Below are 70569 nucleotides of genomic sequence, written 5' to 3' on the forward strand. Positions count from 1 at the left end.
TGCAGGCTACAGCTCACTGCAGCCTCAAACACCTGACCTCAAGAGATTCTCCCATCTCAGCCTCCTAGGTAGTTAAGGTTACAAACATACACCACCACACCTGACTAATTTTTTTTTTTAACTTTTTTTATAGAGAGAGGCTCTTGATTTGTTGCCCAGGTTGGTCTTGAACTCTCTTAGTTTCTAGTAATTCTCCTACCTTGGCCTCCAAAAGTGCTAGAATTACAGGCATGAGCCATTGTGCCCAACCCTAGTGCCTTTTTTTTGTTTGTTTGAGATGGAGTTTCACTCTTGTTGCCCAGGTGTTACGAGTGCAGTGGCATGATCTTGGCTCACTACAACCTCCACCTCCCAGGTTCAAGTGACTCTCCCGCCTCAGTCTCCTGAGTAGCTGGGATTATAGGTATACGCCACCACACTTGGCTAATTTTTGTATTTTTAGTAGAGACGGGGTTTCATCATGTTGGCCAGGCTGGTCTCGAACTCCTGACCTCAGGTGATCCACCCGCCTCAGCCTCCCAAAGTGCTGGGATTATAGGCATGAATCACTGGACTCGATCCCATAAAATTTTTATTGTCATTTTTTATTTTTCATTGAAAATTTTACTAGCATGATTGTATAAACAAAGTTCAGTAAAAGAAAATTTTCAGTCATCCATTATTTTATAGACAATTATTAACATTATTATTTTCATTTCATGATAAAATTAATTTAAGAATATTAACAGTGATATGCTTTGGGTGTCAAATAAGCTAGGTATACATCTACCTCTCAATTTCATTTGTAGCAAGGATGGCATCTATGATTAAAACTTGACCTTAGACATTGTGACAGATTGTTTATTCAAAACATGGCTGCCTCAACATGTCCCATGCCACACAGTTAGCAAGAGTGATCCCAAGGCAGCAAAGTGAAAGGAATTGCATGGCATTTGACCTAGTATTAGAAGTCACAGCTGGGCACGGTGGCTCATGCCTGTAATCCCAGCACTTTGGGAGGCCGAGGTGGGTGGATCACCTGAGGTCAGGAGTTCAAGACCAGCCTGGTCAACATAGTGAAACCCTGTCTCTACTAAAAATACAAAAATTAGCCAGGCATAGTGGCAGGCACCTGTAATCCCAGCTACTCGGGAGGCCAAGGCAGGAGAATTGCTCGAACCCAGGAGGCAGAGATTGCAGTGAGCGAGATTGCGCCATTGCACTCCAGCCTGGGCGACAGAGTGAGACTCCGTCCAAAAAAAAAAAAAAATTTAAATATATAAACTCATTAGAAAAAAGACAGCAGGAGAGATTATGACACTAAGTGAGAGATTCAACAGATTTTGCCACCTGGAAGCAGCCAGATGATAACTGACTTAACAGATTAGAAAATGATGAAAACAGATTAGAAAAAGATGCATTAGGGGGCAGAGCTGGGGTTGTGGGGCCACCAAAATGCAAGCCAGTTCCTGGCGCAGTGTTACTGAGCGAAAGAGCTCGCTCCATCGCCAATAGTGTGGCACCAGGTTTTCGAGAAAACGAAACCTTTTTTTTTTTTTTTTTTTTTTTTTGAGACGTAGTCTCGATCTCAGCTCACTGCAGGCTCCGCCTCCCGGGTTTACGCCATTCTCCTGCCTCAGCCTCCCGAGTAGCTGGGACTACAGGCGCCGCCACCTCGCCCGGCTAGTTTTTTTGTATTTTTTTTAGTAGAGACGGAGTTTCACCGTGTTAGCCAGGATGGTCTCGATCTCCTGACCTCGTGATCCGCTCGTCTCGGCCTCCCAAAGTGCTGGGATTACAGGCATGAGCCACTGCGCCTGGCCAAGAAAACGAAACCTTTTTATCACAGGTCGATCAACAAGGAGACAGAAGTCCAGCTCGAATCTGTCTTCCTGTGCCAGCTTTAACGCAGTGTCTTGATTAGAAAATGTTTAGCGGGTGGATTCTGAGATGAGTGGGTGATTGGCGGAAGGGAGGGAAAGGCCTGGAAAGTCCTCAGGCCTCTACCGTGGTATCCTCAAGCCTCCTCATGGGTCACAGGTGCAAATTTGGGGGGCGCTAGTGTGAACGGTGCAGTGGAAAGGCTGAGGTCAGCAGGCTCAGTCTGCATAGACCCCCCTGGCCATATTGGTTCCAACTGATTTCAGCCAGTTTTTTTAATCTCATAAGCAGAGGAAGTTTCAGCATTTCAGCAAGAGGTTTCTTATCTGCCATCCTGCAAACTTAAGAATTTCTGTTAGTCATTGGTTTCTTTCTCTTTGGGGCATAGTTTCAACAGTCCTGAAAAAGTTCAACAATTGAAGGCACCAATTACCTCTGAAGGCACAGGCACAGAGGAAGACTGGACACAGAAAATCAGCTGAAAATCCCTAAAGGCAGCAGTTAGATCCCCAGATCTCTTCCCCCGTCTGCACAGCCAGGAAATTACCTCTGCCTAATTCTGGGGGAAATATAAGATTATTTTTGGCTGGGCGCGGTGGCTCACACCTGTAATCCCAGCACTTTGGGAGGCAGAGGCGGGCTGATCACAAGGTCAGGAGCTCAAGACCAGCCTGGCCAATATGGTGAAACCCCATCTCTACTAAAAATACAAACATTAGCCAGGCGTGGTGGCTGGCGCCTGTAGTCCCAGCTACTCGGGAGGCTCAGGCAGGAGAATCACTTGAACCTGGGAGGCGGAGGTTGCAGTGAGCACTCCAGCCTAGGCAACAGAGTGAGACTCTGTCTCAAAATAAATAAATAAATAAAAGATTATTTTCTGGGTAAACCAGGCACAGCTGAGTGTCAGGTTGCAATTCTATGCTGAAAACAACATACTGGACAGGGGGATTCCCCGTCCCCCCACACCCAAGCTTCCTGGACACCAGCAGCCTGGCTTACACCCTCTAAGTCAGAGATAAGAGATCTGAGGAAACTCAGCATGACCGAGAGACATGGTCTAGAGATGCTGGCATCTGACATCCACATCACCCCCAGCAAAGTCCTCTAGTTGAAAAGTTCCACTAATGCACACAGTTTCCAATGAGCTCACGGGGCCTTACTTGACTACGACAGCCAAGCACCACCAGATATTTAAGGAAAGCTCCCACTGTGAAATACAGAGACCAGACAGAAAGGGAACTTGGAGAAAAGAGAGATAAGAGGGTGCAGAAGAAAACGTTTTAAAAATATTATCGTAACATACAAAGAGAGATAAGAGAAGATATTGCAGCCATGAAGCAAGAACAGGAACCTATTTACTACAACAACAAAAAGAACATCCGGAGAATAAGGAATCTAAACACTAAACACTTGGAAATCAAAATTGGATAGCAGAAATTAAAATTTCAAAGGAAGGATTGGAGGAAAAGTTAATGAAACATCCCAGAAAAAAAAAGACAAAGACATAGAAAACAAGAAGGAAAAAGTAAGTAAGATTAGGAAATAAGTCCAAAATTCAACATCCAAATAATAGAAGTTCCTGAATAAGAAAAAAATGTGAGGAAAACATTTAACGTAAACAAGAAAATCTGCTAGACCTGAGGACACATTATTAGTTCCAGGTTGATGCAACCCACCAAGTGCCAACAAAATGAACATCAACCTAGACCTAGACCCAGGCATACACTGTGCAATTTCAGAAAGCTGGGGACAAAGAACAAAATCCTAAGAGCTTCCAGAGAGAGGGAAAAAAAACATAGCTTACATACAAAATGACAAAATGAGCCACAACATCAAACTTTTCTTTTTTTTTTTTTTGAGAGGAAGTCTCACTCTGTCGCCCAGGCACAAAGATGGCTCACTGCAACCTCAACCTCCTAGGCTCAAGCAATCCTCCTGCTTCAGCCTCTCAAGTAACTGGCAACACAGGCGTGCCCCACCATGGTCAGATAATTTTTCAAATTTTTGTAGAGAAAGAATCCTGCCATGTTGCCCAGACTGGTCTTGAACTCCTGTGCTCAGGCAATCCTCAGGCCTCTGCCTCCCAAGGTGCTGGGATTATAGGCATGAGCCACCGGGCCCATCAAACTTCTTAATGGCAACATTGGAAAACAGAAGAAATGAGAAAATGTCCATGGGATTTTGAGGGAAAAGAATTTCTGATCCCTGTACCTGGCCAAATTGTCAAACAAATGTGATAATAAAGTTCTTTTCAGAAATGCAAGAAGTAAACCATTTTACCTCCTACACACCCATTCTTAAGAAGCTGTTGGAGGATGTGGTCCACTGAAATAAAGAAATAAGTCAAGAAAGAGGAAGGTATAGGATCCAGGAAACAGAAAGGCATAAGGGAATTCCCAAGGATGAGGCAGAGAAGTTCAGAATAAAATAGCAGGAACAGTCAGTCCAGAGTGCAGCAGGAAGTACATCTCCAAGAACAAATGACTGAATGAATGAATGAATCTTACTTTGATTAAATATAAATTATAATAAGATGCAAGGCCGGGCGCAGTGGCTCACGCCTGTAATCCCAGTATTTTGGGAGGCCAGGGTGGGCGGATCACGAGTTCAGGAGATGAGACTATCCTGGCTAACACGGTGAAACCCCGTCTCTAGTAAAAAAACAAAAAAATTAGCCGGGCATGGTGGCGGGCGCCTATAGTTCGGAGGCTGAGGCAGGAGAATGGCATGAACCCAGGAGGCGGAGGTTGCAGTGAGCCGAGATCGCGCCACTGCACTCCAGTCTGGGCGACAGAGCAAGACTCCATCTCAAAAAATAAATAAATAGGCCGGGCGCGGTGGCTCAAGCCTGTAATCCCAGCACTTCGGGAGGCCGAGACGGGCGGATCACGAGGTCAGGAGATCGAGACCACCCTGGCTAACACAGTGAAACCCCGTCTCTACTAAAAAATACAAAAAACTAGCCGGGCGAAGTGGCAGGCGCCTGTAGTCCCAGCTACTCTGGAGGCTGAGGCAGGAGAATGGCGTAAACCCGGGAGGCGGAGCTTGCAGTGAGCTGAGATCTGGCCACTGCAATCCAGCCTGGGCGACAGAGCGAGACTCCGTCTCAAAAAATAAATAAATAAATAAATAAATAAATAAATAAATAAATAATAAAATAAAATAAAGACGCAGATATATTTTTAAAGCTATTGTAGAGATGTCACAACAAAAGATAAGGTACAGGGTATATACATTTCCCCCTTAAATACTCTCTGCTCTAGAGTTTAACTTGCTGTTTTCTCCTATACTCACCTGCAATGCCAAGTAATAATGACACGGCTAAAACCAATCCCCAACTGTCTTTTCCTGCTACTTGCTGTGTAGTTCATTCCTGGCTTCCTCATCTATTCCTTTGTTTCGTTTATTTCACAAAAATATAAGGGTCTTTTGGCCAGGCACGGGGCTCATGCCTGTAATCCCAGCACTTTGGGAGGCCGACGCGGGTGGATCACCTGAGGTCAGGAGTTCGAGACCAGCCTGGCCAACATGGTGAAACCACCTCTGCTAAAAGTATAGAAATCAGCTGGGCATGGTGGTGCACGCCTGTAGTCCCAGCTACTCAGGAGGCTGACACAGGAATTGCTTGAACCCAGGAGGCGGAGGTTACAGTGAGCTGAGATCACGCCACTGCACTCCAGCCAGGGTGACAGAAACTCCACCTCAAAAAAAATAAGGGCCTTCTGGGTTGTTACAAGAGCAACTATATCCCCTGTTCAGCGTGACCTGTAAGTTTAGAAGTCTTTTTCAATGCCCATATTCAGTGTTCTGCAGAAACGGAAGAAATAATCCAAGCAATAAAACCAAGCTGGAATTTTGTTTCCCGGGGTTTTGTTTTCCTTGCTGTTGTTGCTGCTGCATTCCGGTGGTCTAAGGCCTCACTCTTGATGACTGTGGTGGTCAGATGCGAAAAGAGAGAGGGCTAGTGGGGGCCAACCCTCTGCCAACCTGTCAATTCTGCCACAACCTGGACCTTATCTTTCCTGACATACACAGCATTCTTGGTCAACAGGCATCCTTTTGGTTAAAAGTTGTAAGTTTCCTGTTAGTTGGAATTATTTTTGCTTTTGACTGGAGAGACGCAAAACTGTGAGGCCAGGCGCGGTGGCTCACGCCTGTAATCCCAGCACTTTCGGAGGCCAAGGCGGGCAGATCACCTGAGGTCAGGAGTTCGAGACCAGCCTGACTAACATGGAAGAAACCCCGTCTCTACTAAAAATACAAAATTAGCTGGGCATGGTGGTGCATGCCTGTAATTAATCCCAGCTACTCAGGAGGCTGAGGAAGGAGAATCACTTGAACCGAGGAGGTGGAGGTTGCAGTGAGCCGAGATCTTGCTCTAGCCTGGGCAACAAGAGCGAAACTCCATCTCAAAAACATTAGGAGTTCGAGACCAGCCTGGCCAAGATGGTGAAACCCCGTCTCTACTAAAAAATACAAAATTAGCCAGGCATGGTGATGTACACCTGTAGTCGCAGCTATTCGGGAGGCTGAGGCAGGAGAATCACTTGAGCCAGGGAGGCGGAGGTTGCAGTAAGTGGAGATCACACCACTGCATGCCAGCCTGGGCGACAGAACAAGACTCCATCTCAAAAAAAAAAAAAAAAAAAAGGCTTTAACAGCTAAGTAGAGGTTAGCACAGGTGGTTCATGCTATAGAGATTCAACTAAGGGCCATGACTAGATAGATGTGGGGGTCACCGGGGAAGGGATAAGCTTAGGATGGGATAAGGAACACAGTTCATGTCAGGGTTGAGACCTGTGAATTGGTGACATAAGAAGCTGAAATTCACAAACAGCTATAAAAGACATGAATGGGAAAATTCAAATATGGACAACATATTAGATAACATTATTCTCTCATTTGTTAAAATTCTTGACTTATAATTGTACAGTGATTGTGTAAGAGAATGTCCTTAATCTTGGGAAATACTGTATAAATATTCAGGAGTGTAGAAGTGTTTAAGAATAAGGTATCATGATGGTGCAACTTACTCTCAAATGGTTCAAGAAAGAAAATTCAGATATTGCCGGGCACGGTGGCTCGCGCCTGTAATCCCAGCACTTTGGGAGGCCAAGGCGGGCGGATCACGAGGTCAGGAGATCGAGACCATCCTGGCTAACATGGTGAAACCCCATCTCTAGTAAAAATACAAAAAATGAGCCGGGCGTGGTGGCGGGCGCTTGTAGTCCCAGCTACTCGGAGGCTGACGCAGGAGTATCACTTTAACTCGGGAGGTGGAGGTTGTGGTGAGCAGAGATCGCACCACTGTACTCCAGCCTGGGCAACGAGAGCGAAACTGTCTAAAAATGAATAAACAGACAAATGAAAGCAGGGCTGGTTGGCAGGAACTGAAATGGTCAGTGGAAATGAGTGCAGGTTCTCAGTGTTCGAGACCCAAAAGTGTGGCTTCGGCACCATGTTTCACAGGAGAGGCTGAGAAAGAGAAGACACGGGAGACCTGGGGGAGTTAGGGTCCGCAAGGTGAAGAAATCTGGGGCAACACTGAGCTCAAGGGTTGGGAAACATTAGAACAGCATGAGGTAAGGCAGACCAAGGGTCATCGCAAAGGACTGAAAACGGGAAGCAGCCTCTTGAGCTCTGCATCTCACGCGGGAGCATCTCATTGTGTGTGCGCGAATCTCTCTTTATGCCGAGTCTTTTGCCAGGAACCACACAGAGAAAAGAAGACCCAGCACACAACCCTTGTCCAGAGGGTCCGCAGATGAGTTGCTATTTAGGGAAATCCACTGGGTGGTTTGTCGGGAGGTCGCTCATCCAGTATTTGAAAACAGATTTACACTGGACCCAGACAGGTCAAGACTGGAAGTGGAAGAGTGACCCAGGCCCCGGGACGGAGGATCCATGAGACCCTGTAGTGACAAAGGCCAAAGAATGGCACCCCCTGGGCTCCCTAGGATCTGTGCCCTGAGAGCTGCCCCTCAAAGTCTCCTTGGCTTGCAAGGGCTGAAGTGGGGGGAAGGTATGCAGTGCTAGGGGTGCCCTACCACCCCAGCCCGTTCTTTTGTGTTGTTGCATGCAGTCAAGAGGGAGCAGGCTGCAACAGACTGTGTGAGAGGAACCTGAGCAGCTAAGCTCCCATCAGAACTCAGCTTCTCCATCCACTCCAGCAATGTACATCTACTCCGCTGGAAAGGGAGCCTACCTGGGTTATTGCAGAGCTTATCCTATTGCAGGGGATGGTCTGCTTATCTCCCACGTTCCGCTCAAGGAACTGAGGAGGAACCATAATGAAGACATTTGTTTGTTCATTGGTTCATTCATTCATTAGTTACTGAGCCCCTACTACATTAACAGGAATTCAGAACTGGTGAGGCAGCAACAGACAAACCAAGAATGTCTCTGCTCTAATGGCGCTTACGTTCTATTGCAAGGAGACAAACTAAACATTCAAAAATACGTATCATATGTATCAGGTGGGGGGGCAGGGAAGCAGGAGCTAATGAGGGCAGATGGAGGCAAGAGTGGGGGTTTAGACAACAAGGCCAGTTGAGGCTTCTGAAGAGAAAGCATCAAACCTCTGCCTCTGTTGGGGTGGCCAGGGCCCAGAAGCCTGAGATCTTGGAGCTCTGCCTCTCTGTCCCTGCAGGCTGAAAAGGAACCAGAGAGAGGCTGAGGAGCGGCTGCTTCCTGGCCAACAGAAACCAAAGGACATACCATTCAGGAATCAAGGAGGGCAGGCGGCTGGGTCACCACAGTCCCTGTGCTGAGGTGTGAGTGATGGCAGAGCAGGGCTGGCACCTCACCGCACCATCTTCTCTCCTTCCTTCACACAGTCTTGCTCTTCCCCAGATCCAGTGGACATTTCTCAACAGCACGATGTTTTCTATGTTTTCTGCCTCCTGTTTGAAGGTCTTTTCTAGGACACGGCCCTCTCCAAGTCCTCTTCACACTCCTTAAAGGGGCTCCTCTTGCCCCTGAAATGTGGTGTGATGTGGTTCCACTTAAGCCCACGTCTCTTCCCACTCCAATCATCCTCCCTGGGGTGACCTGCCCCCCCCCCCAATTCTTCTCCAGCCCTGAACCCTCTCAACTACACACCTCACATATCCAGCTGCTTCTTACCCCAGAGATACTGCTCGTTCAAATGGTCGACATTACCGTCAGATTGTGAATTCCTTTGGAGCGGCATCTTGGATAATATACCATTTCCCCAATGCCTGGTGCCCTGGCTTGGAAACCATAAGTATTCAATAAATGCTTGTTTAAATCTTTCTTCCTTTCCCTTTCCCAACCCCAAACTACTCCTATCTTGGCTACAGACCCTTCATTTGGAGGATGAGCCTTAGTTTCCAGCTACCTACTCTCCCAAAGCCCCATCTCTAGGGAAGCAGAAGCAGTAAGGATACTGAGTGTGACAATAGAAGACTAAAGGCCTGGGCTAGACAGCCAGTTCTTTCAGGGGAAAAGCATGAAGACCGAGAGACTGTTCAGTCCTGCCAGCCTTTGGCAAGAGTACCAGAAACTGAAGCCCTCCTATGTGGCAGCCAAGTCCAGGACGACACGCCAAAGGGTGCTCTGACAGGGCAGTGCCACCTCCCCATCCCTACCCCTGGGTCCTAACCAAAGCCAGACTTCACTAGCCTCCACATGGACCCGTGTACATCTCCCCTCTGCTCTCCCAGGTCCAACTCTCCTCCACGGCCTGCCAAAGCTGATCAAAAATAGGAGTCACTTCCCTCAAGGATGAACTGGAAAGGAATGCCTGCTACTTAGAGGACACAGCCCAAGTTCCTGAGCACAGCTTTCGAGGCCCTCACCACCTGACCCCTATAAACCAGTCCAGCCACATCCTCATGCCTCCTTTCTGCATCACCTGCTCCAGTGAACTAAAGCAGCAAGGTGCCCTGAAGGTCTCCACCCATCTCTCAACCCCCGTTTCTGCTAAGCCATTATCTTTCTCCTGCACTTACACAACTGAGGGGCTCACAGACAGAGCCATAGTCTAAACCCTGTGAAATTTCACCATGCAACTTTTTGAAAATCCTTGTCAGACATTTCCAAATAGACGCTAGCCATCCAATTGTGTCCCATGCACCCATGCAGATTTACTAAACAGATCTCCATCCATGCTACTTAAGAGTGGCTGCAGTGGCTTTTGGTTTTGAGAATGGGTCTCCCTGTGTTGCCCATGTTGGCCTCAAATTCCTGGGCTCAGGTGACCCTCCTGCCTCAGCCTCCCAAGGATCTGGGACTACAGGCATGTACCACTGCACCCAAGAAAGGTTCTCCAGGATAACCCTGATGTATTATCCTTTGAGTATGATTATTAACTGTTTGAAAAATTTAGTTAACTGTCCTAACATTCAGCCAGCCCTCTCCTCAAGCACACTCTGATAGACTCTTGAAGAGCCTGTGAAGTCCTAGCCCAGGCCTTTAGTCTTCTATAGAGACAGGGTTTCACCATGTGAAACCATGTTGGCCAGGCTGGCAAAGAGATCTTAAGCATATAAAAAGCGGCTCAAACTCTCTCACAAGAAAAATGTAAATTAAAACACATTGATGTGCCAATTTCCATTTAACATATTGGCAAAGATCACAAAGTTAACTGTGAACACACTCTGGCAAGGGTTTGGGGAAACACCCGTACTCCTGGTGGGAGCAAAAATTGATACAACATCCACGAAAGAACTCAGCATTTCTGCTTCTTGGAATTTATTCTACAAATACTCACTGAGGTGAAGAATGACATGTCCACGTGGCATTTTATACAAATATATGTCTGTTTCATGGCAGCAAAAGATAGAGCATCAACCTAAATATTCATCATCAGGGACTAGTTTAAAACATGGATATAATGAGCTTCTAGGCAGCTGTCAACAGAGAATGAGGAAGTTCTGTATGAACAGAAATGGAATGATCTTCTAATTCTGCCAGCTCCACCTTCAAAAATTATCTAGAATCCAACCACTTCTCCAAACACCTTAGTGGAAGGTATCATCTTGTCTGGCTGAATCTGCTTCCTAGCTGCTGTGTCTACTACCCTCACTTTGTCTATTCCCCAGGAGCAGTCACATGGGTACTATTAAAACATCAATTATGTGACATCAATTACCAGCTTAAACCCCTCCAGTGGCTTCCCACCTCGCCGAGCAGAAACCATAGGCCCTACCTCACTGCCCCCCAATCCCCCAGCCATCCTCTTTCACCCTATTATTGCTCTGACCTCATTCGATTTTCCAACCTCACTGGCCTCCTTGCTTTCCTTGAACACACCGAGAATGCTCCTGCTTCAGGCTCTTTGTACTTGCTGTGCCTGGTCCCCAGAACTCCAATAGCTCTCTCTCAACTCTTTAGGATCTTTAGTCTTTATTCAACATCACCTTCTCAGCAAGAGCTTCTTTGACCACTGTAATTAAAATTGCACAAACACACACACACAAATGTAGTAACATGGTAGACACGGGTGTTCTAGGTGTCATTCTTTCAGCTTCTCTGAATGTTCAAAAATTTTCATTATAAAATGCTGAAACAGGCCGGGCACGATGGCTTATGCCTATAATCCCAGCACTTTGGGAGGCCAAGGTGGGTGGATCACGAGGTCAGGAGTTCAAGACCAGCCTGGCCAACATGATGAAACCTTGTTTCTACTAAAAATACAAAAATTAACCAGGCGTAGTGGTGCACGCCTGGCTACTCAGCTACTCGGGAGGCTGAGGCAGAATTGCTTGAACCCGGGAGGTAGGGGTTGCAGTGAGCCGAGATGGTGCCACTGCACTCCAGCCTGGGGCAAGACTCCATCTTGAAAAATAAATTAATTAAAATTAAAATTTAAAAATTCAAAATACTGAAAACCATACACCCACACAAACCTATCCCTTTCCTTATTTTCCCACTGTTCTCACCATCAAATATACATCTTACTTGTCTACCCCCTACCCCCAAAATTTCTAGAATACAAACCCCACAAGGTCAGGGCAGAGATTTCTGCATTTTGTTCACTGCTCTATCTCCAGCTTTGTAAAAGTGCTTATCAATCACTGCCAACATCAAATTCCTGGTTTACTGTAATAATGTAAGATGTAACCACTGGAGGAAACTGGCTGAAGGACAGCTTGCCATGCCAACCCTCTTAGCAGCATCTCTGCAACCTCCTGAGGAGCTATAGTTACACAAACACACACACACACACACACACACATATATTTTTTTGAGACGAAGTCTCGCTCTGCTGCCCAGGCTGGAGTGCAGTGGCACGATCTCAGCTCACTGCAATTTCCACCACCTGGGTTCAAGCAATTCTCCTGTCTCAGCCTCCTGAGTAGCTGGGATTATAGGTGCTTTCCACCACATCCAGCTAATTTTTGTAATTTTTTTTCTAAAGTAGAGACGGGGATTTCACCAGTTTGGTCAGGCTGATCTCGAACTCCTGACCTCAGGTCATCCACCCACCTCGGCCTCCCCAAGTGCTGGGATTACAGACATGAGCCACTGCGCCCAGCCTGTATCTACTATATAGTCAGTACATAATAAACATTTGCTGAATGAATAAATCCCCATGACAGTGAAATTGATTTATATTAAGTGATAATTTACTACCATTTGCATCGAAAAATTATATATATATATATATTTGTATGTGCATACACTCTCTCCAGATGAATATGTAAAACCTGATCATACTGGCTGCTCTGGCAGAAAATCTCAGTGGCTAAAGAGACTTTTCAACAAACCTTTTGTACCTCTTGAATTGTGAACCACGTGGATGTTTTACCTATTCAGAATACAATTCAAATTAGAAAAAATTCTGTGTTAGCCTCTTCCCCGGAATCAATGTCAACTTTACCGATCTAGTTTCCAGAAATCAGGTTATTTCCCTTTCTGAAAAACCACTATTGCACCTTTCACACTCTACACCCTTGTCCTTGCAGTGATCCTTCAACCTTCCAGGGCCTTCTTCACCTACAAGAAATTCCTCTTGAACTCAGAGGAGGAAAAAAAAGCTCTAAGACATTTTAGGAATAGGAAAATTTTAATATCACAATTATCACTGGATTACTGTTATTTTTCTTAGGTTTGATAATGGTATCATGATTATGCAGAAAAACGTCCTTAATCTTAGAAGATAATTTATGTTAAAGAATTTGGGATGGAAAGGGCCACGATGTCTACAACTTACTTTCACATGGTCCCATGAAAACAGAACTGTGTAGAAAGACAGATGTATAGATTAGACAGATACATGGTATAACAGAGATACGTCTACATGTAGACATGCAGTTTATAGGGATAAAAGTTAACATGACTAAATGTTAACTGGCTAATCTAGGCAAAGGTTATCTATTGTACTGTTCTCACTTTTCTGCTTGAAATTTTTCAAAACAACAAGTTGAGGGGTAACTTTTTAAAATCCTAATGAAGTTTCCAAAAATTAGCTCAAATGCCACCTCCTCAAAGGGCTTTTTAAGATAAACATTGGGAGAAATGACTCCCTCTTCTGCATTGCGAAGGCACTTTACTTATGTTCATGATTCAACTGACTGAGTAAAAAAAATCATGGGGCCCCTAGTTCAAGCCCACACATCTTGGTACCCTCTTACAGATACACCTCTCGGTTCATCCTCACACGTCCATCCCAGCAAGGCCTAGAACAGGATTACTGCTTAAAGAAAACAGATACTGGGATGGCTGGGTGCAGTGGCTCACACCTGTAATCCCAGCACTTTGGGAGGCGGAGGCAGGTGGATCATGAGCTCAGGAGTTCAAGACCAGTCTGATCAACATGGTGAAACCTCATCTCCACTAAAAATACAAAAATTAGCTGGGCGGTGGCGGGCGCCTGTAATCCCAGCTACTTAGAAGGCTGAAGCAGAGAATTGCTTGAACCCAGGAGGCGGAGGTTGCAGTGAGCCGAGATCGCGTGAGCCGAGACTCTAGCCTGGGCGCCAGAGCAAGAGTCTATCTCAAAAAAAGAAAAAAGATTAACACACTGGGTGGGGAATGGCCACACCTCAAGAGTGAGCAGGAAGGCCTGGGGTGAGCTTATCAAACTCCTGCCAGGCAGTTGTGGGGGGAACCGTCATGAGGACCAGCCCCAAAACAGCTCATTCCCAACATACCCACTACGGACGTCCTTTTATCTTGGAGTAAGGTCCAAATTTCCCAGAATTTAATGACTGAACTGCTCCACACCTTTTCCTAATTTTCTAAACTTCCATAGGCTGAGCAATCACTCAGCCTGCCCTTTCAGACCAAGGGGCCGTATGTGTTTGAGCACGCACACATGTGGGCACATGTGTGTTGACACAGGTCCACTCACTAGGAGACTTACTCCTATACATTCTCCACACGTTTCCCACCCCGAATACAAACACGAAAGCAGGGCTGTCTCTGTAACTCCTCATGCTCAACCCTACACACAATTCTGCACGCTTAGCATCCAGCCAGAAACCTACAATTCTGACACCATTGTGCTGAGTGACGGGACAGTCCATTACCCCCGTTTGTCAATGGTTCCTCTCTGGATCGTCCACAAGAGGACAGCTATGGAGACATCTGGGGAATACTATGGATACCCTGAAAAGCCCAGCAGATATCTGAGCTTCTGGCTGGGGACCCAGGTGTGGCAAAAGGCAGAAGCAGCAGTCGCTATCTAAGGACATAACTTTATTGGAAACAAAGAGTGGGGTGCAGAAGATGGCTAGGAGTCAGGCTCTGTGGGAGGCGGTGGCTTCTCATCATCAGGGGGACAATCGATGAAGTCGGCCAGCATGGCAGCTGTGTCATCCTGCTCCTTTTAGGAACAAAGATACAAGATTCAGAATAGTCATACACACATACACAGAAAAATGCTTCAGGATGGGCAAACGTCTAAGATAAGCGGCTGCCACCCACTCTCCCGGCAGCCCCACCTTCTCACCCAAGGAGCCTTCCCTGCCTGGCCCTCTCACCTTTTCCTGGAGAGCTTCAGCCTCCTCTGTCTCTGTCTCCATCTCTTCTTCTGCAGGTGTCTCTGGTGGGGGCTGTACCCTGTCACCCCCATCCTCAGTTCCCTCTTCCAGCAGGGTTGGGGGAGCAGAGGGCTCTTCTTCAACAAGCTCCTGGGGAGGGGGGCCTGCCAAGGGGCTCCCCTCTTCCCTCTCCACCTCTCCCTGGGAGGGGAGCACTTCAGGGGCCAGGGTGGGAGCTGTGTCAGCCCCATGCTCCTCCTCTGCCCCTGGCTCCTCCACTTCCAACAGCAGCCCAGGTTCTGGTTCTGGCTCAGGCTGCACCTTTGGGGGAGACTCAGGGGGAGGCAGAGCTGGAGGCAGGGTTGGGGGTGGAGGTCCACCTTCTTCTACCTCCCCTCCGGCTGTGCCAAACTCCAGCTCTTCCACCTCTTCCAGTTCTTCTTCCTCCTCCTCATCCTCCTCCTCTTCTTCTTCCTCTAACTCACCTTCTTCTTCCTCAAATTCTTCTTCAAACTCTTCTTCCTCCTCTTCTTCCTCTTCAAAATATTCCTCTTCATCCTCTTCCTCTTCCTCAAAGTCTTCTTCCTCTTCCTCTTCTTCCTCTTCTTCTTCTTCCTCTTCTTCCTCTTCCTCCTCCTCTTCATCACTGCTGTTGATATTAATAACCGTCAAATCCTCTTCCAGGGCTGGGGGTCCTCCCCCACCAGGAGTCCCTTCAGGGACCAACTGGGGTGGAGGGAGCGTCACAGGACCAGGAACAGGCGGGGGCGGAGGTGGGGGTGGTGGGAGAGGCCCTGGGGCTGCAGGAAGTTCTTCAGGCTCCTCCTTGGCTGGCACAGGAGGGGAGGCTGTCGGTGGCCCAGTGGGGGCTATAGGGGGTGGTGTGGCACCTGAGGGTGGTGGGGGTGGCAGGGGGGGAAGCCCCTCGGGCACAATCACCACGCTGTCATCAGAGTCACTTTCCAAGGAGATCTCCACATCAGATGCCTCCTCCTTATCATAGTGGACAAAGGCTGGTCTGGGCACTCTCCCCCCAAAAGTTTCATCTGGGGGTATAGCAGGTGGGGGAGTCCCACTAGGGGCAAGGATCGGGTCCTCATTTGAGCCTGCCCGGTGGTTCTCGGGACCAGGAAGAAGCCGGGGAGGGACAGACACTAGGCCTGAGACAGAAAGGCCTAGGTGGTTGGCTGTGGTGGGAGGTCCAGGGCGTGCCGAGGGCACAGGGCCTGCTGAAGGCATGGGTCCTGCTGAGGGCATGGACCCTGCTGAGGGCATGGGGCCCACTGAGGGCATGGGGCCCGGAGGATGGAAGGGTGGGGCCCTGAAGGGCGATGGGGCCTCAGGAGGGGGAACTGGAGCAGGTGTGGGGCAGGTGGGGCCCATGGGCTGCAGGGGAGGAACCCGGGGGTGGGTCAGAGCAGCACAGGTCACCAGTGCTTCTGAGCAGAAAGAAGAGACCTGAGGAAAGAAGAAAGAGCAAGTGTGAGCACCAGGAAACAAGAGACTCCAGGAACCAAAGAGGGGTTTGGCCCGTCACAGTTACCTCAAGGCTATCTTCTCGCTGGCCGAGGGAGAAGGCTTGCAGGGCACAGGCAAGAGGAGGTGGGCAGCGAGGAGAAGGGGCCAGCAGCAGTGCCAGGAGCAGGCAGTAGAGTTCGCGACGGCAGCGGGAGCTCGTGTACGGGGAGCTGCCTAGGACCTCACCCTGCTGGACACCCATGACCAGGGGGAGGACCAGATCATGCAGTCTCTGAAAAGGACAGAGCACACCTGGAAACATCCCCAAGACCACCCAACCCTTCTCCAGAGCCTACTCCCAGGTCTGAATGGACCCACCTCTGGGCCACACCCCACAATGTGTACAGAGCAGGGGCCCCTTCCCCCATCGCCTCGTTAGTGGACGAGGCTCCACTAACCCTGTGAGTCTCCTCCTTGATGAGAGGTCCACACATGAGGATGGTCCGGCTGAGGCCTGGGGAAGAAGAATGGTGTGTAAAGAGTAGGCTCCCAATAGGACTGACAGCAAGGGCTTCTGCAGCACATAGCCCAAAGTGGGCATCAACTCTGTCACTGCCTATCTTGGCCAAGTCATTCAACTTCTCAACTAGAAAATGGGGATCATAAAAGCACCTCTACAGTACAGGGCCACTGACAGTATTTAATTGAGACAATGTAAGTAAAAAATTACAAATTTTATAATTTTGCATTTATATATTTGGGGACAATCAGTTCTCCCCTTCCCATGGGATGGGGTGGCAGGCAGTGAAATATATGGACTCAGAGGAAAGTCATCCATTAACTGCACAGTATCCAACTAGTAACTCTGTAGACAGGTCAGTGGTTATGGTGAGAGCAGGGAGCTCCTCCAGGCAGCCTACCCTAGGGAGAATGTCGACTTCACAGGGAGGAGGCTTCCCCACATGCTAGAACTCTGCCTGATAGAAAGTGGATACACCAAGGATGTGCTGAACGCAGGAGGAAGCAGAGGCCTTGGAGGGGCAGTGTCAGCTACCAGAGTCCCCGGTCTAACTGCAGGACCTGAGGCCGCCTGCAGCCCTGGCAACAGGGCGGCTGCTCGGGCGCCTCCTCCTGGCCTCTCTGCCGGGCTCTGTATTTTACAGGCACCTTCCCCTTCACCCGCTGTTTGGGCGATCACTTATCACAGTGGACAAAGGCTGGTCTGGGCACTCTCCCCCAGAAAGTTTCATCTAGGGGTATAGTAGGTGGGGGAGTCCCACTAGGGGCAAGGATGGTGTCCCATTTGAGCCCCAGTGGTCCAGGGCACAGACCTCACCCACCTCTGAGTGCAGCCGCACACACATCGCTGTTGGCATTGCTATCCCCCTTCCGGTGACTTGGCGGTGCCATAGCTTCCCCCACATCCAGCTTTAGCTTCTTGGGGGCGCTGGGCTTTCCAGTCTGCAAACTCCCATCAGGGCTCCCCCGCGGGCTACGCAGCTGGTGGCAGAGGAAACATCAATCACATCCACAGGCAAATAAGAAGGCAGGACAGCCACAGTGGACAGTGTTTGCTGAGCAGGCACATTTGGTCAAAGGGCACAGGATGAGTCCTGAGATGGAGCCGAGGCCTCCTCACCTTAAGGGCGTCAGCTGGCGGTGAGATGTCACTGAGCAGGTGGGTGAGCAGGGCCTCTCCAGAGGCTCCTCCCTGAAGCACTCCCGCCGAGGCCCCACACACCTGCACCCACAGCTCTAACAGCGCATACACCTTGGTCCGAACCGTGCTGTGCCGTGAGCAAAGAGGACAGATATGAACGGAGTGTCCACATGCCAGAAGCCCCAGCCCACCTGCACCCCTCATCCCCCTCTCGTCTTTATTCCCTTCCTGGATGGTCACCTGTAAGGCCTCTCCTGGCCGGGAGAGAGGGAATCTCTACCGATGCTCCAGGAATTGAGGACCTGGGGAAGTAGGCGGCTGATCAGGATCCCAAAGCGCAAGAGCCGGCTTCCACACCTGGGGCAGAGAAGGAAGAGTGACCCTTCGTTTCTGGCACGCCCCATCCCTTCACCACAGCCAGCCCAATCCCACTCACGCGAGGATGAGTGCAGAGAGCAGGTCCAAGGCCTCAAGGTGGATAGAGGGCAGCAGCAGCAGCCGCAGGGGACCATCTCCATGCAAGCTCTGGAGAAAAAAATGGCAAAGACAGAGTAGGGGAAGAAAGTGAGAGCCAGAGAGAGACAGAAACAGGGACAGACTATTTACACATGTACACATAGGTAAGAAACCTACCCCCGATCTCAACTCTCCCAACAAAATCAAACCGCTATCCTCTAAAATAGACCCTGGATGGAAGGTAAGAAGGATGGCTGGGCCTCTCAGCAATGACTCAGCTGATCCCCAAATTCACCCTCCCCCAAGGAAGCATTTGCTACACTCTGACAGTGTGCACCTGTGTCGGGACACACAGAGTAACAGTATTTGGACAAAAGTAGGAAGCTGTCTGGGACGATCCAGGATGACACTGTTTGGGGAGACTCAGGTCCCCAGTACTTTCCTGGTTGCCTGGTGTCCTGAGCAAGGGCTGTGAAGAGACGACAAATCCCACTTACAATATTCTTGCTACTGACACTGAGGGTCCGGCAGATGAAATCCAGGATCTCCTGCACAGGGACGGACACGGGAGCTCCAAACTCAGAGCTAAAGAGAATCAGAGCGGGGAGACCCTCAGAGCAGGCTCCCTGGTATAACTCCCACACCCACCTTCATCTCCTTTCTCATGATGAGGGCGACACTCCCTCATCAACCCCTCCTGCTCCATGCCTCCGCTCCCTCCAACACCCCCACACACCTGAGCATGAGCCCTAGGCAGCGGGCCAGTCCCGAAAACCTCTGCCGAAGCCGGAGAAGGACATGGGCATCGCCATCTTCTGAGGACAGCAGCATCTCCACCCCAGGGCCTTCATTCTGCACAGGAGCTGGGCAGAAGCACAACTACCCTGTACACTGTCTTTTTTCCATCCCCTCCTCCGTCATTTCTGGTGGACGACCTGCCCGTATTCTAACCCATTTTCCCCAAACACCAACTGCCCCGTGTCTCTGGGCCCCCTCCCGTTCCTTCCTGCCACACTTCCTCAGCATTGTTCCACTAACTAGCAGCCCTGGTCCCTACCGGTCTCTGCTCCCTCATACAGGGCCCCCAGCAGGGTGTGCAGTGAGGCCAGCAGACTGTGTAGCTCCTGCTCCCAGCTCTCAGTGTGCTTCAGGCCTTGGGAAAAGCCAGCCCCTAATGAGGGCAGCCGGGAATAACACTCGCAGGCCAACTGCGGGACAAAGGACAGAAACCTGGTCAAACGGGGATCCAGCCCAGCCACAGAACCCCCAGCCCCACTAACGCCCAAAAGAGATGGAGATCAGAGAGCTCTGAGGGAAACCTGAGATGGGACAATGAAGCCAAAGGACCCAGATGGGCACATGAAGGCAGGACAGAAAAGCTGAGGAGGAGCAGCAAGAGATACTCCAGACTCAGATCCCCGGGCTCTCCCTCTCCCTCCCTGCCCTTTACCTGTTGGAGCTGAGGGCTCAAGGCATCCACCCTAGACAGAAAAAATGAGGCCAGCTTGCCCTGGATGTGGAGGGAAAAAGGAAGAGGCCGGTGAGCCAGCTCTGAGAGCCAGAGATGTACACCCCATCTGTTCCCAGCAGCAGACTCTAAGCCCAGGTCTTTTTTTTCCTGTAGACACAAGAAGCAAAGCCTTCTTTGGGGCATCAACACCGGGCACGGACATGCTTTCATGGTAGAAAGACTCCTCAACACCAGCTCTGCTCCATGGCTTCCTGCCTGGGGGGAAAGGGGTCTGGCCCTGTCCCACAGACAGCTGGGCTTCCTCCTTGACAGTTTTTGCAAAATTGTTCCCTCAAGTCAAAAGGACCTAGTACTAAAAAACAATCTCCACATTCCAACTCTCCACCAGCTCACACACAAAAATGAGGGTCCAAGCTGGAAGTTAAGACACTAACCAGAGGTATGAGGGCAGGACAAGGTCAAAAAAGAAGGCTGGCTGCTAGAGCAGAAGTAAGGCAGCAAGTCTCGGGGTAGCAATCTGTCATTCAGCACTTTCTCTGCGTGCTGTGTGAAGGTGCTAGGGCAGGAATGTTTAACCTGAGAACCACAATTTAGTTGGGTATACAATCAAAGGGGCCTGTGAACATGGATGGGGAAAAAAATTACTCCCACTAAATTGTAAAATGTAGTGTTTTCTTTACTTATAAATGCAGACAAATAGCCACAGTAGTATCAGCGATACCTGTGACTGTCACTAATAGAATCATTTTCATGTCACATTGTAATTGTAACACATCCTGAAATATCATTCACATGAATCACTAATTTGCAGTTACAGTCGATGTAAGACCTGCTTCTAGATCTTATTACTTAGCATGTCAATAAAAAAGCACAGGCTGGGTGCAGTAGCTCACACCTGCAATCCAGGCACTTTGGGAGACCAAGGCAGGCAGATCACTGGAGCCAAGGAGTTTGAGACCAGTCTGGGCAACATGGAGAAACCCTATCTCTACTAAAAATACAAAAACTTAGCTGGGTGTGGTGGCATATGCCTGTAGTCCCAGTTACTCGGGAGGCTGAGGTGGGAGGAGCGCCCAAGCCCAGAACCGAGATCACGCCAGTCAGTACTCCAGCCTGGGTGACGAGAGTGAGACCCTGTCTCAAAAAGAAAAAAAAAAGGATGGGCGTGGTGGCTCATACCTGTAATCCTGGCACTTTGGGAGGCTGAGGTGGGCAGATCACGAGGTCAGGAGTTCAAGACCAGCCTGGCCAACATGGTGAAACCCCGTCTCTACTAAAAATACAAAAATTAGTTGGGCACGGTGGCAGGCACCTGTAATCCCAGCTACTCGGGAGGCAGGAGAATTGCTTGAACCCAGGAGGCAGAAGGGGCAGTGAGCCGAGATCACGCCACTGCACTCCGGCCTGGGTGACAGAGCAAGACTCCTTCTCGGGGGGAAAAAAAAAAAAAGAATTAGTAAGGACAACAAGACAAGCATACGGAAAAACAAGAATCTGGAGCCAACACTGGCAACATAGAGAGAAGGGGAAAGAGCAGGCTCACGCTTTCCCCTGTAGTCCTAGCTACTTGGGAGACTGACGCGGGAGGATCACTTGAGCCCAGGAGTTCAAGGTTACAGTGAGCTACAATCTTAACACTGCACTCCTGGGTCACAGAGCAAGACCCTATCTCCAGAAAAGGCTCAAAAAGCTGGGCTGAGGCCAACAGAAGTCTGCTTACGTGACTGCAATAAAGCAGTGTACGGTGAAGTGACATGACTCTAACCACAGGTCTACCCTGGCTGGCCCACAAAGCAAACCACAGTGATGGCTCCCTCGGAACAGTTCACCCAAAATGCACACACACAGAGCACGTCCTGGGACTCTCTCAAGAGTGGCTTAGTCTCTTCCCACCCATTCCGAGGAACTGCTCATCAATGTGGAAAGGCGAAGGAAGTGAGTTTAAGTCTCTGCAGGAATTGACCTCATGGACTCAGAATGCTTGATTCCCATTACTTGGGAGGAGTAACCCTGAGCTTGGAGTCTGCAATTACCCGGAGAATATCTGGGGAATGTAACAGAAAACACACAGACACTTCAAAACAGCAATTACCAGTTTTCCTAAGTACTAGTCTGCTAGATTTTCCAAGTGCAAATGGCCCCTGCAGCCTCTGCATAACAGATTCTTATCTGAAGTGCTGGCAACCGACAAAGCCAAAATCCTCCACACCCTCAACAGAGGGAAGTTCTCCAGATGATCTTTTTTTCTTTTTTTTTTTTGAGACAGGGTCTCACTCTGTTACCCAGGCTAGGGTGCAGTGCCATGATCTCGGCTCACTGCAACCTCCGCCTCCCAGCTTCAGGGGATCTCCTGCCTCAAAATTCTGAGTAGCTGGAACCACAGGCGCGCACCACCAAACCCAGCTAATTGTTTTGTATTTTTGGTAGAGGTAGGGTTTCACCATGTAGGCCAGGCTGGTCTCAAACTCCTGGCAGATGACACTTGATTCTTAGGGAAATAAAGGTAGACACTCCCTGCAAGGACACAGGAACATTTGTTTGTTTGGAAAGGGTACTCAAAACGCAGGCCTTAAGTTCGATGGTCTGACGCAAGGTTGTGAATTATAGATAAATTCTCCTGACTACTCACACTGAAAATAAAAAAACAACAGCAGAAGAACACTTAGCATTCTAGTCTCCTTAACGCTTACTATTCACACTTATGCCCTGTAAGCAACATTCAATTTCCCCTCCCCTTTCCTGGGGGGATGCAGGTAGATAAAGACAATACCGAACAAAGCTGAATCAAAATAGACTTTTGCAGTAAAACCAAACCTTTGTTCAGGGACTAACTGTGGGCCTGTGTCATTTGAGAGGTTAACCTACAGAACATTTGACAAGATAACCAATTTTTACTAAACCTAGTAAAACCTCAGTAAATAACCTCTGCTAAACTTTATCAAAATCGATAAGTCACTCCAAATACCTTCTTGACAAAAAGTCCCGCCCTGCCTACCCAAAGATTCTATCAGCTGTGATTAGTGGCACTCGCATGAAAACAAGAAACCAGCAAGGACACAACCCCATGCTCACTCAGAACTCGCATCTGCTCAGACACTTTTCAGATACTGCGAGTAACCAGTTACTAAAGCCACTGCAGGTACCGCTCCCTGATCACAGCGCTCAGGCCGGTGGAACTCTGACTCACAGTCCTTCCCAGGCCAGCAAGCTACACAGCCAGTAACAATTGATTAGAGCTGCTATCTGCCCCGGTTTTACAATTAACCAGATAATATAACCTTTGCTCACGTCACTTAAGTCCCTCTCAGCTGGTTTTCTCCTCTGTAAAATGCAACGACACCAATTCCACAGAATAATTACAATGATGAAATGAGACAACACATCTTAGACACTCAGGAGAGTGAATGGCAGTGGGCACCCACTAGACCAGTTCCCTTTCCCTCCAAGAGCTTACGTTCTTGCTTTGGTCACAGAACCACATTAACCCCACTTTCTTTTTTTTTTTTTTTAGGAGACAGAGTCTCGCTCTGTCACCTAGGCTGGAGTACATTGGCACCATTTCAGCTCACTGCAACCTCCGCCTCCTGGGTCCAAGCAATTCTCCTGCCTCAGCCTCCCGAGTAGCTGGGACTACAGGCACCCACCGCCACGCCCAGCTAATTTTTTGTATTTTAGTAGAGGCGAGGTTTCACTGTGTTGCCCAGGCTGGTCTCGAACTCCTGAGCTCATGCAATCCACCTGCCTCGGCCTCCCAAAGCACTGGGATTACAGGCGTGAGCCACCACGCCCGGCCTCATAATCTGACTTTCAAGACAACCTGAATAGCAAACTCCCCCTTGACTAACAACACTAAAGGCCAATACAGTTAACTCCACCAGTTAAACAAAAAAATTACTAATTTGCCACAAATTCCAGCTCTCTAGAGATTTGTGCTTCCATCTTAGTAAGCAGGTGTCCAATCGTTTATCAAACCAATGGTGAATATAACTGTTTGGACGAACAGAGGTAAGATGGTGCACTTCCAGGTTCTTCATCACCAACTTTTCCCGCGCCCGCGAAAACGCAGCCGGCGCCCGGGAAGGTGCAGACCAACCGGGCATGCGCCAGGTGACATCAATCTGAAGAGACTAAGATTTACCTGGTCGCACCTGCGGAACGCCCCCCGACATGCCCGTGCCCCGCCTATTGCCCTCCCACTCCTAGAAAAGCCGCTCCGGACGGACACCACGCGCGGACTTCCCAGCCCCACTCCTGTGGGGATGTCGGGACTGTATCAGGAACCCCGCCCGAGAGCCCCGCCGGAGGACTCTGTTGGCCTCCTTTGCCAGAGGCCGATAGACCTCTCCCTACCCACCTTCTTCCCCTGAAGCTAGGTGATCAAAAATAAATTTGCAGTTTTGCTCCTACCCTTGCCTACTCACTGGTTCTTTTGTGCCCGCTCTGGTGGTCTTAGAAAAAACAAATCAGTTGGTGCCGAAACCCAGGAGGAGACCCCTCCTCAGGCCTCTAAGGGTTGAGGAACCTCCTCCTGCTCCCACGCCGCAGACAGACCAGGACCTGAGACCCGCTTCCCTCACTCTCACGGCCTCTCTGGGGTAAGTGCCCTCGTCTCCTCTTTACCTCCCTCGGCCAAAAATCCTGCGCAGGTCCGAGGCCCACTTTTGAGCCACCAAGTGGCTCGGGAGACCCGTTCAGGACGGAGACATCCGCCTGAAGGTAATCTCCACCTTGGCTCCAAGAGCCTCCAGTCTGTCTCTGCTGGTTCCAAAGGACGCTTTGAAGCCAGGCAGAGATCCACTTCCATTTCCATTGTGTCCATTGTGTAAGTAAAGAGGAAACAAATGGGAAACCCCCAGTCCAAATTTCCAAAGAGCACCCCCTTAGGGTGCCTCCTAGCCAATTTAAAAACCTTACAGCTCGAACAAGACCTTAGGAGGAAGCGGTTAATTTTCCTTTCCACTGTGGCATGATCGACCTCAGCAATTTCTGCCAGCGGCTAGGCAAGTGGTCTGAAATTAATTACATACAAGGCTTTTGGGCCTTATGCTCTCGTCCCGACCTGCCCTATACTCCTCCTTCTCTCCCCGCTCTCTCCACCCCCTCCCTTCCTGCCCAAACTCCTCCTCCTTGCTCCTCATCGACTGGTAGCCCGCTCCTAGCAGCGGTTTTACAGCCCAGTCGTAACTCCAGGCCAGAGAGCACACACCCCGCAGACTCCAAGGCTACAAAAGGAGCCTGCTATAAGTGCGGCAAGGCAGGACACTATGCCAACAGGTGTCCGCAAGGTCCCCGAGCCCCAACGCAGCCTTGCTATAAGGGCCAGTGAATGTCCTAACCCTCATCCACCAGCAACCCCCTGCCCTGCTTGCCAGCAGGGAGGGCACTGGAAGTCTGATTGCCCCACCCTGAGAACAGGTGCTGCGTCTCCACGTGACCCCCTTTCCCATTCCAGCTCCTACATCTGGACGACGACAACTGAAGGTGCCGAGACTCGGGGACCCCCATCACCCTCGCCGAGCCGTGGGTAACTCTCCTGGTAACGGGTAAGACAATTAATTTTTTAATCAACAGCGAAGCTACCTATTCTGTTTTGCCGTCCTTCTCTGGACCTAGCCTTCCATCCAATATCTCTGTAGTAGGAGTAGACGGAAAGCCATCCACTCCACAAAAAACTCCACTCTTTAATTGCTGCCTGGCCAACAACTACTTTGCGCACTCGTTCCTCATTCCCAGCTAAAAGGGCCCCTACTGAAAGCAATCAGTGGAAATCAGTTTGGCTTTCCCCCACTCGCCTCAAACTTACTAAATTTTCTTAACTATCTCATACTCCCCAACCTTGCCAGGACCATCCTTCTGGGTTTTGCCCATATTCCAACAAATGCTTCCATCCCTCATTCCTATACTAACACTGTGCCTTATTTTATTCTTCATCCGTACGTCCAAATACCAACCATAGGCCCTGACCTTAACAACGCCCCTTAACAGCAGGAAGTAGCCAGACAGACCAGGGCACCCTTATCACTATTACCAATAAAAGGTTGGACTGTTTGGACGAACGGAGGTAAGATGGCGCACTTCCGGGTTCTTCATCACCAACTTTTCCCACGCGCGCGAAAATGCAGCCGGCGCCCAGGAAGGTGCAGACCAACCGGGCATGTGCCAGGTGACGTCAATCCGAACAGACTAAGATTTACCTGGTCGCACCTGCGGAACACCCCCCGACATGCCCATGCCCCGCCTATTGCCCTCCCACTCCTAGAAAAGCCACTCCGGATGGACGCCACACGCGGACTTCCCAGCCCCACTCCTGTCGGGATGTTGGGACTGTATCAGGAACCCCGCCCGAGAGCCCCACTGGGCCCCACTCTCCGGCAAAGGAGGCCGACAGACCTCTCCCTACCCACCTTCTTCCCCTGAAGCTAAGTGACCAAAAATAAAATTTGCAGTTTTGCTCCTACCCTTGCCTACTCGCTGGTTCTTTTGTGCCCGCTCTGGTGGTCTTAGAAAAAACAAATCAATAACAAAATAAGAGAGAACATTTAATCTACAGGGAACACCTACTTGTTCTTAGGTATAGCTGGCATCCAATTATACTGCAAACAACAAATGTGCCAATTACAAATGGCCCTTTAACTGTGACTGCTTCGGTAGAATCCGTAATCCATTCATGTATGTTATTGCATCTCCTTAAAAACAAAACTGTAATTCCTCTCCTGACCTCCTCCATCATCTGACCCACAGACCCTGTTTGTACAGTTACCTTGTACACATCATGACAACTGGCAGGAAGGGGTCAGGAAGTGACAGAGGGAGTTTAAACAGGAATATATGCAGAAAGAAGTGTTGGGGCAATTGTCCTAGGGAAGTGATGGGTCAGGAAGCATTCCCAGAGAAAATTACAGGACCTTCAAAAATAAAGTAAAGGCTGGGTTCGCAGGTGGTTCGTGCCTATAATCCCAACACTCTGGGAGGCTGAGGCAGGAAGATCACATGGGGCCAGGAGTTCAAGACCAGCCTGGTCAACATAGTGATACCTTGTCTCTACTAAAAACACAAAAATTAGCTGGGCGTGGTGGCATACGTCGGTAATCCCAGCTACTCAGAGGCTAAGGCACAAGAATCACTTGGAACCCGGGAGGTGGAACTTGCAGTGAGCCGAGATCACGCCACTGCACTCCAGTCTGGGCGACAAGAGACTCTCTCTCAAAATAAAAAAAAAACAAAATGGCTGGGCGCAGTAGCTAATGCCTGTAATCCCAGCACTTTGGGAAGCCAAGGCAGGCAGATCACGAGGTCAAGAGATCGAGACCATCCTGGCCAACATGGTGAAACCCCGTCTCTACTAAAAATACAAAAATTAGCTGGGCGTGGTGGTACGCACCTGTAGTCCCAGCTACTCGAGAGGCCGAGGCAGGAGAATCGCTTGAATCCAGAAGGTGGAGGTTGCAGTGAGCCAAAATCACGCCACTGCACTCCAGCCTGGCGACAGAGTGAGACTCCGTCTCAAAAAAAAAAATAATACGGCCGGGTGCGGTGGCTTAAGCCTGTAATCCCAGCACTTTGGGAGGCCGAGATGGGCGGATCACGAGGTTAGGAGATCGAGACCATCCTGGCTAACACGGTGAAACCCCGTCTCTACTAAAAAATACAAAAAACTAGCCAGGCGAGGTAGCAGGCGCCTGTAGTCCCAGCTACTTGGGAGCTGAGGCAGGAGAATGGCAGGAACCCGGGAGGCGGAGCTTGCAGTGAGCTGACATCCAGCCACTGCACTCCAGCCTGGGCAACAGAGCGAGACTCTGTCTCAAAAAAATAATAATAATAATAATAATAATATTAATAATAAAATAAGATATGATGTGAAGGTTAAAAACTAAAAAAAAAATTTAAAAAAGGAATAAAGTAAGATAGAAAGGGGGCCAGGCACACTGGCTCACACCTGTAATCCCAGCACTTTGGGAAGCTGAGGGAGGAGGATCACTTGAGGTCAGGAGTTCAAGACCAGCCTGGGTAACATAGCGAGACCTCCTACAAAAAATTTAATAATTAGCCGGGTGTGGTGGCGCATGCCTTAGTCCCAGCAACTTGAGAGGCTGAGGTGGGAGAATTGCTTGAGCCCAGGAGGTCAAGGCTACAGTGAGCCAAGTGTGTGTGCCACTGTACCCCAGCCTAGGCAACAGAGTAAGACCTTGTCTCAAAAAAAAGACAGGATGGTAGAAAAGTGGGCAGGGCATTTTAAGAGATACAGAAAAGGCAAGGCAGAAAAAGGAAGGAGCCCATGGTTCAGAGTCTGGCTTAGGCATCAAGCAGATCCAGGTTCCAATGCCTGCTGATCTTAGGCAAGGTTCTCGATTCTAATTTCTTTGGAAGAATGAGGATTCAGTGAGATGAGTGCTACAATGTGGTAGAAGTGTAGCTGTGGAGATTGGTCACTTTAAAGGATAATCAGAAGATAGGTGCTGAGGAATCTCAGGACAGGAATCTGAGGTAAGAGCTCTCAAGGCTTACACTGGTGGGGAGAGGAGTGCATAAATACTTACTTTGAGAGAACCACAAGCCCGAGGGAAATAGGTCATACAAGCCTTCATTCCTTCCAATGCTGACTGCTCACACTATAGGAAAACAAAGTGATAAATGAGAGGCCGAGAGCCCCATGTCACCATATTCCACCTCCCCCAGCACCAGGCAAGGGCCCTTCTCCAGAAATCACTTTTTCTCAGCCCCTCCCTCTTCTCACTTCTTCAATCCTATTCCCCAGTCATTTCCATCAAACAATTAAACAGTGTGAGAAGGTGAGGACTGCGGGGGGGCCATAGGGAAGGGCCCAGGGAGATATCTCACCTCTGGCCTGAGGCCCAGCAGGGAGGTGAGAAGGCCAGGGAGGTGGTTCATGGAGATATCCCGGAACAGTGCAGGCAGCTGGGCTGCATATCGGAGGAGGTCCCTCAGGACAGCCACGGCCAGCTCCATTGTGGCAGGCGGGTCCTGGGTCTAAAGAAAAAATAATGTCTCGTGCTTCCAGCCTCACCTCGACTGTCACCAAAGAGCAGCAGGAGGCACTGCAATACAAGCATTCTGAGAAACACCACAGTTAATGTCAATATGACCATCCAAGCCACTACCTGGCAGAAAAGAGGGCATGGAGGCATGGAGTATCCAAGAGTAACATGTCTGTCTACAGAAAGGACATGTGTTTACGTTTTACTATTAAGGGTCCTAGGGGTATCTGGGGTCCTAGGAATTTGTGTGGCGAAAAAAAGAGTAACAAAGCTATACCTTAAAGATCTGATTAACTGGAAGAGTTTTCTTTTCTTTTTTTTTTTTTGAGACGGAGTCTCACTCTGTCAGTCAGGCTGGAGTGCAGTGGCGCGATCTCAGCTCACTGCAAGCTCTGCCTCCCGGGTTCACACCATTCTCCTGCCTCAGCCTCCTGAGTAGCTGGGACTACAGGCACCCACCACCACGCCAGGCTAATTTTTTATATTTTTAGTACAGACGGGGTTTCATCATGTTAGCCAGGATGGTCTCGATCTCCTGACCTCATGATCCGCCCGTCTCGGCCTCCCAAAGTGCTGGGATTACAGGTGTGGGCCACCGCGCCTGGCCGAGTTTTCTTTTTTTTTTTTTTTTGAGACAGAGTCTTGCTCTGTACCCCAGGATGGAACACACTGAGGCAATTTCAGCTCACTGCAACCTCTGACTCCTGGGTTCAAGCGATTCTCATGCCTCAGCCTCCTGAGTAGCTGGGATTACTGACTAATTTTTGTATTTTTAATAGAGACAGGGTTTTGCCACATTGGCCAGGCTGGTCTTGAACTCTGGGAGTCATGTGATCCGCCCACCTCAGACTCCCAAAGTGCTAGGATCATAGGCGTGAGCCACGATGCCCAGTCCTTTTTTTTTTTTTTTTTTCTCTTTGAGACAAAGTCTCACTCTGTCACCCAGGCTAGAATGCAGAGGCGCAATCTCGGCTCACCGCAGCCCTAGAAGAATTTTCCAATGATCTCATACTAATGTTCCCTGCTAGAAAGGGAGAAGAGCACTTTTCAGACTGAAAAATAAGCCTCAGTCATAACAAAACTGCCCCATCTCTTTGAGGTTGCTACTAGCTGGCTCAAACCCACCCTGGAACTCATGGAGAAAAAAAGTTCGAATTTAAAAGGACTTCCTTAGAAAATTAATATGTATCTAAGGAAAAAGCATCCAACACATATCTCCTGCTAGACGAGAGGAGGCTATGTGTCAAAAAAAAAGAGAGAATACTTATGAAGCAAAACTAGGCTGGCCTACCAACAACACATAGGCCCTCATCACTGTCCACTAATCCTACCGCGTTTCTCTCTGGTTAACTCTGCTACTTAAGTTTTCTCCTCCAACTTCCAACTCGCTACTTCTCCCACCACTGTCACCTGTTTAACCTTGCTCATAACTTCACAGAAAAAACCGAAGCCCAGATATAATTACAAGGAACTACAAAAACAGCAATTACTTTTGCACCAACCTAATGAAACAGCCTTCGCTTCCCACTCCCAAACCTCAAAATTTCATCTTCACACTATCCACTCTCTCCTGCCCTCTTCCTACCCAAAGACAGTCCCTCCACTGTGCTTTCAATACTGTCCCCTCCCTTCCTCTCAGAACCTTACACTTTCACTGGCTTTATCTCCCTTGAATTTCTAACCAGTCCCCATCACACGGACTCTTCCCACTGACATTTATACAGCTCAAGTCTCTCCCATCTTAAAAAGGCTTGTCTTTTTCATTTTATTGATTGATTGATTTTGAGATGGAGCTTCCCTCTGTAGCCCAGGCAGGAGTGCAGTGGCATGATCTTGGCTCACTGCAACCTCCACTTCCCGGGTCCTGGTTCAAGCAATTCTCCTGCCTCGGCCTCCCTAGTAGATGGGATTACAGGCACACGCCACCATGCCCAGTTAATTTTTGTATTTTTAGTAGAGATGGGGTTTCAACATGTTAGCCAGGCTGGTCTTGAACTCCTAACCTCATTATCTGCCTGCCTCAGCCTCCCAAAGTGCTGGGATCACAGGCGTGAGCCACCGAAGAAGTCTTTTCTTGAGCCCATACTTCACTTGCCAAATCCCAGTAATCACCCAGTTTCTCTCCCTCATCATCCATTAGCGCCCAGCATCTTGAAAGGATTTCCCATCTTCCCTCCTTCCGTTTCCCTTTTCCCATCTGCTTCTCATCCCGAGCCAGTCTGGCTTCAGCCTCCACTGCTTCAGCAAAACCACTCTCACTATGGTCTTACCACCCATGCTGCTAACCTAATCAACGATTCTCAGTCTACATCTTGTCCCACCTCAGGAGGCACATACAGAAATACCTCCTCTCTCATCCCTCAAGGAGTCTTCACTTGGCCCCCTCCAGCCCACAATCCTGATTATCTTCTTCCTGCTGTTGGCCTCAGTCTCCTTCGTAAGTTCATCTTCCTCTACCTGACCATTAAGTGTGATGTGCTTTAAAATCCAGTCCATAAAAGGGTTTATTTTGATAATCTCATCCTCAGTTTCAACTGCCATCTAAATACTGAAGACTCTTCCCCCTAGTAAAAGATGCCAGGCCAGGCTCAGTGGCACACACCTATAATCCCACACTTTGGGAGGCCAAGGTGGGAGGACTGCTTGAGCCCAGGAGTTTGAGACCAGCCTGGAAAACATAGCAAGAACCCATCTGTGCAAAAACATTTTTTTAATTACTAGGGGGTGGTGGTGGACGCCTGTAGTCCCCGCTCTTGGTGGGGGTGGTGGGGGGTACTGATGTGAGCACGACATGTCAAGGCTGCAGTGAGCCATAATCACAACACTATACTCCAGCCTGGGTGACAAAATGAAACCATGTCTTAAAGAAAAAAAAAAAAAGAACAAAAAAAGGGCTGGGATTGGTGGCTCCTGTAATCCCAGCACTTCGGAAGGCCGAAGTGGGTGGATCACCTGAGGCCAGGAGTTCAAGACCAGCCTGGCCAACATGGTGAAATCCCGTCTCTATTAAAAATACAAAAATTAGCCAGGTATGGTGATGGGCGCCTGTAATTCAGCTACTCAGGAGACTGAGACAGGAAAATCGCTTGAACCTGGGAGGCGGAGGCTGCAGTGAGCCAAGACTGGGCCACTGCTCTCCAGCCTGGGCTACACAGCTAGACTCCATCTCAAAAAAAAAAAAAAAGCCAACTAAAGTCTCCACCCACTGAACCATCGGGGCTACATTGAGATGTCTGGCCACTTCCACTGATACCAGATCAGGGGGATAGTTATGAATGGTGCTTCTACTGAATGCTCAAGGCCACAGCCATGGTATCTTCTTCCCACACCTCCAAATCTGTCTTCCAATGTTCAGGAATCCAGGAGTCACCCTGGATATGTGTTCTACTTGATACTAATCTATCCTCAGCATCTGCCACTCTCACACTAAATCTCTCTCAAATCTATATCCTTCTCATCAGTTCTACTGCCACAACCCTAGTCCAAGCTACTGTGAATGTTCTCCTAGATTACTTTAGTAGCCATCTACATGGTCTTTCTGCTTCCAATCTGTTCCTTTCTAATTCACTATCCATAAGGTAGCCAGAGATATATTTTCTTTCTTTCTTTCTTTCTTTTTTTTTTTTTTTGAGATGGAGTCTCGCTCTGTCACCCAGGCTGGAATGCAGTAGGGCGATCTCAGCTCACTGCAACCTCCACCTCCCGGGTTCAAGCAATTATCCCACCTCGGCCCCCCAAGTAGCTGGGATTACAGGTGCCTGCCACCATGCCTGGCTAATTTTTGTATTTTTAGTAGAAACAGGGTTTCATCGTGTTGGCCAGGCTGGTCTCGAACTCCTGACCTCAGGTGATCCTCCCACCTCGGCCTCCCAAACTGCTGGGATTACAGGCACGAGCCACCATGCCCGGTCGCAGAGAGATACTTTCAGTCACCACCACCACCTCCTTATCTCTGCTTAAAACCTTCCGTGAGTTGCCACTACTTCAAGAATAAAAGCCAAAATCCTTAGCATGGTCTATAAGGCCCTACACAACTTGGTCCACAGTCTCCCTATCTCCCCAGCCACATCTCATCAATTCTAGCCACACGCTGGAATTCTTCAAACAGGCCACACTCCTCTTCTCTCACAGCTTTGGCACATTAGAACACTCTCTTAACCCAATTAACTCCTATTGATCAGTTCAGAAAAGCTCTCCCTGGACTGCTGGCCCTGATCACCACTACCCACACTACCCAAAGCTGAAGTCAGATTATCCTGTTACATGTTTTCTGAGAACTATAGTCTTTACCTCCACAGCACCTACCTCAGTTGATCATTTCACATTCATTTATAAAATTATTCATTTAAAGTATCTTCGACAGGCGCGGTGGCTCACGCCTGTAATCCCAGCACTTTGGGAGACCAAGGTGGGCAGATCATGAGGTCAGGAGATCGAGATCATCCTGGCTAACACGGTGAAACCCCGTCTCCACTAAAAATACAAAAAATGAGCCAAGTGTGGTGGCACGCACCTGTAGTCCCAGCTACTTGGGAGGCTGAGGCAGGAGAATTGCTTGAACCTGGGAGGCAGAGGTTGCAGTGAGCCGAGATTACGCCACCGCACTCCAGCCTGGGCGACACAGCAAGGCTCCATCTCAAAAAAAAAAAAAAAAGAAGTATCTTCAACTAGAACAGGAATCAGCAAATGATGGTCTATGGGTGCCTGTTTTTGCATAGCCCACAAACTAAGAACGGCTTTTACATTTTAAAGGATTGGAAAACAAACAATACACAATAGAAACTATATGTGGGTCACAAAGCATAAACATTTCCTATTTGTAAACATTTACTTCACAGAAAAAGTGCTAGACTCTGAGCACCAAGAAAGCAGGATCCACGTACATCTCACTGTCTCCCCAGAGCTTGGTACACTGCCTGCCATATGTGCTTAGAAATGCTTGTTAAGGCCGGGCACGGTGGCTCAAGCCTGTAATCCCAGCACTTTGGGAGGCCGAGACGGGCGGATCACGAGGTCAGGAGATCAAGACCATCCTGGCTAACATGGTGAAACCCCGTGTCTACTAAAAATACAAAAAACTAGCCGGGCGAGGTGGTGGGTGCCTGTAGTCCCAGCTACTTGGGAGGCTGAGGCAGGAGAACGGCGTGAACCCGGGAGGCGGAGCTTGCAGTGAGCTGAGATTGCGCCACTGCACTCCAGTCTGGGCGACAGAGCGAGACTCTGCCTCAAAAAAAAAAAAAAAAAAAGAAATGCTTGTTAAATAACTAAGTGGAGATGTTATCAAAGGATGTAAAAGTAGGGGAAAAAATTAAGACGTTAAAAGAGTAACAAAGTATGACAAACCCATAACCAACCTTACACTGAACAGGAAACAGTTGAAAGCATTCCCCTTGAGAACTGGAACAAGACAAGGACGCCCACTTTCACCACTTCTATTCAACATAGTACTGGAAGTCCTAGCCAGAGCAATCAGACAAGAAAAAGAAATAAAGGGTGTCTAGGCCAGGCGCAGTGGCTCACACCTGTAATCCTAGCACTTAGGGAGGCCAAGGCAGTCAGATCACCTGGGGTCAGGAGTTCGAGACCTGCCTGGCCAACATGGCGAAACCCTATCTCTACTAAAAATACAAAAATTAGCCGGGCGGGGTGGCAGGCGCCTGAATCCTGCCTACCTGGGAGGCTGAGGCAGAAGAACTGCTTGAACCCAGGAGGCGGAGGCTGCAGTGAGACAAGACTGTGCCACTGCACTACAGCCTGGGCAACAGAATGAGAGACTCCATCTAAAAAAAAAACAAAAAAAAAAACAAAAAAAAAAAAGGAAGAAATAAAGGACATCTAAATTGGCAAAGAGGAAGTCAAACTGTCGCTATTCACCAGCGATATGATCATATACCTAGAAAACCCTAAAGACTCATCCAGAAAAGCTCCTAGAGCTAATAAATGAAGCCAGCGAAGGTTCAGGATACAAAATCAACGTACACACATCAGCAACACTGCTGTACACCATCAGCAACCAAGCTGAGAATAAAATCAAGAACTCAACCACTTTTACAACAGCTGCAAAAAAATTAAAATACTTAGGACTATACCTAACCAAGGAGGTGAAAGACCTCTACAAGGAAAAACTAAAAACACAGCTGAAAGAAATCACAGACGACACAAACAAATGGAAACACATCCCGTGCTCATGGATAGGTAGAATCAATATTGTGAAAATGGCCATACTGACAAAAGCAATCTACAAATTCAATGCAATTCCCACCAAAATATCACCATCATTCTTCATAGAACTAGAAAAAACAATCCAAAAATTCACATGGAACCAAAAAAGATCCCACAAAGCCAAAGCAAGGCGAAGCAAAAAGAACAAATCTGGAGGCATCACATTACTTGATTTGAAAATATACAACAAGGCTACAGTTACCAAAACAGCATGATACTGATATAAAAATAGGCACATAGACCAATCGAACAGAAGGGAGAGCCCACATATAAAGCCAAATACTTACAGCCAACTGATCTTCAACAAAGCAAACAAAAACATAAAGTGGGCAAAGGACACCCTTTTCAACAAATGGTTCTGGGATAATTGGCAAGCCACATGTAGAAGAATGAAACGGGATCCTCCTCTCTCACCTTACACAAAAATCAGCTCAAGATGGATCAAAGACTTAAATCTAAGACCTGAAACCGTAAAACTTCTAGAAGGTAACATCAGAAAAACCCTTCTAGACATTGGCTTAGGCAAAGAGTTCATGACCAAGAACCCAAAAGCAACAAAAACAAAGATAAATAGATGGGACTTAACGAAAAAGTCTCTGCACAGCAAAACAAATAATCAGTAAACAACCCACAAAGCGGGAGAACATCTTCACAAACTATGCATCTGACAACAGACTAACATCCAGAATTTGCAAAGAATTCAAACAAATCAGCCAGAAAAAAACAAATAATCACATCAAAAAGTGAGCTAAGGACATAGGCAGTTCTCAAAAGAAGATACACAAATGGTCAACAAACATATGAAAAAAATGCTCCACATCACTACCATCTGATCCAGCAATCCCACTACTGGACATCTACCCACAGGAAAAGAAGTCATTATATGAAAAAGACACTTGCGCACAATATTTTACAGCAGCACAGTTCACAATTCCAAAAATATGGAACCAGCCTAAATACCCATCAACCAAGAAGTGGATAGAGAAAATGTGGTATAGGCCAGGAGAGGCGGCTCATGCCTGTAATCCCAGCACTTTGGGAGGCCAAGGCAGGCGGATCACGAGGTCAGGAGTTCGAGACATACCTGGCAAACATGGTGAAACCCCATCTCTACTAAAATTTTAAAAATTAGCCAGGCACGGTGGTGCACGCTTGTAATCCTAGCTACTCAGAAGGCTGAGGCAAGAGAATTGCTTGAACCCAGGAGGCAGACATTGCAGTGAGCTGAGATCGCACCACTGCACTCCAGCCTGGGCGACAGAGCGAAACTGTATCAGAGATAGATGGATGGATAGATAGATAGATAGATAGATAGATAGATAGATAGAAAGAAAGAAAGAAAGAAAGAAAATGTGGTGTATATATACCATGGAATATCACTCAGCCACAAAAAGCAACAAAATCATGGCATTAGAAGGAACCTGGATGGCATCGGTGACCATTAATCTAAGTGAGGTAACTCAAGAATGAAAAACCAAACATCGTTATGTTCTCACTTACAACTGAGAGTTAAGCTACGAGGACGCAAAGGCATAAAAATGATATAATGAACTCTTGAGGACTCGGGAGGACAGGTGGGAGATGTGTGAGGGATAAAAAACTACATATTGAGTACAATGTACACTGCTCAGGTGATGGGTGCACCAAAATCTCAGAAATCACCACTCAAGAAATTATCCATGTAACCAAACACCACCTGTTCCCCCAAAACTATTGAAATAAAAATATACATACAGGCTGGGTGCAGTGGCTCACACCTGTAATCCCAGCACTTTGGGAGGCTGAGGCAGGCGGATCACTTGAAGTCAGGCATTTGAGACCAGCCTGGCCAACATGTTAAAGCCTTGTCTCTACTAAAAATACAAAAATTAGACAGGCATGGTGGCAGGGGCCTGTAATCCCAGCTACTCAGGAGGCTGAGGCAGGAGAATCACTTGAATGCAGGAGGCAGAGATTGCAGTGAGCCCAGATCATGCCATTGCCCTCCAGCCTGAATGACAAAGCGAGACTCCATCTCAAAAAAAAAAAAAAAAGTTTCTATTTGCAGCTTATCCTCTCCACTATCAGGGAATTGTTTTCCAATTATTCTGCCCTCAGAACTACATGTCCAAGTTGAAAAGAACATACCACATCCAAGATGGGGAATAAGGTGGGGGAAGAGGAGGAAGTAAGGCAGCAGCTGAATCCTCACCTGTAACACCTGCTGAATGCTCCGAAGCCAAGACACACAGTGCTGCTGGAATAGCTCTGTGGGGCTCTCCCCTACCAGCAGGGACAGCAGACACAGGCCCTCGAACCTTCGAAGAAACAAGAGAGTCATGATAAGTGGGCAGAGGCTAGACTTCAGAGACAGTGACTGACTGCTCTTTTATTCTCACTAGGCCATAGAAAGACTTCACTCCCAGTCCACTATGGTTTCCACCTCCTGAAATACTTGGAGTGAGCTGGAAGAAGCAAAGAAAGAAGGAAGCAGAGGTAATCCCAGAGGGAATAGGACATCTGGGAGCTGGAAAAGGTAGGGTTCAAATCAAGTGAGCTCACACAAGGAATGTAACTGTCCACATTCTTGAGAATAGAGAGAGGTCTTGAATCCTGGGGACGGTGACAATGAAAGGAAAGATGTACATATGCCCACTTCCTAAGGGAACATGGCCCTAGAGAAGAAGCAGGGCCAAAGACTTACCGAGTTTTGATGGAACTGAGACGTGCATTACTGAGACTCACCAATGCCCCAAGAGCTGAAAGGTTCTGGGAGAAAGAAAACAGGGAAGCGAGTTACAAACGGGATGTTAAAAATGCAGAAGATTCTCCAAGCCCTTCTCTGTCCCAGCACCCATGAAGCCTTTCTGAAGTCGCACCTCCTCTGAGGCCAAAAGGCCATCCCACTAGAAGCCTTGGGCTTTTCCCCTTTCCCTGTGGGAAAGGCTGTTTCTCCGCCTTTCCTCAAGTTATATTTCACCTGATCCCTCCCCCCATGCCCCACCCAAGTAGTCCCAAACAGGACAGCCCAACTAATCCCACTACCAGACTTCAAAGATGGGTCTGCTTCACCTCTGTACTGTCTGGACAGCACCTAACATAGGAGACATCCATAAATGCTTTTGCTGAATGGACACTGAACTCATCCATTATCCTTCCTTCACCCTCAAACAAATCCTCCTCCTCCTGTTCCTGGCTTCCTTACAGCTGTAAAAATGCCAACATAGACCGAGTCAACCAGAATCCTCCTTCCAGTTCTCCCCTTCTCTCACATTCTGGAACCCCATGAAAGATGTTTCCTCATCAGCCTCCCAGGTAACCTCTCCATGCCCTGAATGGCCAGCCTCCTCTCACGGCACCCACATCTCCCTAACGGCGTGCATCGCTCCTTCTTCCAACACACACACTATGCACGAGGTTAGGTGAAGGAATACAGAGCTGAATAAAATTAATAAGGTGTCTCCCTGTTGTGGAGGGAAATGTTTATTCATTTGTTCAATAAATATTTACTTCACATGGCTGGGAGCGGCGGCTCACGCCTGTAATCCCAGCACTTTGGGAGGCCAAGGCGGGCGGATCACGAGGTCAGGAGATCGAGACCATCCTAGCTAACACGGTGAAACCCCGTGTCTACCGAAAATACAAAAAATTAGCAGGCGTGGTAGTGGGTGCCTGTAGTCCCAGCTACTCGGGAGGCTGAGGCAGGAGAATGGCGTGAACCCAAGAGGTGGAACTTGCAGTGAGCCAAGATCGCGCCACTGCACTCCAGCTTGGGCAACAGAGCCAGACTCTCACCAAAAAAAAAAAAAAATTCACTTGACATATACTTCATGTGAGACCTTATTTTAGGTGCCAGTTGCTTATTTTCTAGGTAGAAGAAACAGAAAATAAACAACTGACAAAGTAAATACATAGTATATCAGAGGGTGCTAAGAACTCCAAGGAAAAATAAAGCAGAGTAAGGAAGGAAAGGAATGCCCAGAGTAGGTAAAGAGGACAAGATTTAATGTAGGAGAGTAGGTACAAAAAGCATCTCCAAAAAGGGCCAGCCTGAGCAACAGAGTGAGACTCTGTCTCAAAATAAATAAATAAATAAATAAATAAATAAATAAATAATAAATAATAAAATGTTAAATTGTATGGTTTGTGAATTATATCTCAATAAAGCTGTTTTGGCCAGGCATGGTGGCCTGTAATCCCAAAATTCTGGGAAACCAAGGCAGACGAATCACTTGAGGCCAGGAGTTCCAGCCCGGGCAACACGGCGAGACCCCATCTCTACAAAAATTTTTAAAAATAAGGCAGGTGCAGTGGCATGCACCTGCAGTCCCAGCTACTCAGGAGACTGAGGCAGAAGGATCGCTTGAATCCAGGCGTTCAAGGCTGCAGTAAGCTATGAACGCACTACTACACTCCAGTCTGGGCAAAAGAGTGAGACTGTCTCTCTTAAAAAAAAAAAAAAAAAAAAATCTGGCCGGGAGCAGTGACTCACACCTTTAATCCCAGCACTTGGGGAGTCCAAGGCAGGTGGATCACTTGAGGTTAGGAGTTTGAGACCAGCCTGGTCAACATGGCGAAACTAAAAAAATCTAAAAATCTACTAAAAATACAGAAGTTAGCCAGACGTGGTGCTGTGGTTTCGCCATATTGGTCGGACTGGTCTCCAACTCCGGACCTCAGGTGATCTGCCTGCCTTGGCCTCCGAAAGTGCTGGGATTATAGAAGTGAGCCACCGTGACCAGCCTAATGAAGCTGTTTTTATAAAAAGGCATACTGATAACCATAAAAAAAAAGAGTGTTCCAGGAAAAGAAAAAAACAGAGGCTGGGCAAGGGGCTTATGACTGTAATTCCAACACTGGGAGGCCAAGGCAGGAGGATCGCTTGAACCCAGGAGGTCAAGATCAGCCTGTGCAACTGAGGGAGACCCCATCTCCACAAAGAATTTTTGAAAATTAGCCAGATGTGGTGGAGGGCACATGTGGCCACAGCTACTTGGGAGGCTAAGGTGGGAGGTTTGCTTGACCCCGGGAAGCCAAGACTGCAGTGAGCCATGATCGCCACCACTGCACTCCAGCCTGAATGGCAAAGCAAGATCCTGTCTCTTTTTTTTTTTTTGAGACAGAGTTTCGCTCTTGTTGCCCAAGCTGGAGTGCAACGGCACGATCTCGGCTCACTGCAACCTCCGCCTCCCGAGTTCAAGCAATTCTCCTGCCTCAGCCTCTCGGGTAGCTGGGATTACAGGCATTCACCAGCATGCCCAGCTAATTTTGAAATTTAGCAGAGATGGGGTTTCTCCATGTTGGTCAGGCTGGTCTTGAACTCCAGACTTCAGGTGATCCACCTGCCTCAGCCTCCCAAAGTGCTGGGATTACAGGTGTGAGGCCACTGCACCCAGCCTCCGATCCTGTCTCAAAGAAGAAAAATAAAAAGAGCGAAGACTGTGAGATGACAGCACACTTGGTATTTCCGAAGAACAGCAAGGAGACAAATTGTTGCTGGAGAAAAGTGAGCAAGGTGGAGAGGAGTAACCAACGATGAAGGTAGTGGGGCCAGACTGTGCAGAGCCATATAGGTGATTACAGACTTTCGCTCTGAAGAAGATAAAAGCCGTGAAGGGGAGAGAGAAATTGAGCAGAGGAGTGACAATATCTGACTTCTGGTTTGCTTTTTTTTTTTTTTTTAACCAACAGCATTTGTGTTGTCTTGCTGAGAAGGAAGAAGCACGCAGATGAGGTAGGAGGTTACTGTAATATGCCAGACAAATGATGATGCAGCTTGAAGAATGTGGTAACTGTGGAGATACAAAGCAGTCAAAATCAGGATGTATTCTGAAGGCAGAGACAACAGGATTTGCCATCAAATTGAATATGGGTGGAAAATAAAAAGAAGGGTCCAAGATAACACCAAGGTTTTTTGCTGAGCAACTAGAAAGATGAAGCTGCCATTCACCCAGAAGGGAACTAATGCAGGAGGAGCAGGTTTTGGAGTCACAATCAGGAGTTCCGTTTCAGGGCTGTTCAATCTGTGATGTGTATTTAACATGAAAATGGAGATGCCAAATAGCCACTGGGTAGACAAGTCTGAAGAGAACTCCTGGCTGGAGATGTACACTCAGGAGTTGCTGGCCTTGAGACTGAATCAGTTCACCAAGGGAAGGAGAACAAAGAGAGAAGAGAAACAGTGCAAGCACTGTTGTAGGCACTCAAACCTTCAGAGGTCACAGAGGTGAGGAGGGATCAGTCTTTACTGGAAAGGAGTAACCAGTGTGGTAACAGGAGAATCAAGAGAGGAGAGGAGCTGGGAGAGGTGACTCATGCCTACAATCCCAGTACTTTAGGAGGCCAAAGTGGGAAGAATGCTTGAGCTCAAGAGTTCAAGGCCAGCCTCAGCAACATAGCGAGACCCCGTCTCTACTAAAAATCAAACAAATTAGTTGGGTGTGGGCGCACACAACTGTGGTCCCAGCTACCCAGAAGGCTGAGGAGGGAGGACTGCCTCAGCCTGGGAGATCAAGGTTGCAGTGAGCTACGACCGCACCACTGCACTCCACCCCGGGCAACGCAGCGAGACCGTCTCAATGAAACAAACAAAAACAAAAAGGGGAGAGACATCCCAGAAGTCAAGTGAAGACAATTGTTTAAATAGGAAAGTATAATTAACTGTATCAAATGGTACAGATAAGTCAAATATCATGACCCAAATTGACCTTTGAACTTAATGTCTTGATGAACACCATTGATCTTCAAGAGTTACCATTTCACCCAGCAAAGGGTTGTTTTGGCAGCATTGAGGCTAAAAGCCTGAATGTAATGAGTTCAACGGAACCACCATCATAGTAATAATCCATTCAGGGAAGAACCTATAATAGATGTTAAAATGAGTGGGTGAAAGGTTGACAAGATCTAAGACATTCACATTATCTCCCCCCAGGACACTTACTTACAAATGAAAACCATCATACCGTTATAACAGTGAAAACACCTGGCAGAGACCCGCTTAACCTAGAACACGTGCTCCTGATAAGATGCACCAAGAATGACACATCATTTCTGCAGGGTTTTCTTCTTTTTTGTAGAGACGGGGTCAAGCTAGTCTTGAACTCCTGTGCTCAGTGATCCTCCCACTTTGGCCTCCCCACTAAGCCTCTGAATCTCATGCTGGGATAACAGGCGTGAGCCACTGCACCGGGACGACTTCTGCAGTCTTCTTGCTGAAAACGCACAAAGCTCCACTTTAATTTGTCTGTTGTTTCCTCATGATTAGATTCTAATCTGAGGGGCATCTTACAAAATAACTATCCTGTACTCTTTAAAAATATCAAGATCATAAGACAAAGGCGGAAGAACTATTTCCGATTAAAGACTAAAGAGACATTATAACTAAATGCAAGCTGGGCACGGTGGCTCATGCTAGCACTTCGGGAGGACGAGGTGGGTGCATCATCTGAGGTCAGGAGTTCAAGACCAGCGTGGCCAACATGGTGAAACCCCATCTCTACCAAAAAATAATAATAATAAAAATAAAAATAAAAAATTAGCCGGGCATGGTAGCAGGCACTTGTAATCCCATCTACTTGGGAGGCTAAGGCAGGAGAATCGCTTAAACCCAAGGGACAGAGGTTCCAGTGAGCCAATATCACGCCACTGCACTCAGCCTACGCGACAGAGTGAGACTGTCTCAAAAAAAAAAAAAAAAAAGCAAAACAAACAACAATAACAATAAAAAATTAAATGCAATGTGTAACCCTGCATTAAATCCTGGACTAGAAATTTTGTTGCTGTTGTTGTTGTTATAATGGGTGCCTTTAGGAGAACTGATGGCAAAACTTAAAAAAGATCTGCAGGGGCCGGGCGCGGTGGCTCAAGCCTGTAATCCCAGCACTTTGGGAGGCCGAGACGGGCGGATCACGAGGTCAGGAGATCGAGACCATCCTGGCTAACACGGTGAAACCCCGTCTCTACTAAAAAATACAAAAAACTAGCCGGGCGAGGTGGCGGGCGCCTGTGGTCCCAGCTACTCGGGAGGCTGAGGCAGGAGAATGGCGTAAACCCGGGAGGTGGAGCTTGCAGTGAGCTGAGATCCGGCCACTGCACTCCAGCCTGGGTGACAGCGAGACTCCGTCTCAAAAAAAAAAAAAAAAAAAAGATCTGCAGGTTAATTTATTGTACCAATATTAATTCTCCAATCATGATGATGGAGTGTGGTTATGTAAGAGAATGTCCTTGTTTTTAAGGAAATACACACTAAAATATGTCAAAGTAAAAGGACATCATATCCGCAACTTACTTCTAAATTGACCCAGAAAAAATATTTGACAGAATTCCTGTATCCTCTTCACCCAGAATTCTCCAATTTTTAAATGTGCATTTATGTTATTCTCAGAATGATAGGAGATCTGTCATTATCAGAATGATAACCTAAATATGCATTTAAAAACTAGAAAATCCAGCCAGGTGCGGTGGCTCAGGCCTGTAATCCCAGCACTTTGAGAGGCCGATGCAGGTGGATCATTTGAGGTCAAGAGTTCAAGACTAGCCTGGCCAACATAGCGAAATCCAGTCTCTACTAAAAATACAAAAATTAGTAGGGTGTGTGGCACAGGCCTGTAATCCCAACTACTTGGGAGGCTGAGGCACGAGAATCATTTGAACCCAGGAGGCGGAGGTTGCAGTGACCTAAGACTCCTCAAAAAAAAAAAAAAAAAAATGGAGAATCTAAGAGAAGAGTACATATTGAAATTCTTTCAAATATTGTTCCAAGTTTTCTGAAAATTTTCAGTTATTTCAAAGTAATGCTAAAAGAAGAATGAGAGACAAAAAGTACAGATAACACTTTTAAGGAGTTTTTGCCATAAAAGGAAGTACACAAATGGCAAATGGGGCAGTAGTTAGAGGGTGATTTGTTTTTTGAGACAAAGTCTCCCTCTGTTGCCCACGCCAGAGTTCACAGGCACAATCTCGGCTCAGCGCAGTGTCTGCCTCCCAGACTCAAACAATTATCCTGCCTCAGCCTCCTGAGTAGCTGGGATTACAGGCTTGTGCCACCACACCCAGCTAATTTTCGTATTTTTAGTAGAGATGAGGTTTTGCCATGTTGGTCAGGCTGGTCTCGAACTCCTGGCCTCAAATGATCTACCCATCTCGGCCTCCCAAATTGCTGGGATTACAGATGTGAGTCACTGCACCCGGCCCTAGAGGGTGAGTTTTTTTTTTCTCTTTGAGACGGAGTTTCACTCCATTGCCCAGGCTGGAGCGCAGAGGCGCCATCTCGGCTTACTGCAACCTCCGCCCCCTGAGTTCAAGCGATTCTCCTGACTCAGCCTCTTGAGTACTGGGAATACAGGATTACAGATGCCTGCCACTGCACCCCACTAATTTTTGTATTTTTAGTAGAGACGGGGTTTCACCATCTTGGCCAGGCTGGTCTTGAACTCCTGACCTTGTGATCTACCCACCTTGGCCTCCCAAAGTGCTGGGATTATAGGCGTGAGCCACCATGCCTGGCCGAGGGTGAAGTTTTGAGCTGTATGCTGATGAAAATGATCCAACAGAAAGGGAGGCCAGGTTCAGTGGCTCATCCCTGTAATCCCAACATTTTGGGAAGCTGAGGCAGGAAGATTTTTTAATTTAAGTAGGAGTACACTCTAAAATATGACAAAAAGTGGCCGGGTGTGGTGGCTCACGCCTGTATTCCCAGCACTTTGGGAGGTCGAGGAGGGGGAGGATCACTTGAGGTCAGGAGTTCGAGACCAGCCTGACCAACATGGTGAAACTCCATCTCTACAAAAAATACAAAATTGGCTGGGTATGGAGGCGGGGGCCTGTAATCCCTTCCCCCCCCCCACCCCAGGAGGCTGAAGTGTAGAAGACAGAACAAGACACTGTCTCTGTCCTTCAAAAGAATATACAGGATAAATGACATTCGTGGATTTGCTTTAAAATGGCCCACCAGGCTGAGCACAGTGGTCCACCTCTGTAATCCCAGGATTCTGGGGGGCCAAGGCAGGAGGATCACTCGAGTCCAGGAGTTCAAGACCAGCCTGGACAACATACAGAGCCCCCATCTCTACAAAATTTTTTTTTTAATTAGCCAGGGGTGGTAGCACACCTGTAGTCCCAGCTACTCAGGAGGCTGAGGTGGAAGGATCACTTGAACCTGGGAGGTCGAGGCCAAGGCTGCAGTGAGCCATATTCTGGCCACTACACTCCAGCCTGAGTTAGAGTAAGATCCTATCTCAAAAAAAAAAAAAAGAAAGAAAGAAAAAGCAAAGTTCCACCAAAAAAAAAAAAAAAAGCCAAGGTATGGGAGGAATGAAATAACACTGGCAAGTGTTCACTGTTAAATGTAGGTGATGGGCGCAGCACAGGGTGAGGTGGTGAAAATATTACTTGTTTATGTCTGAAATTTTACATAAGTTTTATTAATTACATACAAAAAAATCAAAGACTTGTCGAGTATAGGGGAGAGAGGTTGTAAGCATATGTGAAATAAATAAACAAACAGTAGGATAAAGAGCAGTCAATCATAGGTGGCCAAGAAATATATCCCAAAGGCAGTGACAAATAAGCAAATTGAGAAGACTGGGAACGAGGATGGGAGTTGGGGGGGAAGCGCTGCACAGAGAGGGATTCCAAGAGGAGAACAGTAAGTACAAAGGCTCTGAGGAAAGAACGCCCACAGGCTGAAGGATTTTTAAAAGCTGCAAACAGGATCAGAATTTTACTTTAGAAAGCTCACTCCAGCTAGGATTAAAGAGGGTAAGACTGAAGTCAAGGAGACCCGTTAAAAGATTGTTGCTATAATATACTCCAAGCTAGATACGGAGCACTGTGCTAGGATGGTTCCATTTTGGAACTACTGAACTTGTAGCACCTGTGGCAAAGACAAGTTGGCAGGTAGATGATCAAACAGTGGATCCCCCTTGCTCGCAAGCTCCAGGTCTATTTGCTGACTTTCATCTCTCATCCTAACTCGACTAGGAATTCTCTGAGAGAAAGGACCATGTCTTATTTGTCTACCTAGAGACGAGAAACAGTACCTAAAACATAACAGACACTCAATAAATGTTTGCTGAATGACACCTTTGGGGAAGGAAAGGAAACCCTCCACATAATCCCTTGTATTGAGGATCCAATTCAAAGAACACAAGTAGAAAAAAAATTCAAGGCAGGATGTATCTAAAAATGTAGCACAGGAAATATTACAGTGGGGCCCTAGTTTCCCACATCACTTAGCTTCTTTACTCAAAATTCTACTAGACTTCAGACATTTAAGAAAAATAAGCAAGACGTTAAGTTCATGTAGTTGACTTTGAGGGAGGAGAGGAAGTCCTGAAAGAGATGAAAGAAATCACACATTTATAGGCAGGATAGGTAATATTTCACAAATACTTATAAAAAAAATTTCTGGGGGGCTAGGCATGGTGGCCCATGCCTCTAATCCCAGCACTTTGGGAAGCGAAGGCAAGTGAATCGCCTGAGCTCAGAAGTTTGAGACCAGCCTGGGCAACATGGCAAAACCCCGTCTCCACCAAAAATACAAAAATTAGCCAGGCACTGTGGCGCGTGCCTGTGGTCCCAGCTACTCTGGAGGCTGAGGTGGAAGGATCCCTTGCGCCTGGGAAACAGAGGTTGCAGCGAGCCAAGATCATGCCACTGCACTCCAACCTGGGTGACAGAGTAAGATTTTGTCTCAAAAAAAAAAAAAAAAATCCAGGACTATTGTGAGATAAAGAAAACAGAAAAAAAAAAAAAAAAAAACCAGCTGTAATATAACTTACTGATGAAAACCACATAAATTAGAAGAGGGGAATTTAGACAGAAGAGAAAATACATAATCAGCTCCAGCATCTGTTACTGGGCTGAGATAGCAGAGATATAGTTTTGTCACCCTCAACTATGCAGAGTAATGCTAAAGACAAACAGATAGGGTTATCTGTGATAAATCCAGGGCTAAGGTTATTGAACCACCCAGCAGGCTGTGACAACCGTCTTCCTGGAAGGTAGCATAGAGCTGGGAAGGTCCCAGGAATGAAGGGTGGACACAGAAGATCTCCTGTATATGGGTCTTGAAGGATGGGTAGAATTTGGGGGAGGTTTAGTGGGAGAGGGAGGAGGATAGGAGACTGTTAAAGCAGCAGCTATTATGGGCTAGAAATATGCCTTCTTAGAATCAGTGCTTTCACGTGGACAAGATGGCGGGTTCAAGCTAGATTGGGGGCAATGAGAAAGAGATGGAAAAGAGTGGACAGATCTGAAAACTACTCAAAGGATAAAATCAACAGGACTCGATAGATTGCATATGGAGGTGTATGAAGAAGAGTTTAGAATTACTTGAGTGTCTAGCTTGCAGAACTGAATGGATATTAGATTCCATTCTTATAGAAATCCAACGGCTCCTAACCAGGCCTAAAACGCTCTGCATGACCCGACCACTGCCTACCCACCTCACCAGTCTCATCTGTACCGACTCTCTTCCCCTCCACATCTGAGCCCCAGGAACGATGGCCTTCTTTCCAGTTCCTTCCTACCACAGGGCCTTCCCACATGAGCTGAACAGCCCCTCCCATCTTTTTTCCCTACGGAACTGGCGTTTAAGCTGAGACCCTAAGGATGAATGCCCTATTCATCCTTAGGGTCTCAGCTTAAACGCCAGTTCCGTTGGAAAATCTCTGCCAGTCTTCAGATAAGGTTAGAGACCCCTGATAGTCAATTCTCATCTTGTTTCGCAGCATTTTGTATATCGCCACCACGTCTGTAACCGGAGCGCCTAGTACAGTATCTGACCCTCAGTAAGAGCTCGGAAAATGTTTATTATTGAATGCGTCATTAAGTCAGTCAAAATAATCCCCGAAACAGATATTGTCGGAGGAAAAAGAGGCTTTTAGATTATACAACTAGTGAGTGACCGGGCCTGGAACCTAATCGATTCCTGTGTGCCGACCAATAGACTAACAACAGAAAAAAAAGGCCCATTTTTCCCCTGGAGAAACTCATGGCCGATGAAGGAGAAATATGTGCATCCCGTCCGGAATGATACCTGGATCCCCTTTCTGCCCGCAGCTCTCCTTCCCTCAACCTCCCTATCGCACTCGCACTGCACCGCAATCCCGGTGCACAGGTGCCGCGCCAACCTCCCCACAGGGCCGCGGGCACGCGGGCCACGGACTCACCTGGGCCCCGCCCACCGACCCATGCAGTCGCAATAGGCACATGAGCCCGGGCAAATGTGGGGCCGAGCGGTTTGGGGGATGCACCGGAGCAACGGCAGACCCCGTTCGAGGTTGCAGCAAACCAGAAACACTCTCCAGCAGCAGCAGGCGGAGCCGCGGGCCCGAATTCACTGCCGAGAGACCCCCGGTCCCGCCAGGAACCCCAGCCGCGGAGCCCGCAGAGGGCCCACTCAGAACGGCTGCCGCCATCTTCCCCCGGGCTCCAGTGGTGGCGTGGCGCGATGACGCAAACACACCGCGACGGCCGCCTACTGGGGAGTGGGCGTGGGGAGGGGGCTGCGGTCCTGCGCACTGGGTGAAGGCAGGCTGGACTCGCGGGCTCAGGCTGGGAAGGAGCATGCGCGGCGAGAGCAGGCTGGGCGCCGAGGCACCGGGGTGCTCGGTTCCTGGAGTGATGGCGGGTGAGCGTGTCCGAGGCGGTCCTGTGATGTTTAAGGTACACGTGGTCCGGACAAAAGGCGCCAAAGTCCGAACGATTTCCATTTAGCTAACGGAGTCTCGGGACATCTTCGCTGTAGAAATCAATAAGTCTCTCTTTTTTTTTTTTGAGACGGAGTCTCGCTCTGTGGCCCAGTCTGGAGTGCAGTGGCACGACCTCGGCTCACCACAACCTCCACCTCCCGGGTTCAAGCGATTCGCCTACCTCAGCCTCCCGAGTAGCTGCAATTACATTCGCACGTCACCTCGCCCGGCAAATTTTTTTGTATTTTTGTAGAGATGGGGTTTCATCATGTTGGTCAGGCTGGTCTTAAACTCCTGACCTCGGGTGTTCTGCCCGCCTCGGCCTCCCAAAGTGCTGGGATTACAGACGTGAGCCACCGCGCCCGGCGCAGGAATCAGTAACTCTCTAGGTAACTTGAAATCACAGACATTTTTAACTACATTTGCAACTTCAGAAATGATATGAGATGTGCGCCTTGCAAAAGCCAATTCAAGGCCGGGCGCGGTGGCTCAAGCCTGTAATCCCAGCACTTTGGGAGGCCGAGACGGGCGGATCACGAGGTCAGGAGATCGAGAGCATCCTGGCTAACACGGTGAAACCCCGTCTCTACTAAAAAGACAAAAAACTAGCCGGGCGAGGTGGCGGCGCCTGTAGTCCCAGCTACTCGGGAGGCTGAGGCAGGAGAATGGCGTGAACCCGGGAGGCGGAGCTTGCAGTGAGCTGAGATCTGGCCACTGCACTCCAGTCTGGGTGACAGAGCGAGACTCCGTCTCAAAAAAAAAAAAAAAAAAAAAGCCAATTCAAACAGTATGGAAGGGCATAAAGTAAAAAGAAAAACTGTCCCTCCCCGCAAGGCCCTGCCCCAGTAGCGTGTATAGTTTCCTAATATTAGTCTATGCACAAGCACATAAATGAATATTTTACAAGATTGGGGTCTGCGTGTGGCTTTTTTTCACTCATGACCTTCTTTATGCTATTTTTTAAACTGTGTGGTATGAATGAAATGGGTGCACCATGGTTTAATAATTCTATTGCTGAATTAATATTTAAAGGCTGCTCCAGCTTTTTGCTAATGCGAACACTGTAGTGAACACGCTAATACCTCTATCGTTGTGTACTTTGTGATTATATCATTTTTCCTTTTTTTGAGAAGTCTTGCTCTGTCACCCAGGCTAGAGTGCAATGGTGCGATCTCAGCTCACTGCAACCTCCGCCTCCTGAGTTCAAGTGATTCTCCTGCCTCAGCCTGCCAAGTAGCTGGGATTACAGGCGCCCGCCTCCACGCCCAGCTAATTTTTGTATTTTTAGCAGAGACGGGGCTTCACCATGTTGGCCAGGCTGGTCTCAAACTCCTGACCTCAAGTGATCCGCCAGCCTCAGCTTCCCAAAGTACTGGGATTACAGGTGTGAGCCACCCCACCTCGCCCATTTTTCCTCTTATTGCCTACTATCCAATCCTTCAAGTCCTGGCATTCTGCCTCCAAAATACATTAACCCAACAGCGTTAATTTTTCTCCATCTCCACTGCCACTCGGGTCCAAATCACCATTCACTCTCACCTAGCCTCTTACAATAGTGTATTACAAAGCCTTCATTACTCTCTGCTTCCCTCTTGGCACCCTTGTATTCCCTTCACACAGCAACCAAAGGGGTCTTTTCAAATGTAAACCAGTTCTTGTCACTCCTTGCTTAAACCCCTCTGTGGCTTCCAAATGTGATAAGAATGAAATCCCATCTTCTCACTGATGCCTACAAGAATCCACCCAATCTGACTCATACCCACCTCCCCGACCTCAACACATACCACAAGTACAACTTTCCTTCTCTCTTTCTATTCTTGAGCCAAACTAGCCTTCTTTCTATTCTCCAGCAAAACCCATTCCCACATCAGAACCTTTGCACATGTTGCTGATTCTGCTGGAGAAACTGTCCTTTGATCCTATGTAACTGACACTATCTTGCTATCCTGAGAGGGCTTCTTTTTAGGTGGCTCCCACTCCAACCCCCATCAGCCTCCATCCTATTTCCCTGCTTATAATTCATGTCATTACCAGAACTTTATTTGCTTTCTTATTTATTAACTATCTCTTTTGTCTAAAATACAAACTCCATGAAAGGGCTCTTGTCTCCTACACTATGCTATTCCCATCACCTAGAACAGTGCCTGGTACATAAAAGGTGCTGAAAAGATATTTCCCCAGGCTGGAGTGCAGTGGCACCATCACAGCTCACTGCAGCCTTGACCTCCCAGCTCAAGCCATCCTCCCACCTCAGCCTCCCTAGTACCTGGGACTCTAGGCACTAGCCACTATACTTGGCTCATTTTTGGGTTTTTGGAGGTTTTTTGTTTGTTTTGTTTGTTTTTGAGATGAAGTTTCACTATTGTCACTCAGGCTGGAGTGCAGTGGAACGATCTCAGCTCACTGCAACCTCCGCCTCCCAGGTTCAAGTGATTCTCCTGCCTCAGCCTCATGAGTAGCTGGGATTACAGCCTAAATTTCAACATGTTGGCCAGAGTGGTCTGGAACTCCTGACCTCAGGTGATCAGCCCACCTCGGTCTCCCAAAGTACTGGGACTACAGGTGTGAGCCACTGCGCCCGGACCCCTCTGCTTTAAAAACCACTACTGGTTCCTCGTGTCCTTCTGCGGGGCCCTCAGTCTCACCCTTCATCTGCTATACAAAATCCTCCACAACCTGTTCCAGGCTTCCCCACCAACACTACGCAACAGGATGTGCCTTGTCTTTCTCTTTGGCATGCCCTGTCTTAACTTCTGCCTGGCGGGGCACGGTGGCTCACGCCTGTAATCCCAGCACTTTGGGAGGCTGAGGCCGGTGGAACACGAGGTCAGGCATTTGAGACCAGCAAGGCCAACATGATGAAACCTCGTCTCTATTAAAAATACAAAAAGTAGCTAGGCTTTGTGGCAGGCGCCTGTAATCCCAGCTACTTGGGAGGCTGAGCAGAGAATTGCTTGAACCCGGGAAGCGGAGGTTGCAGTAAGCCGAGATCGCGCCACCGCACTCCAGCCGGGGCAACACAGCGAGACTCTATCTCAAAAAAAAAAAAGAAAAAGAAAAAAACTTATGCACATCCTTCAGAAAGACTGTCCTCATATGTTCTCCGCTCTGGACAGCCTGCACTCCCTCCACCCCCGCCCGAGCCGAGCGCTGTTAGTGGCTGTGTCTTCTGACTCAGACCTCTGTAACAGCATTCCTGGGTAATACCTGTGTACCTGTCTCCTCAACTATTCTAGGAAGTCAGGGGCCATGGTAATTCATATGTGTCCCCATCGATTGGCATAGTGAGTAGCATAAAATAGGCACGGATGGGTGGGTCGATAGATGGACCGATGGATGGGCGTGAGTGAGTGAGTGGATGTTAGCTGGGATGGGTGGGTGAAGGAGATGGATAGTCAGAGACATTGGAAAAGGGAACCCTGCGAAGATCAAATGTAGACACCAGGAGGAGCTGACACGCTGCGGTGAAGAAGCGGGAGGGCTGGCCGCAGAAGGCGGCACGCTCCGCATGGAGCAGGTGAGCGGCGCGCACTGAAGCAAGCATCACGCAATTGAACTGCTCACCCACGTGTTCCCCCCCACTATCCTCCTTCCCAGACGGCGCTTCAGCTCATTCCACCGCCCCCAACAGCCGGGTCGCCCCCACCGCCACTGAGAAAGCAAACAAAGGGGAGGAGACCCCTAAAGGTTCTGGATGCCGAGGGCCAATCGAAAGACTTAGATCCCCTGGAAGGCGGGCGCCTTGGTTTAGGGGGGTCCAATCGGTTTCAAGGGGTTGCGGCGGGGCGGGGAGATGGGCGGGAAGAGCGGGAGCGGGCGCCGCGCGCGGGGGAGGGTTCCCCGGCTGGGACCGAGCGCGAAGGGCTGGGGGCGGAGCCAATGGCCCCGCGTGTCTGCTAGGAGAGGGCGGGCAGCGCCGCGGCGCGCGCGATCCGGCTGACGCATCTGGCCCCGGTTCCCCCAGACCAGAGCGGGGCCGGGAGGGAGGGGGAAGAGGCGAGAGCGCGCGTGCGCATTGGCGCGGGGAGGAGCAGGGATCTTGGCAGCGGGCGAGGAGGCTGCGAGCGAGCCGCGAACCGAGCGGGCGGCGGGCGCGCGCACCATGGGGGAGAAACCCGGGACCAGGTAAGGGAGGTGGGGCCACGCGGCGGGGCATGGGCGGCGGCTCGGGGCGGGGGCTGGGACGGTCCCAGACGAGGACGCAGCGGAGAGGATCTGGGGGCCGGACGCCTGGGTCCTTAGGGACAGCCATCCGGGGCCGCACGCGCAGGTCCTCGAGGATAATGAGGTTGGGGGGAAAATGCCCGGGCCCCTGCAGAAAGCGAGGCCTGAGGGGGATCAGAAAAACCGGTGTCGGGGTTCTCTCAGGGATGTGGGGCCAGACTACTGGGCTCTCCCGTTCCCAGGAGTCTGGGCAGGCTGCGATGCAGGGACGGAGGAAGGAGCAGGTGGCTGGCCCCGAGGGGTCATGTACGGGGAGGCTGGATGCCGGGAGGGGGGATCCCCTCCAGACTCGTGCCAAGCCAATGCAAAGCCTCCTGTCCAATATCCCCCAGGTAGTCGCGCTGCCCACACCTGTCCCGAGGGCCGGGTGGCTCCTCATCCAAACTTCTACCTTCCCCTGGGTTGCCAGGAGCAACAGCTGCATCTTGGGAGAGCCCGACCCTCCCTGAAACTAGATCGTATCCCTCTCCCTGGGGGTGGGGGAGGCAGTATTCACGCTGGGCGCGCGTCCACTCCCCGGATGTTTTCTGTGCAATCGAGGCTCTTTCCTTCCACTGATACCCCGAGTTCTCTTTTTTGGTCTCTAGCAAAATCCACTTCCTGTTGTGACTCAACACCCCCAAGGGGTAAGGGGTGAATGCCTGAGTCCCAGGGGAGCAGGAGCAAAAGACAGAAAGGTTGGGGCTGTAGGCCTCAACCCAGAGGGGATCGGGAATAGGGAATTGGTCCAGAGCTCTGGCTTGCTCTGCAAAACATCCTATCGACCCCACTTCCAACCTATAGAGTATGAGAACCCAGATTTCTGAGCATCAAGTAGATGAGTATCAGAAAGAATCATCAGAGAGATGATCGGTGTCCTGGATTAGGGTTTAAACATCCCAGAGAAAGGGGAAGTTGCTGACTTGTGGGAGGCCCCTGATTTCCGTTATGTGGTTCAAGGAGTGGGACAGATGGACCAAAGGGGACTGCTGACTTGACCCAATTTCCCTCACCTCCATCAAATTCTGGGCCACAGGAAATGGAGAGAATAGCAGGAAGTGTGAAAGGGCATCTGCTTCAGCTACCCCTGCCCCCATTGGGCACCTCCCTGGTCATCCCCACACTCTGCCTCTTTGGCCAGCCTAGTATCTGCACACTGCTCCTCCTCAGCCTGGCAGGAGGTGGCTGGGTTAGGATCCAAAGGGCAGGTGCCTTGCGGCTGCTCCAGGGCAGTTGCCCCAGAGCCACACTCCAGTTGGCCCACTGACTGTGGCTGTCACAGCCCTGTGCCAGGACTCCTAATGGGAGGACACCCTGGGACAAAGAGGATAACCAGAAGCAAAGGGGAGGGAGAACCTAGATGATGCCACAGCACTCAGCCCCCAAGTTGGGACAAAAGATAGGATGTTTATTCTAGCTGCCACCATATCGATGTTTATTCTCTTTTATTGGTTAGGAATACCTGGCGGCCTCCATACCCTTTACCTTATAATCTTTGGACAGCTTGGCTTTCTGGGAAGAAGGGACAAGTGAAGTTGTAGCAGAAACTGGGCCTATGGTAGAAACCATTTAGGGCCAAAGGCCAGGGTCATTGCTCTCCTATATGCTCCAGCTGTCAGAGCTGTAGACCAGATGGAAAGATGGTTAGGTCTTACCCAGACACTGCAGCAACCTGCCCATTGGGGTCCTCTGGGAATGGGGTGATAGAGTTGGAGGAGGGATGGGCTAGTTGGCAGGATTTCACATTCTGCTGTCTATCTGAGGATCCTTTCCAGGGATCACTGCTGAGGCAGAGTGGATTGGAAGGAGTAAGGTGATGCTTCAAAGAACAGGCTCACAATTGGCCAGATCACTGGGGTTGCCAAACACTTCCTTACCCTCCCAGCAAGGGGTGGAGTCCAGGCTTAAATTGTTTCAGCAACTGGAAAGCGAATACCCTTCAATTCAACGAACTATTGATGCCAACTACAGAGATGGATAGTGTAATATTGATTGAGAGGATGGACTCGGAGCCAGACCGCCTTGGTTTCTATTAATTCCCACCATTTACTCTCTCTGTGACCTTAAAACATTTAACCTCTCTCTGCCTCAGTTTCCTCACCTGGAAAATAGAGACATTAGGACCTCCATCACTGGGTGGTTTTATTTTATTTTATTATTATGATTTTTTTTTTTTTTTTTTTTTGAGACAGAGTCTTGCTCTATCACCCAGGCTGGAGTGCAGTGACGCAATCTCGGCTCACTGCAACCTAAGGCTGGGCGCAGTGGCTCACGCATGTAATCCCAGCACTTTGGGAGGCTGAGGCGGGTGGATCACCTGAAGTCAGGAGTTGGAGATCAGCCTGGCCAACATGGGGAAACCTTGTCTCTACTAAAAAACTACAAAATACAGGCCAGACGCAGTGGCTCAAGCCCGTAATCCCAGCCCTTTGGGAGGCTGAGGCGGGCGGATCACTTGAGGTCAGGAGTTCGAGATCAGCCTGGCCAACATAGGGGAACCCCGTCTATACTAAAAATATAAAAATTAGCAGCCAGGCGCGGTGGCTCATACCTGTAATCCCAGCACTTTGGGAGGCCAAGATGGGCGGATCACGAGGTCAGGAGATCGAGACCATCCTGGCTAACACGGTGAAACCCCGTCTCTACTAAAAATACAAAACATTAGCCGGGCGTGGTGGCGGGCACCTGTAGTCCCAGCTACTCGGGAGGCTGAGGCAGGAGAATTGCATGAACCTGGGAGGCGGAGGTTGCAGTGAGCCAAAATCGCGCCACTGCACTCCAGCCTGGGCGACAGAGCGAGACTCTGTCTCAAAGAAAAAAAAAATTATCCAGGCAAGATGGCAGGCACCTCTAATCCCACCTACTCAGGAGGCTGAGGCACGAGAATCGCTTGAACCCAGGAGGTGGAGGTTGCAGTGAGCTGACAGCGCGCCACTGCACTCCAGCCTTGGTGATAGAGCGAGACTGCGTCTCGGAAAAAAAAAAAAATACAAAACATACCTGGGCGTGGTGGCTCACGCCTGTAATCCCAGCTGCTTGGGAGGCTGAAGCAGGAGAATCACTTAAACTTGGGAGGCGGAGGTTGCAGTGAGCCGAGATTGCGCCACTGCACTCCAGCCTGGGCAACAGAGTGAGACTCCGTCTCAAAAAACAGAGTATTACAGGAGATGACACATTTGAAACACGTGGAACAGGGCTGGGCATGGAGTAGTCACTCTGAAATGTTAGCAGCATTAGCGTCTTCATGATATGGGTGGCACTGTGCTGGAGATGCCTAAATGAATAAGGCCTCCGAGGCTCACAGTCTGAGGAGGGTGGCAGCTAACTGTCCGTGTGTGCTACCACACCACAAGTAAAACATCAACAAGGTGTGACAGGAACCCAGAACAAGGAGTGACCAGAGTCTGGGCTGGGTCAGCTTCCTAAAGGCTGGGCCTTCAAATAGGCTTTTAAGCTGTTGAGGTCGGAGTTGGGGACAGTTGGAGGTGAGTAGAGTCGAGTCAAACTTGGGTAGGGCCTATGGTAGAAACGATCTGAGGGCCAAAGGCCAGGGTCATTGCTCTCCTATATGCTCCAGCTGTCAGAGCTGTAGACCAGATGGAAAGATGGTTAGGTCTTACCCAGACACTGCGGCAACCTGCCCATTCTGGTCCTCTGGGAAGAGCCTGGGTGGTTCCTAGGGCAACCAGTGGCCATTACTAGGGAGGGACGGGGACGAAGGAGGGTGGACAAGAGAAGGGGCATTTCCCCTTGCCGCCATGTTAGAAATAGGAAGGACCTTCCGGGAAGAAGGGGAAAGGGGCAGAGCTGGGCAAAGCCCTGCAGCCTCAGGCAGGAGGCCTGGGAGGGAGAGGGTCCTGGTGTGGGGTCCCTGCTGAGTCTGAGGGAGGCAGTGGGGTTTCCCTTTCTGTTTTGTTAGGGTCTTCAAGAAGTCGAGCCCTAACTGCAAGGTGAGTCTCCACAGCACTTACCCTTTCGACCCTCCCTGGGCCCCAACAAAGCCCAGCCTTCCCCTAGACGATCCCCAACCTGCCCAAAGATGATCCCCAACCCCTAGCTCCCCACTTCCTGTGACAGCTAAGAGCCGACTTCCTTCCCTCCTGAAGCCCCTTGCCGCAGAGGCTGCTCAGCCTGAGCCAGCCACAGGCTGGGTGGGGCAGGCCTGGGTCCCCAAGCAGACCACAGAGGAGGAGGCCAGAAGCAAGCCATGTGCCTGTAGCCCTCCTAGGGGCCAACCCAAGGTGCGTGGGGCTGGAAAAAGTTAACAGCCCCACTCAGGCTATGGCCTGTTTATCCTAGGGGCCCCTTGAGGGGACCTCGTGAGGGTGGCAGCTGCTCTCTAGCTGGCTAGTTGGGCTGAGTTCTCCCTGAGGATCCAAAGACACACACACAGAGACACACGGACACACACAGACACAAATACACACACACCCCCCTCTGGCTGGCTGAGGATGCAAACACACACACACACACACCTCGCTGGTTGGACTGAGTCCTCCCTGAGGATGCAAACACACACACACAGACACACACCTGACTGGGTGGGCTGAGGCCATACACACACACACACACCGGGCTGGTGGGGAGAGGTGTGCAGAGATTAGGGGGCAGCTAAAAAGCCTTAAGGCCCACTAGTCTGAGAAACGCCGCCACCCTCACTTTCCAACACTGTTGGGAGGAAACCTGGAGAAACTCCTTCCTGATAGCCCAGCCTGGAGATCCCCGGGCAGGGCAGCCAGTTTTGAGGGCTCTGATGCCCTGTCACCATCCTCCCCAATCTCCCCTGTGACCCCTTGACATCCTCAGCTCACCGTGTACTTGGGCAAGCGGGACTTCGTAGATCACCTGGACAAGGTGGACCCTGTAGGTAAGATTTCCCAGAAAGGGACAGCTCATTCCCCAAGAGGGGAAGAAGTTCCCGGGCCCAGGAAAGGGGGCAGCGGCTCTTTCGGGAAGTGAGCTGGTGTGTCCCCCTCCTAGATGGCGTGGTGCTTGTGGACCCTGACTACCTGAAGGACCGCAAAGGTACTGGCCCCAAGTCCAGGGGGCTCAGGGGAAGTGGGGGCTAGGGAAGTGACATGGGCTGGCCTTGGAAGGACACCCCAGAGAGATGGAGGCTGGAGGTGGAAACAAGGAGTAGGGTTCAGGCAAGTTTTATGCTGCTGAGGGAGGAGCAGCAGCTGCTAGGTGCTGGGGGACTGGGTAAGTGGGGCTCCTGACCGCACATCTTACCCTCCCTTGCCAGTGTTTGTGACCCTCACCTGCGCCTTCCGCTATGGCCGTGAAGACCTGGATGTGCTGGGCTTGTCCTTCCGTAAAGACCTGTTCATCGCCACCTACCAGGCCTTCCCCCCAGTGCCCAACCCGCCCCGGCCCCCCACCCGCCTGCAGGACCGGCTGCTGAGGAAGCTTGGCCAGCATGCACACCCCTTCTTCTTCACCGTGAGGATGCCCCTGCCCTCTGAGGGCCAGGGGCTGGGCTGGGACTGTTGTCTGGGGGTGGGGGTAAGGCACCGCTATGGGCAGATCTGGAAGAAACAGTGAGGCAGGGACCCTAGATCCACCTCCCTTCAGGGTCCCCATGCATTCAGGAAGCCCTTGATTATCTGCCTCCTCTCTGGGTCCCTTCCTTCTTCCTTTCTCATCCCCAGGAGTCCTTTCTCCAGCCTCTTTTTCTTTTTCTTTTTTTTTTTTTTTTTTGAGACAAAGTCTCACTCTGTTGCCCAGGCTGGAATGCAGTGGCACAGTCTTGGCTCACTGCAAGCTCTGCCTCCTGGGTTCAAGCGATTCTTATGCCTCAGCCTCCTGAGTAGCTGGAATTACAGGCGTGCGCCACCGCACACGACTCATTTTGTATTTTTAGTAGAGATGGGGTTTCACCATGTTGGTCAGGCTGGTCTAGAACCCCTGACCTCAGGTGATCCGCCCACCTCAGCCTTCCCAAGTGCTGGGATTACAGGCGTGAGCCCCCGCGCCCGACCTCTCCAGCCTCGAAAGTTGAGATTTGGAGGAAGATCTGGGGGCTTTCTGGAAGAACTGAAGTCTTCTCTTTCCTCTGCCACAGATACCCCAGAATCTTCCATGCTCTGTCACACTGCAGCCAGGACCAGAGGACACAGGGAAGGTATGGGAGGAACAGCTCTGAGGGCTCCTAGGGCAGGACAGGGGCCAGCAGGAGCCTGGAGGCACAGCTGAGCCAGAGGGTGAACTGTCGAGATGCCAGGGTGGGGCCGAGGGTAGGCCAGTGTCCCCATGGAAGTGGGGTGTGTATGGTAGTGCACGTGTGACCCTGCCTCCTGCTCTCTGGACCTGCATGGATCTGGGGATGGGGGCTCCCCTTGCGCTACCATGACCAAGCCTCTGCCAGGTTCGGGGCTTTGGAGAGGAAGAAGACTCAGTCGCCCGGGTCGTGAGACCACAATGGGGCAAGAGTCCCTGCCCAAGAGGAGGGAAGGGGGAGGAAGGAAGGGGAGTGATGGTGGCAGGAGCCTTGGGTAAGATGTGGCCTTTTCTCCCCCTCCCGAGGCCTGCGGTGTAGACTTTGAGATTCGAGCCTTCTGTGCTAAGTCACTAGAAGAGAAAAGCCACAAAAGGTGAGGGAAGCGACCTCCTCTATGGTGTAAGAGGAGGCTTTCCAGGAGCCCAGGCTCCGTGCGGGGGAGGAGTAGGGATCTGGGTATCTGAGGACCGACCCCCTTCTGCCCCCACCCCCATCCCAGGAACTCTGTGCGGCTGGTGATCCGAAAGGTGCAGTTCGCCCCAGAGAAACCCGGCCCCCAGCCTTCAGCAGAAACCACACGCCACTTCCTCATGTCTGACCGGTCCCTGCACCTGGAGGCTTCCCTGGACAAGGAGGTGGGGTGTGAGACGGTGACGCGGATGCCACGGTGCAGTTTAGACCTGGGGGCGGGGGGACAAAACCACACGTCAAGATGACATTTGTAAAGGAGGTTGCCTTGGCTGGGTGTGGAGAGTTGCCGTATGCTTGGGTTTGAGGGGAGGGGGCCAGAACAATGTGTCTGTGTTTGGGGACACACTGATGATGGGACCAGTGAAAACCAGATCCAATTCACCTGACCCCCTCCCCCCAAAAGCTGTACTACCATGGGGAGCCCCTCAATGTAAATGTCCACGTCACCAACAACTCCACCAAGACCGTCAAGAAGATCAAAGTCTCTGGTAGGAGGTGGGGTTTGGAAGGGGGTCTTGGGGGAGGGCGTTACTGTACAGGTGGCTCCTGGTGTGATCTCAGCCCAGGCCATTTCCCAGGGTGGGAGACCCACCAGGGCTCAAAGAATTTAGGTTGTTCTAGAATGATCCAGGGAGCCTCAGTGTTTACTGCTTCCGGGCGGGGAGCATGGGGGCCACGCCACGGGGTCTGGAGTTGTGTCGTGGGGGTGGCTTGTGCTCCATCCAGAGCTGCCTGACCCCGTCCCCCCCCACAGTGAGACAGTACGCCGACATCTGCCTCTTCAGCACTGCCCAGTACAAGTGTCCTGTGGCTCAACTCGAACAAGAGTGAGTATCGGGAGAGACCCAGGTCCCAGTCTAGGGGAGAAGAGCAGGATCGGGAGAGTGTGAGGTGGGGGAAGAATTCTTCCTGAGCCATCTTCACTATTTTTTTTTTTTTTTTTTTTTTGAGATGGAGTTATTGCTCTTGTTGCCCAGCCTGGAGTGCAATGGGGCGACCTCTGCTCACTGCAACCTCCACCTCCCGGGTTCAGGCGATTCTCCTGCCTCAGCCTCCCAAGTGGCTGGGACTACAGGCATGCACCACCATACCTGGCTTATTTTATTTATTTTTTTTTTTTTTTTTGAGACGGAGTCTCGCTCTGTCGCCCAGGCTGGAGTGCAGTGGCGTGATCTCAGCTCAGTGCAAGCTCTGCCTCCCGGGTTCATGCCATTCTCCTGCCTCAGCCTCCCGAATAGCTGGGACTACAGGCGCCCGCCACCACGCCAGGCTCATTTTTTGTATTTTTAGTAGAAATGGGTTTCACCGTGTTAGCCAGGATGGTCTCGATCTCCTGACCTCGTGATCCGCCCGCCTCAGCCTCCCAAAGTGCTGGGATTACAGGCATGAGCCACCGCGTCCTGGCTTATTTTTAATAGAGACGAAGTTTCACCACGTTGGCCAGGCTAGTCTTGAACCCCGACTTCAAGTGACCCACCCGCCATGGCCTCTCAGAGTGCTGGGATTACAGGCGTGAGCCACGGTGACCAGCCACCATCTTCACTTAAAAGGGTATTCCCTCTACAGCCAGGCACCTCTGGGCTGCTAATTTTCTTGAGCATGTTGAGCCAAAACCTACTCCCTTGTGACCTGTGCCCAAAGAGAGAAGGGACTAGTGAAGGGGAGATGCTGCTTGGGGGTGATAGGCCGCCCCTCACCCAGTCCAGCCCCCTGAAGCGTCTTGTTCTCTTGTCCCCACCCCCAGTGACCAGGTATCTCCCAGCTCCACGTTCTGTAAGGTGTACACCATAACCCCGCTGCTCAGTGACAACCGGGAGAAGCGGGGTCTCGCCCTGGATGGGAAACTCAAACACGAGGACACCAACCTGGCTTCCAGCACCATGTGAGGGTGGGGCTGGGGCGGGTCCCCTGCAGGCCAGGGGCCAGACGTCAGTTGAGTGCTAACTATGTGCCAGGCTCTATCCTAGGTGCCAGGGATGTACAGTGAACAGAAGAGACAAAAAGAACTCTTACATTCTAGGAGAGGGAGGCTAGACAAATCCGATCAGTGGCCACTGATCAGGTTTAGTGACAAGTATGGAGGAGAAAAAGACAGGCAGAGAAGGGAGGGATGGGGGGCAGTGAGATGCAAAGGTGAATTCGGAGTAAGGACCCAGCAAAAGTAAGCAACATGGGTGAGCAGGAAAGGAGGATTCTGGGCAGAGAAAAAACAAAGACTCAGGTGGAGCAGCCTGGAATGTTGGAGGAATGGGGAGGTGCCATCATGCCCTCGGGCAGGAGCAGCCCTGGAGGTCCCCAGCTTCACAGAGGACTGGATTTCATCTTTCCCGGTGCCTTTGTTCAGGGTTCTCACTGCACAGCCACATACAGCAGGCCCAGAAGGCAACTTAGTGAGAAGAACTAAGTAGCAGGAGAGGAGGAGGAGGTGAGGTCAGGGGCTAATGGAGAGCCAGACGGTGCAGTGATGTTAGCGGAGAAGGATGTCAGCTTTTACAGGAGAAACCACAGGAGGCTCTGCACGGGGAGTGCAGTGCGCACTGTACCATAACCGCACGCCTGGGCTGCTGGGGCCCCGCGGGCCTGTGCGAGTTTGTGGTCCTGCCCAGAGGCCCCGTGGGAACCCCACGGTGGGCCAGGTGACAGGGTGATGAGCCCTGGTCTGACTCCACCACCCTCAATTGCAGCGTGAAGGAGGGTGCCAACAAGGAGGTGCTGGGAATCCTGGTGTCCTACAGGGTCAAGGTGAAGCTGGTGGTGTCTCGAGGCGGGTGAGTGTCATCGGGGGGCCTGGGTGGGGGTCACACTGGCTCTCGCTAGTCCTGTGTCGTCATCCTCTTCACGATCCCTCTCCCCTTCCCCAGGGATGTCTCTGTGGAGCTGCCTTTTGTTCTTATGCACCCCAAGCCCCACGACCACACCCCCCTCCCCAGACCCCAGTCAGGTGAGCACACCACCCACCCCAAGCCCTCAGAGGGAGGGCCTGAAGCAGGGCCAGTGGAGGAAAACTGGCCCTTCCAGCACCCATCCCCACACCCCCTCTTCCCGTCCCCCCAGCCGCTCGAGAGACAGACGTCCCTGTGGACACCAACCTCATTGAATTTGATACCAAGTAAGAAACTCATTCCCCTACTTGACCCTTTTGGGACAAAGATTCCTGTAACATTCACATCTGCCCTCCTACCTCTTCTTTGCGTTTTTGGGGGAGAAGGGGATTGCAGCAGCAAATCAAGATGCCTTAGCCTCGTGAGGCTGCCTCTTGCTGCCTTTTCTTTGTCCCTTCCTGTGAATACCTCTGGTCCCACTGCTGTTCGAACGCCTCTGTCCCAGAGGCCCAGCCTGGGGGAGGGCAGGGAGTGGGAGGCTGGGAAAAGAGTCAGAAGCCCTCACCTCACACCCCTCTTTCCCACCACCAAGCTATGCCACAGATGATGACATTGTGTTTGAGGACTTTGCCCGGCTTCGGCTGAAGGGGATGAAGGATGACGACTATGATGACCAACTCTGCTAGGAAGCGGGGCAGGAAGAAGGGAGGGGATGGGGTTGGGAGAGGTGAAGGCAGGACCAAGATCCCCACTGTCACCAGGGGATTGTCCCAGCCTCTCTTCCCTTCCCCTCCACCTGGAAGCTTCTTCAACCAACCCCTTCACACTCTCCCCCGCACCCCCCATGATACGCACTGGACCCTCTCTTGCTGAATGTGGGCATTAATTTTTTGACTGCAGCTCTGCTTCTCCAGCCCCGCAGTGGGTGGCAAGCTGTGTTCATACCTAAATTTTCTGGAAGGGGACAGTAAAAAGAGGAGTGACAGGAGGGAAAGAGGGAGACAAAACTCCCACTCAACCTCACACCAACACCTCCCATGATCACTCTGTCTGCCCCCATTCCTTCACGAGGAGACCCTTTGTGGACAAGGCTGTTTCTTTGTTTCTGAGCATAAAGAAAAAAATAAATCTTTTACTAAGCATGAGTGTGTTCTCTGTAGTGTTTAGAGATTGTATACTGTGCTTGTCCATGATTCTGTTAGCTTGTGGGGGAGGACCCAGTCTCTCTTCTGCACCCAAAAGGCACCTGACACAGAGCTCTCAGTAAATGCTTATGGCATGACTGTGCTGTGGCTGTGTTCCAAGGTAAACATCAAAACTTAACTTAGTCCAAACTCAGGGGTGAGGCGTGATAAGACCACAGAGTAAACTTAGTCATTTATAGGGGTCATAATAGCTAACCTGCCTGCAGACAGACGCTCACAGGAGCTAGCCAGAGCAGGCTCTTCCCTGTTGCGGCTGACATGCATGACCACCTGTGACCTGTTGTGACCGAGTCGTGTTCATTTCCACTGTTCCTTATGGTTGCTCAAGCAGTGTGCTCCTGTGGCTCAGTGGGGCCACAACCGCAGGCCTCACCAGAAAAGCCACAGGACGTCTCTGGAGTATGATACCTACATTCTAACACAGAAGCTGAGGCTTAGGCAGCAAGAACATCATGCTGCCATGGGGCCCTGTCCTAGGGACCACATCCTATGCTGCTCCTGGGACATTCATCAGGGACTCCCTGAGGCTTGACCAAAGCCCCAGGCTGGGCTGGAGGGAGTTAGCATCACTCCATGAACAATTCTCACCTCCATCATCTGCTTCCACTCATGTAGGCCAACCTTCCTCCTAAAGCTCCTTCATTCATTCCACAAACAATCTTGATTTGAGTCCCTACAAGGTATGAGGCATAGTATAGCAGTAGAAGGAAAAAAAAACCTTAATTCATTTCCCCCCCTTTTTTATTTTTTTGAGACCGAGTCTCCGTCTGTCGCCCAGGCTGGAGTGCGATGATGCCATCTCGGCTCACTGTAACCTCCGCCTCCCGGGTTCAAGCGATTCTCCTGCCTCAGTCTCCCGAGTAGCTGGGATTACAGGCGCCTGCCACGACTCCCAGCTAATTTTTATATTTTTAGTAGAGACGGTGTTTCACCATGTTGGTCAGGCTGTTCTCAAACTCCTCACCTCAAGTGATCCACCCGCCTCGGCCTCCCAAAGTGCTGGGATTACAGGTGTGAGATACCATACCCGGCCTCCCTGGTTACGTAACTACAATATCTATGCTTCAGAGGAGAAGTACCGGAGCTAGGAGAATGCGTGACAGGGAGTTCTGAGCTAGGCTGGGTTTGGGGAAGATTTCCCTGAGAAAGTGACCTTTAAGCAGAGAAGCGAAAGATGAGGGGAGTTCGGGGACGGTGCAGGGATGAGCATTCTGGACAATGGCAGTGTCGTGTGAAGGCAGGAGGAAACAGAACATCTGGAACCTGAAGAGGCCAGAGAGACTGAGACAGAGACAGCCAGAGGCGAAGTCATTCCTTCTGGCTGCTGAGCCAGATGGGGGCAGCTCGCACAGGCCTTTAGTCTATGTTATGGTTTATGACGTCTAGTTAAATCGCCATTTACCCACAAGCTTTAAGTGCTGCCCAAAGGCCCGTGACCTTGCTTACCCCGCCACAGCAGCAGCCTCCCCTGCAGACCCTGGACTTTCTCATGCGGAAGAACCATCCCCTCTAAAACCATCTCCCAGCATCCCTCCCGCTCCCGTGCACCTGCTCCTTGACCTCTAAGCCCAGGGACCTCAATTTTTTTTTTTTTTTTTTTTTTTTTTGAGACAAAGTCTTGCTCTGTCACCCAGGCTGGAGTGCAATGGCATGATCTTGGCTCACTATAAACTCTGCCTCCTGGGTTCAAGCAATTCTCCTGCCTCAGTCTCCCCAGGAGCTAGGATTACAGGACACCCATCCAGCTAATTTTTGTATTTTTAGTAGAGATGGGGTTTCACCATGTTGGCCAGGCTGGTCTCGAACTCCTGATCTCGTGATTCACTCACCTCGGCCTTCCAAAGTGCTGGAATTACAGGCGTGAGCCACCGCGCCCGGCCTTTTTTTTTTTTTTTTTTTTTTTTTTTTTTTTTTGAGATGGTGTCTCGCTTTGTCACCCAGGCTGGAGTGCAACGGCACAATCTTGGCTCACTGCAACCTTCGCCTCCCGGGTTCAAGCAAGCCTTCTGCCTCAGCTTCCCAAATGACTGGGACTACAGGTGCACACCACCACGACCAGCTAATTTTTGTATTTTTAGTAGAGACAAGGTTTCACCATATTGGCCAGGCTGGTCTCGAACTCCTGATCTCCTGATCCGCCCACCTCGGCCCCCCAAAGTGCTGGGATTACAGGCGTGAGCCACCGCGCCCAGCCGATCTCAACTTTTTTTCAGGAGAATCAGAACCCTCGGGGTGCCATGGTAAAAATCCAGAGTCAGGCTCCACGTTTCCAGATTCTGAGTCAGAAGGTCCCAAGAAGAATCCAAAAATCTAGATTTTTAATTAGTACACACTTTGAAAAACTGCCCTTTTTATTTATTTTATTTATTGATTATCTTTTTTTGAGATGGAGTCTCATTTTGCCGCCCAGGCTGGAGTCTACTGGGGCAATCTCCGCTCACTGCAACCTCCACCTCCCGAGTTCAAGCCGTTCTCCTGCCTCAGCCTCCCAAATAGCTGGGATTACAAGTGCATGCCACCATGCCCGGCTAATTTTTGTATTTTTATAGAGCCAAGATCTCACCATTGCACTCCAGCATCAGCGACAAGAGCAAAACTCTGTCTCAATAAATAAATAAACAAACAAACAAATAAATAAATACATAAATAGTCTAATTCAATGGCATTTAGTATACTCACGATGTTGTACAACTATCACCTCTGTCTAGTTCCAAACATTCGGCTTCCTGTATTTTTAATAAAACATAAATGTTTAAAATTTTTCTTTCTTAAGGCCGGGTGCAGTGACTCACACCTGTAATTTGTAATCCCAGCACTTTGGGAGGCCAAGGCGGGTGGATTACCTGAGATCAGGAGTTCGAGACCAGCCTGGTCAACATAGTGAAACCCTGTCTCTACCAAAAATAGAAAAAATTAGCTGGGCATGGTGGTGTGCACCTGTAATCCCAGCTACTCGGGAGGCTGAAGCAGGAGAATCACTTGAACCCGGGAGACGGAGGTTGCAGTGAGCCAAGATCGTGCCACAGCACTCTAGCTGGGGTAACAAGAACAAAACTCCATCTCAAAAAAAAAATTATTTTTGCTTTTTAGGTTCATACACTAGGACAATTTTCTATTTTCATGTAGTCAGTTATAATAGCCACTAAAAAAAAAAAAAAGCTTATGGTGGGGCGTGGCGGCTCACGCCTGTAATCTCAACACTTTGGGAGACCGAGATGGGCGGATCACGAGGTCAGGAGATTGAGACCATCCTGGCTAACGCGGTGAAACTCCGTCTCTACTAAAAAATTAGCCAGGCGTGGTGGCGGGCGCCTGTAGTCCCAGCTACTCGGGAGGCTGAAGCAGGAGAATGGCTTGAACCCGGGAGGCAGAGATTGCAGTGAGCAGAGATCGGGCCACTGCACTCCAGCCTGGGTGACACAGCGAGACTCCGTCTCAAAAAAAAAAAATGACAATAACAAAAAACAGTTTATTGGGTTTTTTGTCACAAAGCTTTCGGCCCTTCTGTTTTCTCACTATTTGACACTTCCTTTTCTTTCCAGACTATGCTTCAAGATCATCATATCAACCCTTACCTTGTCAGCACACTCGACCCTCCATTCACGATCGTGTTCTCAATCCACAGCCTGGATTCATCCAATTATCTCCCTTCTCTGCTCTGAACACAGGGGTTGGTGCTCATACAACGGCTTATTTGTTCATTCAACACATTATTCTTTTTTTTTTTTTGAGACAGAGTTCTCGCTGTATCACCCAGGCTGCAGTGCAATGGCCCAATCTCGACTCACCACAACCTCCGCCTCCTGGGTTCAAGCGATTCTCCTGACTCAGCCTCCCAAGTAGCTGGGATTACAAGCGCCCACACCCCACCTGGCTAATTTTTGTATTTTTAGTAGAGACGGGGTTTCACCATGTTGGCCAGGCTGGTCTCAAACTCCTGGCCTCATGTCATCCACCTGCCTCAGCCTCCCAAAGTGCTGGGATTACAGGCATCAGCCACGGTGCCTGGCCAACAAACTTTTTTGAATACATTCTAGGTACCAGACACTAGGTACGAATCTGGGGCTGCTAAAAATGTATGGTCTCTAACCCAAGGTGGGCCCCCAATGCCAGATAAGCTCTTGTCTCTCTCCAAGTCTCTGGTTACTTCCCTCTCCTGCTCCCATCCTATGCACTAATTCTTTTTTTTTTTTTTAAAGATGGAATTTCACTCTTTTTGTCCAGGCTGGAGTGCCACAGCACAATCTCGGCTCACTGCAACCTCTACCTTCCTAATTCAAGCAATTCTCCTACCTCAGCCTCCTGAGTAGCTGGGATTATAGACGCCTGCCACCACGCCCGGCTAATTTTTGTATTTTTAGTAGAGACAGGGTTTCACCATGTTGGCCAGGCTGGTCTCAAACTCCTGACCTCAGGTGATTCCCCCGCCTCAGCCTCCCAAAGTGGTAAGATTACAGGTGTGAGCGCCCAGCTACCTACACACTAATTTTCTGCCTTCCTCATGCTCAAAGTGACTTCTGTTTTTCACAGAGATTAGGCAATGAAGAATGAATAATTTCAATTTCCTACCTCCTACTGACAAACAGTGACATCTACACCAATTCTCCCACACAACCAAGGTTAAGATGCCCTCTCCAGTTCAAAGCTAATCCCTCCACCTGTGCTCAGATGGCTGTCCTCCCACCTCCACTGAGACCTTGATCCACTAAACCACACCCCTCTCCAACCTGTGTCTATGGCTCTTCCTCCATGGTAAATAAGCCCACATAAGTCTCTTCTATTTAAGGAAAGAGGGAGGGAAGAAGAAAAAAAAGAGGAAGAAGGAAAGGGGAAACCAAACAAAACACTCTCCTCTACACTTATGTCTCTTATTTATTTCCTCTCTTCTTTGTTTTTTTGTTTATTTTGTTTTTTGAGACAGAGTTCCGCTCTGGTCACCCAGGCTGGAGTGCAATGGCAAGATCTCGGCTTAATGTAACCTCCGCCTCCCAGGTTCAAGTGATTCTCCAGCCTCAGCCTCCTGAGTAGTTTGGATTACAGGCACCCAACACCATATCCAGCTAATTTTTGTATTTTTAGTAGAGATGGAGTTTCACCATGTTGGCCAGGCTGGTCTCGAACTCCTGACCTCGTGATCCACCCGCCTCGGCCTCCCAAAGTGCTGGGATTACAGACATGAGCCACCACGCCCACGCCCTCTCTTACTTTTCATTCTTTCTTTACTTTTTGTTTTCAAAGTCATGTATACACATAAAGAGTCAGATAGTACTACAAGACCTATTCCAATAAACAGCAGACCCTTCCCACTCTAATTTCCTCCTCCTCAGAGGCAACTATTGTCACTACCTTTTTTTTGAGACAGGGTCTTGCTCTGTCACCCTTGGCATGATCCCAGCTTACTGCAGCCTCCTCCATGCCCCAGGCTGAAGAGATCCTCCTACCTCATCCTCCCAAGTAACTGGGACTACAAGTGCAAAAGCCACCATGCCCAGATAGTTTTATTTATTTTTTATTTTTATTTATTTATTTTTTTTGAGACAGAGTCTCACTCTGCCACCAAGGCTGGAGTGCAGTGGCACTGTGTCAGCTCACTGCAACCTCCATCTCCTGGATTCAAGCAATTCTCCTGCCTCAGCCTCCCAAGTAGCTGGGATTACAGGTGTCCACCACACCATGCCTGGCTAGTTTTTATATTTTTAGTAGAGATGGAGTTTCACCGTGTTGGCCAGGCTGGTCTCAAACTCCTGACCTCAAGTGATCTGCTCGCCTCGGCCTCCTAAAGTGCTAGGATTACAGGTGTGAGCCACTGCGCCCGGCCAGTTTTTTAAATTTTTTGTAGAGATGGGGTCTCCTCATGTTGCTCAGGCTATGCCCGGCCTACTTTCACCACCTTTAGATGTTTATTTTGGCATTTACCTCCCTATCTCTAAACATGCTTATTTGGCAACTTCTTGATTTTTGTTTTTGTTTGTTTTTTATTTTGAGACAGAGTCTCGCTCTGTTGCCCAGGCTGGAGTGCAATGGCGCAATCTCGGCTCACTGCAACCTCTGCCTCCCAGGTTCAAGTGATTCTCCTGCCTCAGCCTCCTGAGTACCTGGGACTACAGACGCGTGCCACCACGCCCAGCTAATTTTTGTATTTGTAGTAGAGATGGGGTTTCACCATGTTGGCCAGGCTGGTCTCGAACTCCCGACCTCAGGTGATCCGCCAGCCCTGGCCTCCCAAAGTGCTGGGATTACAGGCGTGAGCCACTACACCTGGCTCGTGTGATAGATTTTTTTCATTACTTCCCTCATGGTTTGATTTTTCTAGGGTGTTTTTGTTTTGTTTTGTTTTGTTTTCGAGACGGAGTCTTGCTCCAAATTGCAGTGTTACTGATACCTTCCAGTCTTCTGAAAATAATGTTCTTGGAGGAAGGGATCAAGAAATGTGGCACCATCATTTAAATTCCCTCAGGACCAACTCTATTGGACACATAAACAATAGCAACAACATCTACTTTCAATAAAATGTTGGCATTGCTCTCTGCCAATTACCTTGAGAGCCTGACTCAGGAATGAAAAGCTCTATGCTGACCCCGGCCTCGAGCTCCTGACCTCAAGTGATCCCCCGGCCTTGGCCTCCAAAAGTGCTGGGATTACAGGCCTAAGCCACCACGCCCAGCCAAGATTGCTTTTTTGGATTCAATCATGTTTTATACTATCTCTTACCTAAGAACTTGAATAGTTGTTCCCACCTCTCCCTTTTTATTTTGGTTTCTCTCTTTCGTGTTAGAAAGTTTCTTTAAATACCTAGAAATCTTTGCTTTCTGCTCACATTTGAGAGCAGGTGCTTAGCGTGACATGGTGGCTCACATCTGTAGTCCCAGCTACTCAGGAGGCTAAGACAGGAAGATCACTTG

The 70569-nt window shown here is 49.5% G+C and overlaps 2 protein-coding genes across 7 annotated transcripts; one reads left to right on the top strand and one right to left on the bottom strand.

Annotated features, from left to right (window-relative positions):
- Positions 1-14505: 14505 nt before the first annotated feature.
- PELP1 (proline, glutamate and leucine rich protein 1) lies at positions 14506-48679 on the bottom strand. Its single transcript, XM_030923619.1, has 17 exons — positions 48225-48679; positions 37757-37821; positions 37265-37370; positions 28694-28843; positions 28393-28464; positions 19835-19894; positions 19442-19592; positions 19121-19247; positions 18882-18969; positions 18365-18453; positions 18169-18285; positions 17908-18055; positions 17609-17768; positions 16727-16782; positions 16354-16560; positions 14811-16268; positions 14506-14653 (listed from the first exon to the last, which is right to left on the bottom strand). The coding sequence occupies exons 1-17, from the start codon at positions 48621-48623 to the stop codon at positions 14561-14563; spliced, it is 3546 nt and encodes a 1181-aa protein (XP_030779479.1). The 5' UTR covers positions 48624-48679; the 3' UTR covers positions 14506-14560.
- A 3940-nt stretch (positions 48680-52619) lies between these two features.
- Positions 52620-63607, top strand: ARRB2 (arrestin beta 2). 6 transcript variants are annotated; one of them, XM_030923239.1, is made up of 15 exons: positions 52620-52871; positions 56869-56899; positions 57756-57816; positions 57930-57974; positions 58195-58454; positions 59014-59073; positions 59475-59542; positions 59669-59804; positions 60044-60128; positions 60395-60467; positions 61385-61522; positions 62325-62408; positions 62502-62581; positions 62659-62749; positions 63055-63607. In XM_030923239.1, exons 1-15 carry the CDS (start codon positions 52849-52851, stop codon positions 63146-63148), a joined length of 1329 nt encoding a protein of 442 aa, XP_030779099.1. In that variant the 5' UTR covers positions 52620-52848; the 3' UTR covers positions 63149-63607. The 6 variants fall into 6 exon arrangements, with proteins under 6 accessions (XP_030779099.1, XP_030779100.1, XP_030779101.1 ...); XM_030923240.1 differs by having other exon boundaries at positions 62695-62749; XM_030923241.1 differs by having other exon boundaries at positions 58195-58391.
- Positions 63608-70569: the final 6962 nt, after the last annotated feature.

This window comes from Rhinopithecus roxellana, chromosome 19, assembly GCF_007565055.1.
Source record: "Rhinopithecus roxellana isolate Shanxi Qingling chromosome 19, ASM756505v1, whole genome shotgun sequence".
Classification (NCBI taxonomy): domain Eukaryota; kingdom Metazoa; phylum Chordata; class Mammalia; order Primates; family Cercopithecidae; genus Rhinopithecus; species Rhinopithecus roxellana.

Excerpts from the sequence above, each read along its gene's own strand:
- ARRB2 (XM_030923239.1), top strand. The coding sequence starts at position 52,849 with ATGGGGGAGAAACCCGGGACCAG. Across the intron at positions 56,900-57,755 it reads AGTCGAGCCCTAACTGCAAG|CTCACCGTGTACTTGGGCAA; the intron begins GTGAGTCTCCAC and ends TGACATCCTCAG. Across the intron at positions 57,975-58,194 it reads CTACCTGAAGGACCGCAAAG|TGTTTGTGACCCTCACCTGC; the intron begins GTACTGGCCCCA and ends CTCCCTTGCCAG.
- PELP1 (XM_030923619.1), bottom strand. The coding sequence starts at position 48,623 with ATGCTCCTTCCCAGCCTGAGCCCGCGAGTCCAGCCTGCCTTCACCCAG. Across the intron at positions 19,593-19,834 it reads TGAGCCCTCAGCTCCAACAG|TTGGCCTGCGAGTGTTATTC; the intron begins GTAAAGGGCAGG and ends TTTGTCCCGCAG. Across the intron at positions 18,056-18,168 it reads GGCCAGGAGAGGCCTTACAG|CACGGTTCGGACCAAGGTGT; the intron begins GTGACCATCCAG and ends CTCACGGCACAG.